Source organism: Nipponia nippon, unplaced genomic scaffold (assembly GCF_047370975.1).
Source record: "Nipponia nippon isolate SJK-2023a ecotype South Korea unplaced genomic scaffold, ASM4737097v1 scaffold_8, whole genome shotgun sequence".
In the NCBI taxonomy this organism is placed as follows: Eukaryota; Metazoa; Chordata; class Aves; order Pelecaniformes; family Threskiornithidae; genus Nipponia; species Nipponia nippon.
Window position 1 is genome coordinate 26,248,668 of NW_028262402.1, and position 71,437 is coordinate 26,320,104.

The following is a 71,437-nucleotide window of genomic DNA, read 5'->3' on the forward strand; positions in this document are numbered from 1 at the left end:
CCGGACAACGACAGCCTGCCCAATTCCCTGTTTCTGTCATATCTCTTCATGCATAGGGCTGGACTAAACCTTTGTCCCTGGGGACAAGTTTTGGAGGAAAAGGCCAAGTCCTTTGTATTAAAGATCTATGGCTTTCACATTGTAAAAGAAAAGTAAATAAATCTATCTTTGGCATTTTGCTAAGTTGGATGGAAGATGTGTTCTGTCACTTCATTCTCTTTTGTGATCTTTATTGTGTAGATGTTTTTCTGATTCCTTACCGGTCATTATTTGTATCCACGCTATTTAGATCCTTTGCAACAGAATGAAGACCTGATGGCGCCTCAATTTTCCACTATTGTTTTTCTCTCTGCAACACTAGCTGTTACCAGAGTTAGAAATTTATCATGTACGGTATTTGTACCATCCCCCTAAAACAATCTGACAAGAGTTTTTAAGGGAGTTCTGTTTAGAGATTGCAATGTCAGCATTTTCTTGGAAAATGCTTTCTAGTAAACGGTTTAGATGGAAGCATGTTTTTGGGAAACACTGTTCTTAGAGCTGATGTTTTAACTGAAAACGGTATCTCAAAGTGCAGGATCCAAAGGCACAGTATCAGGTGTTAAAAATAACTTTCTTTCTTTTTTTTTTTAAGGAAACCCTGCTCTTTTGTGATATCCTAAGATACAAAATATTCTTTGAAAACAGCATTTAATTACCTTCTCTCCAGGAGACCACAATGAGAACATTGCACTTGCACTCCTCTGAGATCAATGAAATGCCAGAAACCCTGTCTTTCATAAAGCATCAGAAAAGCTCCATTTACTATTCCTGAAAGATCCCATTACTTGGGAATTTCAACCAGGACTAAGAGTACAAGCAAAGGGTATCAGCTTTAAAGGAAACATGTTTGTGCAGAACAATATAGGTGTGTCAGCCGGAGACGTCTTTAAAAAAAAAGAAGCCTCACCCTGCTGCAGTAAGAAGACAGTATTGAAACAATCAACTGAGGTCACTCTATTTAAGGCAAAAGCTATCTTCGAAATGACTCACAATTTTGACATCGTAGGTCAAATGGAACTCAATTTATACATGCTGAGAAAATTCCTGATCTTCCTTTGACAGAGGCATATTTTTTAAACTAAGTGCAGTAAAAGGCTCACGGTAACTGAATCTGGAAATACTACTTTTTTGTTTTCCGTTTTGTTGCAGTCAGTGTTACTAGGACACTTTACTAGCTACCATAAATCTTTCAAAACAGTAACTGTGGTCACAACATTTTACAAAGCCCGTGTTTTACACCTGCGGACTTTTGACAAGGGATGAGAGAAGACATTACCTGAAGAATCAGAGAGCATAAGACAAGGGATAATACAAGGATTCAGGTGCTTAGTGTCTGGTATCTGGGATGGTATATCTTCAATAAAGACTTAGAAAAAAGACAACTACCAGCGGGAACTGCAATTAATATTCACTATAGGATAGTATTACTAAAGCAACAGCTTTCAAATAGTAGAATAGCAGATTTTGGGTCTGCAAATTATTTTCAAGTTCTACATGTTCTTTAAGGATAAATTTACTTGGAGCTTTACAACTTACGGTGATATGGCAGCATACCAACATTTTAGATTTTCTTAAAAGCCATGTCATAGGCACTAGAAATGCAGACAATGCAATAGGCTGAACGGAGAAGAAGAACATGCTGCGTTCCCTTCCTGATTCTCTCACTTGCTAATTCATTGATGTTGTGCGGGTCATTCAGCCTGCCACTATTTCCAGCTGTAGCAATTACGCTCGTTCCTATGCCTTTTGAAAACCATTTTGAGGTGATACTGCTGCAAGAACAGCACTATGCATCCCTAAACACTTCCAGGGCATCAGCAAGCTCTCAAGCACCCTCCTAGAACCTTCCCATCAATCTAAACCTACAGCTTTGATGCAACTAGTGAGCGGCATGGAAGCTACGAACCAAATTTTACAGCTAGTGAAGTAAACAATCGCAATCTCCACTAAACCCAACTGCATGTTTGTGCTAAGATTTGCTCAGTCCTTTTGCTGGCAAAAGGAAAGACTGGAAGCGGAGGCAGAGGGATGCTAAACCAAGGCACAAGGCAGTGAGCAGCCTCCAAGCAGGGCAGGCCCACAAAGGACACGGCCTCCCTTAGAAACAGTCATGCCCTCAGTTCCTGCAGATGAATGGGGCTCCACCTGGATGCCAACACAAGACAAGCATCATTTTACAATCTGCCTGTGCCTGTAACGTTTCACACCAAGAACTTCCTATTATAGTGCTTCCACAGAAGACATTAGCTAGAAGCAAACAACAAATGGAATCCAAAAGAAGTATGTCTCAGAGATTTAAAAGCTTAATTGCTGCAGTAAAAAGGTAGACAAAGGAAGGGAAATCCATGTGTGCATACGCTTGCTCCAAGAAATAGTCCTTCTGTGTTTATTTGTTAGCCGAATCCTTGAAGGGAGTGAGAAAATACCTGTTGGTTTCCATCTGCTGCTACTAAGGTTTGGGCAATAATCCACTAACAAGTTGCCCTATGAATCATTGCTCCTTTCAGGTACTTAAATATGACAATACCACAAGATGCATGCACAAGAACAATACAGCAGGTACCAGACCCCAGTTTACATTTCATCTTAATTCTTTTAGTACAGACTTAATTTTCTGGAAATTGACAATGGAATCATTTCTTAGACTTTTCGGAAATTTGTTGAGACATCTACACTCACAATTTCACCTGTCTACAGCACGAGAAAAAGAACAACACTCCACCACAAATTTAAAAGACAGGTCCCTCTGACTAAGCTAACAAAACCTGTTTGGAGGACAGAAATGCCATGATCCCGAAAAACAGTTATCTTCTGGGGGAAATGAATCTTGGACAATTACCGGTCTAAACCAATTTTTTCATTAGCTAAAGTAAATTTAATTTGTATATAAGCATCTTCATATTCTTCCACCCCCAAACAAGCTCTCTGTTTTAATCCAAGTGTGTATCGTACAGTAAAGCAAGGTCTGAAACCTCTCTTTAAGCTACAGAAGACCTGCAAGAATCAGTGGCACAGCAACAGGATCTCACTTCTGCGCAGGAATAGGAGACAGGGGGCATGCACGTGAGCAGAACAGCAGGGGAAAAAAATAGAAATAAAAGAGTGCTGCAACCAACCAACCAACCAACCAGAGGAAGCTCAAGAACACGTGGGTCTGGTCCATTTTGAGCCTAAAACAATTGCCTGGTGGCTCTCCACCCAGAAGGAATTTGACAGGGGCTGTGGCAATTGACAATGCTGACATCAGAACGCCTTAGCTGAAGTCAGTTGACCTGGGCTGACTGACACCACATGAGAGTCTAGCTTATTGTTTTACAGAAACATGAGGTTAGTCAAGAAAGGCATTCCTTAGAGTTACTCTGGATCTACATTGTGAAGTAAGAAACTATCCCCACAACTCCCCTGGCTACAGCAGAGCGTTCCAAACACTTCTAGCCATAGCATAATACTTAAGATAACCCTGAAAAGCATAACATAAAGACATTCTACTTTCTAAACTTCCACACAGTTTGGGAAATTGCATAAAATTCCAGAACTAAGTCTTCTATTTCTGCTTACTTTTCAAAACTATCAGATATGAAGTGTTAACACATTTTGTGTTTCATCACCAAGATAGCCAGAATTTTTTCCTGATTAAGAATGTTAAAATCTGACAAACATTCCACAACGTGTTTTCTATCATGATGGAAAAAAATTCTTGAATTTGTCCACCTTAAATGCTTTTCTGCAGGAATATTTGAAAGATTGGCACCGTGTATTTTGTTTCAAAATCAAGAATGAAATGATAGATTTCTAGGGAGTTTTGACACGTTTTTGATTTTGAGTAAACATTTTTTTCTGGTTAACAGAGTTCTTGGTTAACGTTCCCTTTAAACCATTAAATCTTCATATAAATCACTGTTATTTTAAGAGACAATGGAAAAATACTAATTGAAGAGTGTGTAACCTCTGTACTTTGACTAGAACAAGACCGGAAGCACAGAGAAATGTATTATTTGCCGCCTAAATACATGAAAACTTTGTCTAATACTGGCACTCACTGCATCTGGCTTAAGTGGGTACTCACATCCAGCCTGAAAACTGTGAGTCTTGGCATCCAATGAAGAAACAAAAAATCCAGTATTTGTGTCTGTTTAGTATCCATCACTGGGAAGAACTGTGACCCAACATGACAATCCTTTCCAATAAGGACGTCTGTCCTGGAAATATTCCTTTCTCATGACTTTCATTTCCGGATTGTGTAATGTGCTACAAAGATCACCTTGACTGCCTCATGCACATGTACGGTTATGTTAACATTTCACAGAGAATTGCCTTACTCCACTCTTTAAGGTAGACAAAAGTCTGTATTGTGGTGTATTCTTTTGGCGGCTTTTAAGCCAGGGGCAAGCTCTGGACAGCTGGGAATTGTACAGTTGATACTACATTAGCTTTTCTCATCTACTTTCTTTGGCTAATTCTATAGCAGGTTAAACATCCCTGGAATGTGCTGTCTCCTTTTGCCTACAAACATGTTGCATGAAGATGTACAGTAAGATCAAACTGCTCTTGCTTACCTTTCAGCGAACCTTTACTCATGATCCTATCTAAGACTACAAATCACCATTTGGGTTTTCCTAGTGAAGGCAAAGGCAAAAGAGAAGATGCCAAAATGAAACCACCATCTACCTACATGTACTTTCAACAATTTGGCATATACACCTGCAATCCTAAAAATATGGACGTAATACATCCATGCCAGTAAGACAATTTAAAAATTCTCTTCAAGAGAAACGCACCGAGTCCTCCCTAGCTTTCCGAACACTCTTCCTTAGACCAGCTCACGGATGATGGTGGACAAGAGCTTCAGAAAGACATTGTCTTCTTAAGAGTGAGCACGGACTTACAGTACTGTAAATGTGCATGGAAGAAACGATACACTGACTTTATGGAAAGGCACTACATTCATCTGGAAAACAAATGATTAAATTCATATAATAACTGATGGAACAACAAGAAATTAATAACCTTAGCTTTTGCTGCACAATTGTAGCTATATGGAAAGAACTGCACATATTTCCGTTCCTGAAGAAAACTGTAAACAAAATACACAGTGGGAAAGTCCACAACAGCCATTCCACAAAATGCCAAATTAGACGGCCAAGATCTCTACTTCATTTTGCTTATCACTATATTAAGACTGCAAACTCTTTACTTCCTGTGCACTTAGGATTAATGCACTGCCTCATGTTCAAGATTCTTCGTCACAGAAATGGGAATGACTGATACCTGAGTCAGTTCAATCTTAGCTCATTCACAATGCCATGGACAAATTCAGAGATAAATAGTCATTCTATTACCTCCAAGGTTCAACCAAAGAGGAAAGGTTTTTCAAGGAAAATCCTTGAATACATTCACTTCATCTGTGAAATCCAGACAGCACCCTATCCAGATTTAGATATGCTGGAAGTACTCCAGATTGGATCTTCAGCTGACATCAGCATAAGATGCGGAAGACCTCTTGTCACATCGCTTCCTCTTTCAGCTGGAAGGAAACATTTTTCCACTTACAAGACAAAAAGAAATGCCTCTGGGCACCAAATACTCATACAAAATTCACCTAAGACCAAGGTACCGACTAGTGGAAGAACACTCTGAATTCTTAACCAGTAACTGCTGTGAGAAACGTTCCATTCTTCATTTAGAAGGATTCTGTATTGATATCCATCCCATAGGCACGCTCACATAGACTTGGGATGATGCAGCAGGAAAAGAAAAGGGACTAGCAAGTAGTGAGGTAATGCAGTTTACATGAGAATTCTCCTCAAATCTTTGCCACAGCTATTAAACAGGAAAAAAATATTCTACTTCTCCGCTACCTAAGAGGGAGCACAAACACGACAATAGTTAATAGTTCATTACTATCACCCTAATCCTACTGAAACAACTTAGGTTCTGAATAGTTGTATTTACATAGAGAACTGTTAAAAGACTTCTATTTGCCAAAAGAAATTCTAGGGTAAAAACATGCCGTGACATCACTCATTGAGTGTTTTCACCCCGAATTACAGCTGAACAGAACAACTGCAACCTTTTGCTACCTTTTCCAGCAGACCTTTACACTGAAGAACTGTCTTCCCAAAAGGGTGTGAACTAAATTAACAACTCGTGATAGAAAAACTTGGTGCAGCCAGCACTCACTTTAATTGAAGACGTCAGAAGATGCCTTGCACATTAGTTCACTTCACAAGTTACATAGTTCATAAACACTGCATTACTCTATATGTTCCATTATATTCTTACGGAAACTTTTTTTAAACAAACAACAACCCCCCCCCGCCACGTATAGCATCTAAGCAAAATACAACCTAGTTACCTGGACTCCAATCCAACATGTACACAAATAAAGAAGTTTCTGTTCTTTAGCTGTACCACAGAGTAATGGTCTCTGTTTTTACAGAGGAACAGACAGAGGCCAGACAGATTTCATTTTTATGGTCTGTCTATGAAGCTACATAGATATACGCACAGATTGATATGGATGAAGATACACACATATAGAAACACTCGTTTTCCAGGAACAAAATGCAGGAATTGGTTGATGCTTGAGATGAGAGAGTAGACTAGTGATGCTTATCATTTTTACAAATGGAACTACTCCAAGAGCTCTTTGGTTGTTTGTTTCCCACAGACTATTCCCACAGAGTGATTTAGACCTAAAAACAATCTCAAGAGGCTGGCAAACTTCGGACACTTGTCAAAGGCCACACAGCCAGAGACATGGGGTTACATAGCTTTTGATTCTCCAGGCACCATTGCCAGATAATTACCGAGTAGACAAGCAAAACAACAGTGCTAGAAACAAATCTTGCAAATAAACGGCTACAGAAACTCCGGGAATCCACTTAGAAGGGCCCTGGAAATTGAACCAAAGGTGGTGAACGAGAAACTATAATCAGATACAGAAGGGAGTTTTTTTCCTTTTTCAAACCTGCAACAAATTGCATTAATGCACTGGGTTGTAACACAATTCTTTGTTTTGTGCTATGTGACACAAGGGACTTATTGTCTTGTTAAGCAACACGACTTGTGGTGAAGCAAGAGAACATGTGTAAAGGCAATCTAAGGACATAGATTGTCTTCCGCGCACACTCATACAACTACCATAAATATCAACTGATGTAAAAACAAGTAAAAAAAAAAAAAAAGAGAGCATGCCTTCAAATGTACAAGAATACCACCTGACATTTTAAAACTGCTCATATCCAAGAGGTTGCTGCTTCTGTAATAGCGTTCTCATACACTTACTGAGCTGTTTTCATTTTGGTTTTCCTTCTTGGCTGACTCTGACTATGGTTACGCTATGCATCCAGAGTTTCATTATGGGACTTGGGGAAAACGGTACTGCTATGATTTGGCAAAAGGGAAGTACAATAAACCATTCTTCGTTCCTGATGTACATTGAAAGAATGTAATAGCTCCTTTAATTTCCAAGAATATGAATGCATTACATACATTTGAGACTAGGCTCATTAGTAAAGATTTACAGCTCTAGCTAGACCTACCAAGGACTCTCACAGAAATTGTTCTCTAATTCCCACACAGTAACTTGAATACTCCATCGTATTATAACTACGTTCCTCTGTGTGTATACAACATACACACATATATACACACACACACACACCCCTCTACACTTTATATATATCTATATGGAATTGGCATACTGAAAGTACACAAAACAAAAGAGAGGATACGGACTCTTCCAAATAAGAGGAGGTATAAAGTAGAGCAATAGAGCACACTACAAAGCCCTCAGGAAAGCCACTGAGATTATTTGCCTTTCTTCTTTTCCTCCCTTCTCTTAGGACAATAGGGCAAAGGTATTAGCATCACCATTAATGCATATAGAAGCTTTTGTAGTGCAAGTTAGCAGCTGAGTCTAACACTGAAAGCAAGAAACTGGTTAAAGCAGACTAAAGTCCCCTTCTAACCAGTATCCAGCACACAATTTCCATGACTCTAAATGGTTACTTTGCATGCACGTGGAAGGACAAACAAGCCCTTATTCAAGTGAGAGAAGAGGAGCTTTCATGAGATTTAGGACTGATTGCCGAGCTTGAATGAGTTGGCTAACCCCAGAAAGGAATTCTAAGCAGGAATGGGTAACCGCTAATCCACTGTTTCAGAAAATTATATTTACTTAGTGCGTTTTTAAGTGACCACATATAGCACTATGGAGGGCCTTCACAGCAAACAAAGACTAACTATCCGATTTCTAAATATAAAGTATCTCATTACATTCTCTTTGTTAAAATAAATCCTGATGTGGAGATGGGACGTACAACAGAAGACATCAAGAACAGCAGAGGAAGACTGAAGAAGAATCCAGACTTAGGTTTCATGAATAGCTTCCACCTATTTGTCCTTTTAGATAAATTTAACACTTCTTTTAGGCATCCTAGTCCAAAGACCTATTTCTTGTGAAGCCAGTTTATCATTTCCTTCCATACGCTACATTGGAGAAAAGAAGAAACAGAAGAGGACAACTAATGGATTTTACCAGTCTACCAAATCTTCATTCTGGCTTTCACCCTATTTTCAATTTCTTAACTTCTCTCATGTCCATAGTTTTGAAAAAAGTACCGTAGGCTTGAAACTGCAGTCTAACTCCTGCTGTTGTCATTGATTCTAGGACTTACAACTTTCCAAGATGTATTTGAAGCGTATTGCCCAAGCAACAAGTTTTCTCAAATCATAAGGCTTTCATAAAGAATAGTTGCAATTAATGGCCTCCATGGCAAATAACGTTCTCATCACATTGCAAATGCCTACGCTTGCATTGTGCTAAGTGAATAATGACAACAGTGCAGATGTTCTTGTCTCTTCATGTAACAGGACATCCTGAAACGGTTAAACCCACATATAAACCAGGCACATACATACTAACTAAAAAAAATGAAATGAAAATCAGTTTGGGGGTTAATGAACCACAACATAAATTACACATTTACTGTTCAGTTGGGAATTTCAACAAATAGACAATGTTACTATCGTAGATGCTACTTCAGCAACTGTTTATGGTATTTTAAGGGTAAACCTCAAATGCACCAGTAAGCACTGGACAGTGTATTTTAGTAAATCAGGAAACGCTATATTTACATACTTTAAATAGTTAAGAAATCACGTAGGCTCCGTAAAGTTGAACTGAGATGAAAAAGGATAATATAAATAGGCCTTCTTCTAAAGCTCATGTTTCAGACAAACTAAAAAATAACAGCTCAGAAGTGTGATAAGTGAACCAATAACCGAATCGAATGTGTAGCTAAGATCTCAAAACAGACAGAAATGTTAGGAAGCCAAGGAAGGTGTTTTCCAGTGGAGTCCAACAGAAGCTAGACTCAGCATTAGCATTAAACAACAATCTGGAAGAAAATAAGAGAGCACTACTGGTGAAGTTTGAAAATTAAATGAGATCTGGCAGAATACAAATAGGAATGAAGACAAATCCATTTTTAAAGATGACTCATCTGAGTAACTTCTATTTTAAGGTAGCCAAAACTGGACCCCCAAACTTGATCACATACGGCAACAGCATGACAACAACAACAAAAAGAGGCGAGCACTTGAAAACACCAGGAGTGAATAGCATCCTTGGGTAAAGACGCAGGAAAATAGCAGACGTGGCACCACTACAACCGTTCACACACTACTGTGCCTAATTTTGGCACTTATGCTTCAAAAAACAATCTGAAAAATAGGAAAAGGTCTGGAAAGAGCTAAGAGAATGATTACATGTCTGGGAAGCAGGCTTAAAAACCTCTCTAAATTAATCTAAGAGAAAGATGAGTTGTGACGTGATCACAAGCCTGCAAGTATTTACATAGGGAGGAGCTTTCTAACAGCTCTTTAGCAGCAAAGGGTATAAAGAGATCCATGGTTGAAAGCTGAAGTAGCAAAAATTAGAAATAAGACACAACTGTCCATTCTGAAAGTAAGTAACTGTGGCAATGGTCTACTTCAGAACACAGTGAATCTTCCTTTCTTTTAAAGCTTTGTCTCAAGACTGTCTAGCTTTCTCATTCACCAGAAAAATAAAATGTCAAAATAACTGACCAAAGTTAGTGTCAGGGATGTGCACTAGATAATCAGAGAATTAAAATTCAGTTTTGGTCTGTGTAATCCTACGTAACAGACCTGTACGAGTGAACGGAACATATGTGGCCTGACCACTGAAGCTCGAAAGAACAAGCTGACAGGAACAGGTAAATTCATGCAGATTATTCTCACATGTATTATTACAAGCAGTACCTCTTCGCAGAGTCAAACACCTTGAACTTAGAGAAGAAAAATCAAAACCAAAACAAACAGCATGCGATGACTTAAAAAAAAAGCGGGATTTTTAAAACACACAAGATAAAAATACATGTCTTAGAGTCAATGTGATAAATACAGGAGATTATGGGTTTCTTTAAAAAGACACCTTTGAGTCTAAAGTATGCTCTTTTCACGTTCCCGTGCTTCCTTCTGCATCTACAATCCTACTAGGAAGTAATTAGTAGTAAGGACATGTGAGATTCTCATGAACTCCCTTGATGTCTGCTGTTGATGTCAAAAGAAAAACAGTAAACACCGTAAAACTTTGCAAGAAATATCAGGAGCGTTGGCAGTATTGAAATTACAGTGATGAAAAAAACACCACCGTGAAGAGAAAACTAAGAAGAATTTCCTCTCTCACCGTGCACTTGCAAGAAGTCATTTTTCCAGAGCTGAATTTCACTACAAGTTTAAGGACAGCAGTAGCAGCTTAATGACCCAACCTCTGTCCCTTTACATTTCAACAGTTTTGGACTGCCAAACACTGCACCCTTTTTGGGTGACCCGGTAATGGTAGTTGCTGTGCAGGGGTCATTTGCAGTCTTCTACCTCTGACTTTCTTGAGGACGCATTTTTGCTTCAAATCATCATCATCGTCAGAAAAGAAGTAAAAAGCAAAGTCAGGAAAGGAACTGTACTTGTTGTGTGCGTTGGGAGGTAATAGCAACGCTTAAGAAACTCTTGTCCGAGCTTTGGGGAGCGTTCCAGAGGGTTGCAATGACTGGAAATGAAGCAATATTTAGCAAATCAAAGTGCTGTTTACGCTACTGCCTACTTTTATAGAATGAGGCACTTTCTTACACTGAAAATGCCTCGCAGTGTTGTTTCAATTATAGATCACCCAGAGCAAAGAGATTTCAGACACTGCAGATCAACACAAACAAACAGCTGATGTACACTATGAACATGGAGCATCATTGCCTATCTGCTGAACAGCAGGAGAATCCGAGATCTACTTTCTGTCACACGCACATGTGAAAATGGCAATTCTGAGAAGAAGAATACAGAACTTTTTTTTTTTTTTAATATTTACATGTTTTTCTAAAAAACCGCTGTGACGCAGATTGACCTATGCACTGGAAAAGCAGCATGATGCGTAATTTTGAAGTCAAGGTATATTCTGCCTCAGTCTTGTATCCTTTTTAAAAAAAAAAAAAAATACACTTTGAAGCTTTCATTACCTTGTTTGCAATAGGGGCAATAAAAGAACTTAAGTATCGTCATAGAGCAACTGCGGACGCCATGGGCCTTTTCCTGCCCTACTTTCCGTTACCTCATTCAGGCCAGACAACCTATGCAGTTGGCAGCTGGTAATATCATCTCGGTAGCCACCAAAATCGGGGCTTATCTCTGTGCACTCGCACTCTGTAACTTAAAAGGCAAGGAGAATGTGGATGTGCCGTGGTATGTTTTTTCCTCAGAGAGAAGTACTTCCTGATATGTCTGTCTCTAAAGTCGTAGTGCTGATTTATAACTGTGAATCAGATCGTTTGATCAAGAGAGTCCTCAAAACAATGCCTGTCTTAATTCTCACATTCTCCTTATACATAACCTCCCTGGGGATCTCTTCTGAATACACTATGCAAACTTTTTCTTTCTGCCTTCCTTTTACTGTACGGCACCACATTTTAAACAGGACATTAATTCCTCAGAATAAGCCAATTTAAAGGGAAACTAAACAAAAACTCACAGGCTGAAATAAGACTGCAGTAAAGTGAAATGAACAAATTGGTAGCGTATTCATATCATAGAATCATGGAATTGTTTAGGTTGGAAAACACCTTCAAGATCATCGAGTCCAACCGTTAACCTAACACTGCCAAGTACACCACTAAACCATGTCCCTAAGCACCACATCTACGCGTCTTTTAAATACCAATGCGGGACGGGGACTTAACCACTTCCCTGGGCAGCCTGTTCCAATGCTTGACAACCCATTCAGTGTAGAAATTTTTCCTAATATCCAATGTACACCTGCCCTGGTGCAACCTGAGGCCATTTCCTCTTGTCCTGTTCCTTGGTACTTGGGAGAAGAGACAGCCTATTTGGGCAGCAGAGAAAGCTGGGGGGAGAAGCCGATTTTGCCTTCCACTTTATGTAAGAAATGCAAAAATAAGTCTGGAAAAGTACCTTTTTCATGAAAAGGCTAGGACGGCTCTTTGACTGTTGAATAACAGTCTCTGTTACATACATATCATGCTCTTTGTAGTTAGGCATTAAAAATTAGCTCTGCAGAATACTCAGTACTTCCTTGCTAACTCTTTCAGTTACTAGACACAACGGGCACGTGAAAGCACAGGAAAGCCTTTTCAAAGCACCCTTGCTCTTCTATTATCATGCCAGACAAAAAAAGAGGTGTGGTAAGTTTTAGGAGGTCTGCAACAGAATGTGTTAGGTAACCAAAACTTTCCATTTTTATTTGAAAAATACCGAGCAGTTGGTGTTCATGTGTCTAAAGCAAATTATTTCTCTCAATAAAGCAGGTCTGCTGTTCAAAGCTCTTTGGAAGTTGTGACAAGGGAGCTTGTGCTGTGTTTGCAAAACAGAATGAGACTCTGAATTAACAAAACCCCGTGGAGCCACACATGGGGTTAGCTATACCATAAACCTGATGATGTGCAGAGGGAGCCTGGATTAGCAAAACATTCCCACAGTCAGCAAACCACACTGGTAGGATTTATTAGCAGCTAAAGCAGCTCTGAGACGGGAGGCAGTAGAGTCCAGAGAATAATACCACTGAAAAAATACAAATGTCAGAAGAACAGGTCTTTCATTTCTGGCTCCAGCACTGACTTACTATCTGACATCCAACCAATCCCTTCCCTGCTCTCTACTTCAATTTCCTCAATGCTGATCAGAGATTTCCTCCAAAAAAGATATTAAAACTGACAGGTGAAAACTGTAGGCAATGCAAATCAGAATATCATTCTTACTAAGCAAGTCTTACAATGTACTTTTAAAGGTCAGTTATAATTCTCGTCTCTCGTCTACCTAACGCTAGCTTCATCCTCAAAACGAGAAAAAAAGTACACAGAGCTTGCAGTTTCTCTTGTGACTTCTATTTCAAACTGTCCCAGCCGTGTGACTGTAACAGCAGAGAATTCTTCAAATAGTCCAACTCTTCTGTCATGCTTTCTCCAAACGAGAATTAGGATCTTGGGCTCATAAAAACTGTCATCAACGGACCATGCTTCATGTCCTTCAGTATCCTGTCTTTCAGTTAGATATGCTGGACATACCAGACAGTTCAGAAGAAGGTCCAGAAGCCCCAAAACATACCTGAAACACATGCAAACAAAGGAAGGATCTTCATTGCCTCAGGCAATCAAAGCCAATTTACGCTATAAATGATAAGACTTTAGAGTAACGCTTTTTTAAATAATCCTTCATGTAACTGTAGATGCTATTCATCCATAAAACTTATCTTTTTCTCCTAAGTGCTTGACTGTGGTCTCTCACAGGCTTGTGTTTCCGAGCTTACACACACACTGCACTGAGAAGTCCTCTTACTGCTTTTAAATTCGATACTTCTCAATTTCACTGCTGGCCTCTACCTGAAAACATGCAAGAGGTTAAAATAAAAATTGACATTCCGTTCATGCTTTATCATTTTATCTATATACTTCTCTCCACATTGACTAGTACTGACTGCTGAGTGGCCAGTGGCAATATTCTTTTTCCACTTCTTAGTAAGAAAAAAGTCTCAAGAAGAATTTTTTACTATGTCTACTTTTTCTAAGTCTGGCTTGACTTCTGGCTACCGTTTCTTTTGCAAATTATAGCCAACAGGCACCTTCACCGAGCCTGTCAAGGGGTGCAGGCACCTACTGAGAGACAATGCTCTGGTTTTGGATTTTCCATCCCATTTCTTAGCAACAGTCATGTTTTCTCCTATTGTAGTCCTAAAGCTGGTGCTGCCTATTCACAACAATAAGGCGGGTGAGAAGCTTCCCAGCCTTGGCCCACCCAGTGGCTGCAGCACATTTAAAACACAAAAATGTAACTTGTGCATGCCAGTAAGAATTACCATAACATTTGGCACGAGAGCTGTGCCTGCCAAATGACTTTGGGCTCAATGGAAGCTCTGGGTTGGTTTACAAATGACTAATCAAGGACAGTACGTTTCAGACTGAATGATATACCTTGTTTGGGTGAAAGTTTTATTTTGGCACGCTAGGTATTTTTACAGAGAGCTGAAATTAGTGTCCAAATACAAAGTCATTTGGGAACTCAAGAAACAAAATCGTCACAACTTTCTGATTTTGGAGCAGACGAAGGTGTTTCTCCCACTAGCTCAATTAACTTGGGGAAACTGATGGGAAATCACCTACAAGAGAAAACCACACACCTTTTGATGCTCCAGAGGCTGTATGCTTGTGGCTAAGCTACTTGACTAGAAAAAAGCAAACCAAACAAAACACAGAGTTGGCAAATACATCAGAACAAGCAGGCATCTTCTGTAGAAGGAACATGAGCCATCCAAAACACAGCGGCTTCTAGCAGACGCTTCCCCACGTTGCAAGGAATCGGACGAGCTTTAGGCTGCAGTCCAACTGGGGCTTCCAGCCAATTCAAACGCAAGCTGCTGCCAAGAAGGGCAGTTTGACACTCTCCTGCCCCTTCATTCCTGGCTGAACCTGACCTTCTGATGCTCCTGCTCAGCAAAGCTTTGCCCTGGGGACCCACTCAGCTGAAGAAAACAACTTGGGGTCAGGTTCAGGTTGCAAGGGGATCCCGCCCCTGCTCCACCTCACCCCAGGGCTGCACAGGTCCTGCACAACAGGACAGCAAGCAAAAGGAGCAACCACCCTTCACTGAAAGCCCCTATTTATGTCCGCTTAGAGCAACTGCCAAATTGCAGCCTGAGGGCAGGGGTTTGTCTCCTCCATTCCGCCCACCTGCCCTAAAAACCCTGCTATTACATTCACTCTCTCAGCAATCCCATGACTAATTCTTTATTTAAAGTGGAGGAGCTCCATCAGCAGAGACAGGGGGAGACTCATCCCCTCAGCCGTAAGTCATTTGGTACCCGGGAGACCCAGCCTCTAGCCCTGGCTCCACATCTGGCACAACGAGAAGTAAACTCTAGAAAGCCCCAAGAATCAGAGTGGCTCATTACAGGCTTCTACACCTCTTCTTTTCTTAGTCATCCTGACAAAAAAAGAATTGCCAAAAAAAAAAAAAAGAATCCACATTGTAACCCTCTCCTTGCAAGCAAGCATATCACGCATATAAGCTAGCCCAGCTTACTAGCTAACTCTGAACGGCAGCAGAATAAGCCCTGACAGGCAGCCAGCCTTACCCACGCCACCTGAGCCACCCAGCAAAGATCAAGCCTTTCAGGTCTTCTCTTGAACACTTGGATTGCTTTCATCCTCACCAAAAAGAGACTTTCCGTTCCAGCTCTTAGAAAAGAAAACTCATGAAAAAAAAAGATGCAACAGTGATTCAACTCTTCTAGAGCTTTGCTGCTTCTATGAATGGTAATGGAACTGTTTCCAGCTTCTCTCAGTCTTCAGCAACACATCCTAAACACAAATCACGCATCTTCCCAAAAGCCGCCAAGTCCATAAAAATCTTGCAGCTCAACAGGACTCGGCTTAATACGTACATACGACAAGAGGACTTCAGGACACAAGTGCAGCTGGCTGCGCAGAAAGCACTGGCCCCAGTCTCCGTTTGGCGCATGTCTGTCTGATTCCCCTTCTAGCACACAAACAGCGGTGCTCACCTAAGGCAGGAATGAAAAAGCACACAGCAAGAGTTTCAGCGCCCGAGGAAAAAAGTCACCCTTCTCAACGACTCCTTTACCAACCCGCAACACGCCACTCTCTTCAGGTGCAGTACCAGTCTGTTTGAAACAACCAGCTACACAACACAACCCGCGCCAAAGCACGAAGGCAACTTCTCTCTCTCCGGACGCCCCATTTCGCTCCTTCCCTTCCACACGGATTTAACGCTGCCATGGAATCCTAGGCAGCTCTGTCTCAATCAGCTGCCTCTTCCGAAGCATCACCTGTACCAGCAACAGAGTCAAAGATTCTTCTAACAGACAGAAATACTGCTCAGAAATGAGCAGCTGCTATTGCAATCCTAACACCGTTTCTTCTTTTCCCATTCTTTATCATATAGACCGAGGGCCTTCAAGAGCACCTGGCAGGCAAGACTGCTCTCACTCTATTCCAGATCCCATCAAAACACACCTGTTCTCCAAAAAGTTGCCGTTTCCCGGCCCCAATCCTACCATGCAAAGCTGACCTTCGGGGCAGTCATAGAACTCAGTCTCCAAAACGGAAGAAAGTAAACCTAGGCGTCTGCTCGAGCCCACTTGCGCTCAGTGCCTGGAGCCCAAATTCCCTGACGTTCAACAGCCAAATGAATTAGAACCACAGTGATAATGTCATCTATTGGCAGTTTTCTTCCCAAGAAGACAAACCACAAACACAGAACCAAAACCCCTTCCAAGGCACAACTGGCAAGGCAGAACCGCAATTCTGCTGTCTGATCCAGATCAGCAGCCATCACATGCCCCTACGGATTGGAAAACGACCTGGTACACACACAGCCCAAACACCTCCGAGCAAAAGATTAAGCTGCCAACCTAGCGCGCTGCTTGCAAGTCTCATTAAGGACCGCTACTCCGACACTGATACCCAGCTGCGCAAGAAAGGCCTTCCCTGCTCTACCAGTGCAGCGGGTGGATTCTTTTCCATCGGCATTTACAACATTTACTGGAACAGTCTCCGAAAGCACCTCTCCATTCGGAAGGAAAGGATAAGATTGCCACCTCGAAGATTTCCACCTCGTTACTATCAACTATTCAACATTTACTTTCGTTCACCTGTTCACAGGCACTGTAGCCTACCAAACCCATTCTTAAAATGGCCACCTTGCCCCACGGCCATTCAGAGAAAGACTTACCCACCAAATTAATTCCCTTCCCTGTCTTTTTGTCATTAATAGTGCATACCCTCTTTCAGTGGCCCATTTACATGATTTTTTTCCTGCTTAACGAGGGACTGCCACAAGGGCAAGCACGTATCAATAGTAAAGAACCGGTCAACTGAACTAAAATCACATTCCTCGTATTAGCCATCGCCCTTTGCCCTTTCGGGCAGGCGCACGCTTAGTCTGTTTTGATCTACAAAGACAGTCTTGCCACTAACCACGCTATTTCCAGGGAAATAGGCCTGAACTTCAGTTACGGCACTGCAAACAAACTTTCTGGCTACTGCAACGCAGCTTTATTACTCCAGAAAATGCTACTATGGAATGAAGTCATTTGCTCCTACGACGACTTCAGCGTAGGGAGATGGGTCACGCTGTGTGCGTCCTTCATGCATTTTAACACTCTCTTACACGTCGAGAAACACTGCTAAAAGGGTATCGTAGGCAGAGGCGGGGTAACAAATCGCATTGCTGTACAAGAAATAAAAAAAAACAGCCGCTGTTTCCCTGGTTTTGCTTTTGCCAGGAATGAACTCCATTCAAACACAGCCGAGTCAATAAGAAAATACAGGCGATTCTTCTTCCAACACCACAACATATTTTAAGAACCTGCAACGCAGAACAAACAGATATGCCGCATGCTTACCCCAAAACAAGCTCTTAAAAAGACCCAACCTGAACAGCATACCTCAAATACAGCAGCACCCTCTCAAGGACTGGATGTAGAAACCCTCACGGCAACGCTTTAGCAACTTAGAGCACAGCAATACTGACAACACGGCTGCAGGAATTGGCACCACTCCAAACGGAAAGACGCGAGCAGAAATAAAGACGCTTGCAGCAACCTGCCGTGGATGCTTCCCTCTCTTTTTTCCTTACACTCTGCGGTTTACGTTCGGATGCACGCATTAAAACACAATCGTGGCGGAGAGAGATTGCGGATACAGCCACTTAGGTTGCAAGATGTAAAACTCTGTAAACAAACAGCACAAACAGCAATTTACACCCTCACTTACCTCATACCACCAAACACACTCAGTTCCTCCAAACCTTCGGACACGCCTGCCCACCCCCACGTCCTCATCAGTGGCGTACATTTCTCCAAGGCATTCACCTATATGTGGCACCATCCTCCGCAGAACCTCCCGGCTGGAGATCATTCCCGGCCCTCCCAGGCAGAAATTCTCTCCAGGCTCCAGCCCCAGTTTTCCAAGTTCTTCAACAGTACCCAGACCCGTCTCTCCCAAATACAGGGCTTTACTGCTCTTCAGTGAGCGAAGAAACTCCTCCCGTTTTTCACCTGAAAAAGAGAAAAGATTACTGTCATTTCTCTGCCAGCCATCTCTCTGCCCGTACCGCAAGCGTGCTTAAAAACCTCACGGGCACCTGAGACTCTCACGGGAAATCACTGCCAATGCAGTCCCCTATACCGAACTGAAAATACCCTTGCACGAGTCGACCTTGCACAGACTCCTCTGCGTTTCATTATTCATCAACATTACAATGACCTTTGCATTCAGCCAAAAGCCACAATACGACCAGAACTTAATTCTACCAGTGAACCTTCTTCTGCTCAACCAATACTGAGGGAAAGCCCTCCTTTGCCCGTTTAAAACTCTCTCGGAAGCAGGACGCTTTGCCAACCTAGTTCCAGGCTGGGGAGGGGAGGGGAGGGGAGGGGAGGGGAGGGGAGGGAAGGGGAGGGGAGGGGAGGGGAGGAAAAACGCCCCGTACTCTTTCAAGAGGATGAAGTTTGGAAGAGACCAGAGCAAACTGAAACTAACCCAGATCAAGAGCTTTGATTACAGAGGAATTGTGGCAACAAGGGAAAACTCCGGCCCCTTCCAGAGCATTTCCAGGGCCGCAATGCCTACCCCCTTTTCCTTCAACCCCCCGCCCCGCTTCTTTGAAGAAACTGCCATGTCATATCCACTTGAAATTAAAGGCTTCTGGGCAGGTCTAACTCGCAACCTTGGAACCCCTTAAAGACAGCTTCATTGCAACTCCAAAATGAGCCCAGAGAAACCACCGACAACTCCGACGTCTGCCACCCAACGTCTAGACGTACGCACGCACCCGCACGCGTGCCAGCATGTCGCAGACGAACGACAGCTGACGAGCAGCAGCCCGGGAGGCGACTCCAACAAAACCCAGTGACAGCCAGGGAAGCACACCGTCCCCTCCAGTGAACTTCCAGCAGCGCTCGCCACAGCGCCAGCAACCACGCTCCCCGCCCGGGCCTGCGCTTCCAACTCCAGCTGCTCGCTCTTCCCCAGGAGCACGACGCCGCGCGAGGAACGGCAGCAACGCGCGCAGCGCAACAGCACGCGGGCTGCAGAACATCCTTGCCTCGCGGGGCTCCAGAGCTCGCAGGGAAACGGGGCCAGCGCTTTCCAGAGACGCTGCAGAGGAGAACGGCAGCTTTACAAGCAGCCTTCGGCGGCTGCGTTTGCTCCGCCGAAGCGTCAGCGAGCCAGCGGAGAGCTTCTGCCAGCGCCCAAAACGCCGCTGCCCACGAGCGCCGAGCCCAAGCCCTCGGGCTGAGCCGCAGCCGCGGCGGGGGCCGCCCGGCCGGAGCAGGACGCAGCCGGCAGCGCTCCCCGCCGCTGCCGCTGCCGCCCGCCGCCTGCGCGGGGGCGGCGGGACGAGGCGGCACGGCCGCCCCTCGGCTGCGCGGCCGGCCGCGGGGCCGCCGCCACCCCGCCGCTCCCCTGCCCACGCCCAGCCCCGCCGCCCGCCGGGCCGCGCCGGGCCGGGCCCTCTCCGCCGGCCCGGGGCAGAGCCTCGCCCGGACGGCCGCGCCGCCGCCAAGCGCGGGGGCCGCAGCCCCGGCACCCCACGCCCACGCAGGGCCCGCTCACCGCGCCCGCCGCCCTCCAAGCCGCCGCCTCAGCCCCCCGACGCGGCCCGGCCTCCCCAGGGGCGGCCCGGCCCCGCGGGGGCACCTCGGGGCTGCCACCGCCACCTCAGCGCCGCCACGGCGCCCCGCGCCCGGGGGCTCGAAGCGGCAACCGCCTCTCCCGCCCCCCGCGGGACCCCGGGCCGCCGCTCCCCGCCCGCCCGCCCGCCCTCCCTCCCTCCCTCCCTCCCTCCCGCCGGCGGAGGGGCGCGCCCCGCTCCCCTTGAATGGAGACGTCGTCGTCCGCCCGCATGAACCACTCGTACTTGTCCAGGTAGCGGGCGTGCATGTACTTGATCATCAGGAAGGACTTCTTCTGCGGCGGGGAGGAGGCGTCCACGCCGGGCAGGGCGACGCCGGGCAGCGGGGGCAGCCCGGGGGCGCGGCGGAGCCCTGGCTGGAGAAGAGCTCCACGCGGCCCGGCCCCGAGGGCGCCCACGGCCGCTGCGCCGCCACCGCCCGGCTGCCCAGGGACTTCTGCGCCGTCCTCACCCCCACGGAGAGGAAGTTGCGGGGCTTGGCGCAGCCCGGCGCGCCCCCCACTCCCCGCTCCCGTTGCGGCTGCCGCCGGGCCGGCCGCTCCGCTTCTCGCCGCCTTCCTCCTCCTCCTCCGGCTCCCCTTCCCCGCCGCCGGCGGGGCCGGAGACCGTGCCCTCCTCCGCCGCCGCCGGAGGCAGCTCCCAGCGGCTGCTCCTCAAACTCGGGCCGCCCAGCACCGCCGCTGCCGCTGCCTCCGCCGGCGCCTGCTGCCCGCCCGGCGCCGCCGCGCCCCCGGCCGCCCCCGGCCCCGCCGAGCGCCCCTAGGAGGAGCAGAGCCTGGCGCCGCGCCGCTTCTTCTCGCTCAGCTCGGCCGCTTTGGGGGCGAGGAGCCAGGGGGCGGCGGGGAAGCCCAGCCCCAGCCCCAGCGCCACGCTCAGCCAGGCTCTCCGCGACCGCGCTGCCGCTGGAGGCGACCCCCGGCCCGCGGCGGCCCCGCCCGCGGCGACTCCCGGCGCGGCGACTCCCGGCGCGGCTCCCTGCCCCGCCGCGGCGGCCCGGCCGCCCGCGCTGCTCCCGACTCCAACTTCTGCGGGCGGGAGGGCGGCGGCGAGGACGGCGGAGCGCTACCGGCGGCCCCTTCGCTCCGCTCCGCTGGCACCTTGTCGCCGCGGCGGCGGCTCCCTCCCCGCCCCTCCCACCGCTCAGCCTCCTCCACACGGCGGCGGCGACGGTGGCGGCGGCGGCCCCCGCTCGGCGCTCGCCGCTCAGCCGGCTTCCTCCGCGGCTTCCGAGCGCCTCACCCCGGAGGGCGCCGCCGCCCGTGCCCGAGCCCGAGCCGCGCCGGGGAAGTGGCGGCCGCCGCCGCCGCTCCGGAAGGACACGGTGGTTTTGGGGGCCGCCCGCGGCTCCCCCGCGCCGCGGCCCCGCCGCCCTCCGGCGCCCCCTCCGCCCGCCGGGGCCGGGGCCGGGCGCCCGCGGGGCGGTGGGGCGAGGGTGCCCCCGGCCGCGGCGCTTGGCGCCGGTGCGCCCCGCTCCCGCCGCCGCGTCGGGAGAGGCCGGGGGCTCCTCCGCGGCCGCGGCTTCACATCGCCCGAGGGCGGCCACGGGACGCCGGCTAGCCCCGTCCTGCCCTCGTCTCTCGTCCCAAGGCTGGCCACGGCGAGGCAGGTCAGGGGTGCAGTGCCAGGAGGAGGGAACCCATTGCGGATTTCCTTTGCTGAACACACCAGTGACCTAGAAATCGTTCCTCAAGTAAGCTATTCCGTCACTTCCATTATGTAGAGCTCCTTCCAGATGTCGGGGAGCAGGGCTGATACAGGAGTGATACAGAGGGGTACCATCTGGCCACCCAAAGGAAACAGCCACGCAGAGTCCTGCGGGAGGGAATGCACCCCTTGTCTTGACCGGGCTGGTAAGACTGACTGCAATGGCTGCCAAAGCTTACCCTCTGTCATTTTCCTCAATCAAATCTTTTAAAAAGCAAGAGGGGAAAAAAAAATAAAAAGCCAACAACCAACCAAAGCAAACTTTGCAAGGCTGGAGGTACACCTGCAGGCATAGCTGTGCAGTACAATGGGCAACTATTCAAGGGGGCCACAACCCTTTCCTCCCTGTTCCTGGGACATGGACAGTAAACAGCACTTGATATTGTCCCCTAAAGATATTTTTGTAGGAAAGTTAGTGGTTCAAGTCTATTATTAGCTATATCTGTCTTTATTTCACCAGTAATAGTAAATAAGCAAGCAAGGAATCAGGATTGCTTTGCTCTCGCTGTGTCTCTATCGCTAATCCTTATTTCTGGCTTCTCTCATTCAAGTCATCGCTACTATGAATTTCAAGGCTAGGGCTTATATGTGTCAGCTAACAACTTTTTTCTCTTAACAATACTTTAAACAGATTTCAGGGCTTCAGCAGCTAAGGCAATCTAAGACCGCATCCAATAAGCCATGCCCTGTCATTTGCAGCCTTTAGCTGCTGCCACGGTAGGAAAGGTGATTACTCTGCTAAAACAACTGATACTTAAATCAGTAAGTATAGCTCGTAAGTATTTTTCCTTAGACTAATTGAGCACCCATCAAAAGCCCTGCTACTACCTTGGGGGTAGCGTTCCCCAAACACCATAAGACTGCACAGTTGATTTGCTGGAGAAGAGCATTTGCTAGAGGTTGACCCTCCTACTCTGATGTAAAGGTACGGGCCTCAACTCTCCTCGTACTCTCCCAAAGTGTGATTTCCTGAGCAGAGGGGAGGCAGAGGATTCCTTCTCTGTCTCTTGCAGTGTCAGACAGGAAATTATAGATTCTACTGAATATGGAAGATTTGCCATTCTCTCTTACTTAGTTAGCTTCACTCTTCACCTTCAATACACTCCGTGATTCATCTCTCATGTTTTCAGCGTTACATTTGAAAGCCTCTTCACACTGAAGAGCGCTCAGCGTGCTGCTTTATGCCTAAACACTAGCTGACAGATCCAACGGGAGGAAAAGAGCTTCCTTTCCAGTGAAGCTGACATTAGCACTGGGGGGAGTTGTTCTTTTTTGCATTAGACGGCAGCCCACCACTGACACCTGCTTTCAGCAGAGTGATACGTTACAGAATTGCCAGGCTTGAATAAGCTCAGAGCACTGGCAGGCAAAAATCCCCTGGGAGGGAAAGGAAGCGAAGCAGCGGTTCCTCGAAGAAACAGTGCCAGGGCTGAGAAAGAAATTTCCCGTTACGTGCATTTCCAGTGCACCCACTGTTACGTGCGATAACAGGCAAACCCGACTTAATTGTACAGTCTGTAATGCCTGAAAGAAAAGAAGGTGCCTTAAATGCAGAAAGTGAAAAATAAGCCAAACTACGGAAGACAAAGGTGAAAATGTCGTCAAGCATCCAGAGACCAAAAAGGTGCAAGAGAACAACAGGTATCAGAGGTAACAAGAACTTATCCTGTAGGCACACGGAAAGCGTGTGTCAGGAAAGCGATGATGCTGAGCAGGCCAGAGGGCGCGCAAGTGAGCCCTCGTTATATCTTTCTTTCTTCCTTTGAAATGCCACCGTATTTACCTTTTTCATTAATTCTCACTGAAGAGGCTATTTGTGAACCAGTTGATAACACAGTACGTGTCAGCACCAGAGACATAGGAATTCCGTTTAGACTAGAGAAGGAAGAGAGCCGAGAGCGCCCTTACGGAAGTTAGATGTTGCGAAGGTCGGCTGAAACCGCAAAGCTTCATCTTAGGATGCTTGGAGGACTGGGAAGCGGCTCTAAAGCCAGAAGTTACCTCAGAAGAGCGAGTTTGGTGAGATGCTAAGAGGACGCAACAGGACCACCATAACTTTGGTGTTTAAAGACTGATCAGTTTGCCTAACCATGGCTTCTAGAGAGAATAACCTGAAGCAAAACCACCACTTTGTTATTATGTAAAAACACAGCAAGAGCTGAGAGTGGAAAGCTCTCCTGAGCAGGGCCTCACACAGGAGGCTGTGCTTGGCCCATCTCTGTTTGCTCTTGACAACAACAAAACATGCCCTGAAACATTACGGTGCTTCATATAATCAAATTGGCATTTCTCAAAGACGACTCAGGTTCAGTCACTCAAAAACCCCATTAGAGCAGGGGGAATTCAAGATATTCCTCTTAGTCCTAATTCTTTGACTGCCTTCAGGTTTTTCAGGTCCTCTACGGAGACTGACATTGAAAACTAAGAGTCTGCACTGATGCTTTTATTTTAAAAGCCCTCCACCTTCGTTCTGCTGAGGAGTTCCCTTCTGCTCTCTGTCTAAGCTCAAGGAACCTCAGTTTCTCTTTCTAGTTCCACTGGGCACCTCTGTAGCAGGCAGAGATGGCCAACGCTGCCTGCCTGGTTTCCCGCAGGTGCCGGTACAGCCTGCCAAGCTGCTGCAGTGTCCAGCTGCCCAGCTCCTTGTCTGAGCTGCCTGTCTGACAGGCAGGGTGCCTGCACCCCTCTGTGCCCCGGGCAGCCCCGACTCGCAGCTGCGTGGAAAATGCAGCTTCACAGGCCTCTGTGTAATTCACGGATTCGTTTCCAGCTGCCAATGAGTTACACAGAATCACAGAATCAGTGAGGTTGGAAAAGGCCCTTAAGATCATCGTGTCCAACCGTTAACCTAGCACTGCCAAGTCCACCACTAAACCATGTCCTCAAGCACCACGTCCACCCGTCTTTTAAATACCTCCAGGGATGGAGGCTCAACCACCTCCCTGGGCAGCCTGTTCCAATGCCTGACTACCCTTTCGGTGAAGAAGTTTTTCCTAATATACAACTTAAACCTCCCCTGGCGCAGCTTGAGGCTGTTTCCTCTCATCCTATCCCTTGTTACTTGGGAGAAGAGACCGAACCCCACCTCGCTACAGCCTCCTTTCAGGTAGTTGTAGAGAGCACTCAGGTCTCCCCTCAGCCTCCTCTTCTCCAGACTAAACAACCCCAGCTCCCTCAGCCACTCCTCATAGGACTTGTTCTCTACACCCTTCACCAGCCTCCTTGCCCTTCTTTGGGCACGCTCCAGCACCTCGCTGTCCTTCTTGGAGTGAGGGGCCCAAAACTGAACACGGTATTTGAGGTGCGGCCTCACCAGTGCTGAGTACAGGGGCACTATCACCTCCCTGGTCCTGCTGGCCCCCCTATTGCTGATATAAGCCAAGATGCCATTGGCCCTCTTGGCCACCTGAGGACACTGTTGCCTCATGTTCAGGCAGCTGTCAACCAACACCCCCAGGTCCTTTTCCACCAGGCAGCTCTCCAGGCACTTCTCCCCAGGCCTGTAGCGTTGCATGGGGTTGTTGTGACCCAAGTGCAGGACCTGGCGCTTAGCCTTGTTGAATCTCATACAGTTGGCCCCAGCCCAACAATCCAGCCTCTTCAGGTCCCTCTGTAGGGCCTTCCTACCCTCCAGCAGATCGACGCTTCCACCCAACTTGGTGTCGTCTGCAAACTTACTGAGGGAGCACTCAATCCCCTCATCCAGATCATCAATGAAGATATTGAACAGGACCGGCCCCAACACTGAGCCCTGGGGAACACCACTCGTGACTGGCCACCAATTGGATTTGACTCCATTCACCGCCACTCTCTGGGCTCGGCCGTCCAGCCAGTTTTTAACCCAGCGCAGAGTGCACTGTGCCCTGTGCTTATTTTACCCTAACAGCTACTCTTATAAGGCACACGATCTTTCCCTTAGCAATTTACCACTAATGGTGCTAGCCACACACAGATCATTATTTGCTTACAGCTCCTACATCTCTAACTCCAGATTGTCTTATATCCCAAGCACTTTCCAAAGGTTACCGTGCTTGCAGTTCAGAAAACAAAAAAGCAGGGGAGGGGGTGAAAAAGAGAAATCGGACTTGGAGCAAAAGCAAGCATCTTCCACAACAAAACCATCCTTTGTCATCTTCACTATGGATCATCTTCATCACTTCCCTTTCTGAGGAAGCACCAAGTTATTTAGAAGAGAGAGACCCAAACAGCTGAACACAAAACACTGCTTCAGCGTGCACATTTATACGTGCGTTTTCAGTATTCAGGTGTGCCTAGAGAGAAGCAGCTTTAAAGGCTGAGCACTTGCTTCATACACCACACACCCACAGGTATTAAAGAAGAGAAGTCCACCAAATCTGAAGGAAATAAGCCTGCTACCCAGTAGGTTTGTGCTGCGTGCTCTCATAAAACCCCCTGCCTTCTTCCTTACCTCTGCAGCCCTTCCTCCAGCAAGACTAAGCTTGCCACACGCAACGAGAATCCCCACAGGTGCACCCACTTGCAGCTACAAGAGTTTCAGTTTACTGCAGCAGCTGCAGCAAATTGATTTCTGAGCTGGAAGTGGCCTTTTGGAGAATTTCCAAGAAGAGCACAATTGGCAGAGAGGAAAACCCAGAGGGAAACAAACCCTTTTGGGGAAGTCTGGTTCATATGCTGGGTTGTCTGTGAAGCTAAATATGTGGGTGGAAAAACTAATGCACACCAAGTCAGGATTTGCACGTCCTCCTGAAAATCCAGCGTGTCGTACTGCTAGGAATTAACTATTCCCCTCTCTCAACGGAACACCAAAACTGTCTGCCAGCCTGTTTCAGTAATGCATTGAGAATACATCTGTGTAAAGGAATTTTGTTGCTGGGTTGCCTTAAAAGGACGTAATATATCAAAGGAGAGAGTGTCCAGCATTTATTTTCCACAACCAGATGGCTTATCTTAGGTCTGGGGACGAAAAAAACCCTTAACAACGTGTCATTCATAACTAAATGTTCTGACTCTTGGGTTCAGTGTGTCGTGGTCAGCATTAGAGCAGTATCACGATCATTGCCAAGGGTGTCCAGCTGCAGAGATTCACAAAGTCAGCCTCCATGCCTAGAAAATCCTGACAAGACCCTCTGTCAGGAAGAGGGCTGCCTGTCAGGATGCACCACCACCACTGACCAGCAGACTGGCTGCTCCCAGGCAGAAGCCCACTGAAAAGCAGCTGCAAAAGGGAGAAGTCAGTGTCACACCATCCGGGGGATCTGGTGAAAAGCTCTTTATCCTAAACCCCATGTGCCCTCAGCCTCCACCTCAGTTCAAACTTGAACTACATCTGTACTCCAGCAGAAATCTGCCTGGATTGTGTTTGGGGTTGGGAAGTACCCATCTAGGGGCTGTCCTGTGATGAGTGTATGTGCACAGCTGCAACCGTCACCCCTTGCTGTTTTCAGCTGGACATGTCCAGAGACGCTGAGCACCTGCAAACCCAGGCAGCTGGCCATTTTCAGGATTTAGCTTAGTAAGCTTGAGCCTAGCTCAATGCCACAGGTCATGTACCTGTCAGAAACACAGGGGGAGGGGATGGGAGGGCATGGGAGGGGAGGGTAAATTCCAGCTGTGGCTTTTGTAAGTACAGGTGAGTGATCCAACTTCTTCACTGTTGGAAGTGTTTCAAAGTTACGAATGCTTTGAGTAACACGTTCTCTTTCGAAAATTCTCTAGGCTTTTAGAAACCTTCACCTCGTCCTCTGTTGTCCCTTGGCGTCCCGTTAGCTGTCTGGGACTTGTATGAACTAAGGTGCTGACCCGTGAGGCCACCGTGCGGTGAGCTGTTGGCCATGATCAGCTGGTGCCAAAGTCCTGAAGCTCCCTGGGATGGCCAGGTTCTGCGCAGCATGAGCACACCATCTTCGTCTCATGCCTCTGTAGAAATTTCGGTCTGGCAGAGGCAGAACAGAACTGAATGCCCTGAGAACGAAAAAGAGTGGCAATACTGGACCATATTTTAAAAATGCAGCAGGTGTAAATGTAGGCATATGTATTATCGATTCTAAATTACCGTCTGCACAAAACTCAGCATAAGTAATCTTGCCTAAGTGTAAACACGGGCAGAAGCAGAGATGCGATTCGTGTACGTAGTGCTGCCACATCTTTCAAACTTTGAAAAGTTTAAACAGTCCAACGTTTGACGAGCTCTCTACTGAAGCATCTTAACAAATCTACTGAAGCATCTTGCAAATCGGCAGTTATTTGGAAGTTATTGCAAGTAGTTCCTGCGGATTACTCCGGTTAATTCCATTTTTGTTAGATCTGCTATATGACGGGGATATGCGTAATCTCCTGAAATAAAGCAGACAAGACAATAGCTGTACAAACCCCAGCAGCTGTAGGAGTAACCTCTCTGCAGAGTGTGGTGAGACAGGAGGATGACATGGAGACCTTGCTGTGAAGCCGTCCACTTCTGAGGACAGTAAAAAAATGAAGGGCTCTCTCTCCCTTGTGACGGATTCTTTCTCCTTGTATAGAGATCCATTAAAATAATGCTTCAGCATACACTGCATTAAAAGAAAGACCATGGAATGAAATGTGGTCAAATAATGGGACTTAGAATAAAAGTTGTCTGAGCTGAAAGCATGAAAGGAATGTCCAAATGTTTCAGAACTCGATGTGGCTTCTTTTTGCATCTGTCTATCTCCAAGAGGCGTGAGGAGACTGCGTAGTGTATTATAACAGGAATTCAGAATTAAAGATGTGGTAAATCTTACCACCATGATCCTGCTCGGGGCTAGATAGTTCTGTCACCTGCTGATAAAAGTCCAGCCATGACTTCCACGATGGGGTTTTGCTCCCTGGTGGCAATGTTAGGTCTCCGCCAACTCCTGGGACAAATCTGTGTGACAAGGCTTGTGTCGTGTTGTATTGTGTGTTGTGGTGGGTTCTTTTAAGCTCTGCACTAGCTTCAGTCCTCATGGTAGGTTTTACAATTACTGTCAGTACAGTGAAAAGAAACATCCGAGTGTACTTAACGGGACATCCTTCTGAAATTGTGCAGTGAGACTTGATTCTGGAAGCTGCTGACTTGGTTGTTTTTCTAACATGATTTTCCGTTTGGCAGTGAATTAAAAGCATAGAAACAAAAGCAAAGCAAAGAAACTCCATCTATTTAAAAGCATTGGGGTTGCTTTGTCAAGCACTTAAACCTTGGAGCACCAGGATGCAATTCCAATGCGTCTTGCGTGTGTTAGAATAGAATTTCTACTTACAGACTTGCATGTAGGTGTTCTTTCAGTGGATGAAGGTAAACTTTTGCTTCCAAGGATTTTCCCCAAATCACAAACAGGTGGAGCATTCGTTGCTGCCCAATAGCATGTAGTGGCCTTGATGAGGTGGCAGATCCTGGTTTCTCTTGTCTCTAATGCACATCTCCTCACAAATGAGGCCAAACCTAGAAATGGGGTAGTATGACGAATAATGGGTTCTTCTGTCTAATGCCTATTCCGCTCCCCTTGAATGGAGACGTCGTCGTCCACCCGCATGAACCACTCGTACTTGTCCAGGTAGCGGGCGTGCATGTACTTGATCATCAGGAAGGACTTCTTCTGCGGCGGGGAGGAGGCGTCCACGCCGGGCAGGGCGACGCCGGGCAGCGGGGGCAGCCCGGGGGGCGCGGCGGAGCCCTGGCTGGAGAAGAGCTCCACGCGGCCCGGCACCGAGGGCGCCCACGGCCGCTGCGCCGCCACCGCCCGGCTGCCCAGGGACTTCTGCGCCGTCCTCACCCCCACGGAGAGGAAGTTGCGGGGCTTGGCGCAGCCCGGCGCGCCCCCCCACTCCCCGCTCCCGTTGCGGCTGCCGCCGGGCCGGCCGCTCCGCTTCTCGCCGCCTTCCTCCTCCTCCTCCGGCTCCCCTTCCCCGCCGCCGGCGGGGCCGGAGACCGTGCCCTCCTCCGCCGCCGCCGCAGGCAGCTCCCAGCGGCTGCTCCTCAAACTCGGGCCGCCCAGCACCGCCGCTGCCGCTGCCTCCGCCGGCGCCTGCTGCCCGCCCGGCGCCGCCGCGCCCCCGGCCGCCCCCGGCCCCGCCGAGCGCCCCTAGGAGGAGCAGAGCCTGGCGCCGCGCCGCTTCTTCTCGCTCAGCTCGGCCGCTTTGGGGGCGAGGAGCCGGCGGGGAAGCCCAGCCCCAGCCCCAGCGCCACGCTCAGCCAGGCTCTCCGCGACCGCGCTGCCGCTGGAGGCGACCCCCGGCCCGCGGCGGCCCCGCCCGCGGCGACTCCCGGCGCGGCGACTCCCGGCGCGGCTCCCTGCCCCGCCGCGGCGGCCCGGCCGCCCGCGCTGCTCCCGACTCCAACTTCTGCGGGCGGGAGGGCGGCGGCGAGGACGGCGGAGCGCTACCGGCGGCCCCTTCGCTCCGCTCCGCTGGCACCTTGTCGCCGCGGCGGCTGCTCCCTCCCCGCCCCTCCCACCGCTCAGCCTCCTCCACACGGCGGCGGCGACGGTGGCGGCGGCGGCCCCCGCTCGGCGCTCGCCGCTCAGCCGGCTTCCTCCGCGGCTTCCGAGCGCCTCACCCCGGAGGGCGCCGCCGCCCGTGCCCGAGCCCGAGCCGCGCCGGGGAAGTGGCGGCCGCCGCCGCCGCTCCGGAAGGACACGGTGGTTTTGGGGGCCGCCCGCGGCTCCCCCGCGCCGCGGCCCCGCCGCCCTCCGGCGCCCCCTCCGCCCGCCGGGGCCGGGGCCGGGGCCGGGGCCGGGGCCGGGCGCCCGCGGGGCGGTGGGGCGAGGGTGCCCCCGGCCGCGGCGCTTGGCGCCGGTGCGCCCCGCTCCCGCCGCCGCGTCGGGAGAGGCCGGGGGCTCCTCCGCGGCCGCGGCTTCACATGGCCCGAGGGCGGCCACGGGACGCCGGCTAGCCCCGTCCTGCCCTCGTCTCTCGTCCCAAGGCTGGCCACGGCGAGGCAGGTCAGGGGTGCAGTGCCAGGAGGAGGGAAGCCGCCTCCTCCGCCCCTGCTCTGCCCTCCGCTCCCCGGCCCCGACCGGCCAACGCCTTTGCAGCCAAGAACTGCAGCCCCCCGGCCACCTCTTTTCCCGTGGCGTGGATTCCCACAGCCTGCGCGTGCTCTTGTTCTTACTGCCACGAGCTCCGAGATGCTGGGGCAGAGCCTCCTCATCCTCCCGGCCTCAGGGTGACTGCACTGGCCGCCGCAGCCCAGGACGACGGACAGCAGGAATGAAACGTCCAGGCCGCTCTGCCTGGAGAGGCAGCCTTAGTTCTGAAGTGTGAGGTCTCCCTCCTAGCCCCCGTGTCTAATGAGGCGCATCCCTGATCTCATTGTGCAAGATGCTCGTCTCCGGCAAAAGCCAGGAATTGTTCCTGGCGTGCATTTGTCGCTTCACTCAAATACATCCGCCTTACTGAAGACCCAGTAGCATACGTGCGTGTCATCGGCTGTCAGCAAAACCGCCCATTTTTGTAGCCAAGTCTATGGGGCTGTCTGTCACTTGACGGGACTTCATCGATTGTCAGGTGCGGGTGGCAAGGCGAGAGGAGGAGTGGGGAAGCTGGTCTTGGGTGATGCTAGCAAAAGTCACAGAATAGTGGCGAGAGAAAGGATTTTTCCCAAAAGAGAGCAGTTCCTTTGCCCACCTGGCAGAAGAGAAAAGCCTGCTCTGCATAGTCTTTACCTAGGCAGAGGTCGCTTACTGAAGTACTGCTGCGTTTTCCCTTCTGCCTCCACCGCATGCAGGGAGCAGGCTGCGTGCTCTTTGTGGGTTTGAGATGCGCGAGCGTCAGGCTCAGGAAGCATACCCTCTAGCTTGCCCAGGGCCGAGCGCCCTTTCCAAAGCAGCCCAGCATTGATTTCCTCTCTATGCGCACCCAGGCTGGAGCATGCATAATGCCAAGCAGCGAGGCACTAGGGACCAGGCCCACGTGCGTATTCACTCCGCTGCCCCCCCGAAAAACAGCCCGAGGAACGTGTCCAGGCACAGAACCACCACCCGAGATCTTCTGCCAGCAACAGGGTGGCACAGCCCGGGTCTCTCTTCACCGAGCTACTAACAGGCAACAAGCTAAGGCGGAAGGCTGTCCTTCGGAGCGCCTTCACCATGGCGTGAGGGATTTCCAGTCTTCGGAGCGCCTCAGCTTTCCAGAGGAGGCTTCCACTTTAAACTGCTCTCTCCCACTCCTTCCCTCCCCGCTCCCCGCCACCAGGTGGGGGCTGCTGGGTCCCAGCGAGTCCTGCGCAGTACGACCTCCGGTAGTAAGGGCTCCTTCACGCCTACGCAACCCCATCATCACGGTGGCCTAAGTTTCCAGAGCGCTCTGGGGTTGCGCAGACACAGTGTATGACCCGAAGCTACTTCCATTGCTTCGGCGTATGCTGCAATGGCGCCAGTCAGCATCAGCTGGGCTGACTCCTCAGCTCTGACGGCTGGGGAAACGGCGCTTCTTTTTGTCACAAAAAGAGCAGGCGGACCCGTGGGAGGGGACCCGAAAGCCTTTTACAGCCTTCCAAGATGAAAATGGACCTGAAGGTGTTGTGTGTTATCAAGAGAGTTTGTAAAGGAATTGAGTAGAAGGCTGTTTGGAGCACAAATATTACAAGCGTGTACCTGCATGTCTGGTTTGTAGTTCCAGGCTATACCAGGATTTGGATAGACCGTGGGGAAATGTGTTGAAGGTTTGTGGGCTTCCAAGGACAGAGCAGGGCACAGACTGGGCTGGCTTCTATAGGAGCAAGGGTGGCATCTAGTGGTTAGTAAGAGCAGTCCTGTGCCTGTGTTCAGCAAAGGAGCGGAACCCAGGACGCCTTTCCAATTGAAATAAGGGCTTGGTAGAGCAACTTGTTCAGCTGGGCGTCGCGAGTTCATGTCTCCGGGGCTTGTTACGTGTTGTAACGCATTGGATAAGAAGATGACACCACCGTCACACTGCGTGTGTTTGGAGGGAATGGGAGAGGGCAGGGCCAGGCGGTAGCTTCAAAAACTCAAAAGAGCATTTTGTAACAAAAATGGGATGGGAAATGAGAAAATCTGCCTTCCGTCCACTGTGCCATGTGCTTGCAGTTATAATGGCGGGGGAGTCTCTTAACATTCGGGGGTTTTGTCTTGTAAAAAGGGTAGAAAATGCAATCTCCCATTCCACCCCCCTAGTTTTACAGCCTCTGATCCACTTTTTGCACCCATGGCCTTTGATGAAGCAACTGCAGAAACGCAGGGGCATCCTTGGAGCTGAAGAGGGAAGAGAAAGCATGGGATTTAATTCCACCATCAGAAAGGAGCTCCCTGAGCTGGATTCTGTTCCCGCTTTATTTCGCTCAGCCCCAGAGAGCCGACGCCAACAAACAGGTCTGTTAGAAGAGCAGGATTTCTCTTCTGCATTAGGAGCCAGTTGCTAAAACATACAATAAGCTGGCCGTAAAAGAAAACTGAAGCGCGATGGTGAGGAGAAATCGATTGCTCCATTTGTATTAGAGCTGTTCCTTCGGATAGAGCTCCTGACCCTTAACAGTGCGAAGTTTTGCTCTAAAGAGAGCTTTATGGAAGAGTAAGATCAGATATGTACATAAATGCAGGCACACGTGCCAAAGACCAAGAGCTGTGAGGGTATTTGTTGATGAAGCAGCGTAGTGCCATTCCAGCTAAGAGGCCGTTTACTCGGGATGGTCGGTATGAGGAGCGTCTCAGCTTTGCATATGAGTTTGGTTTGTACGTGTGTCGCTAGGGAAGTCATAGGGTGTGTGGTTCCCCCAAGGCAGACCACAATCCACCCTTAAGCTCTCATTAGGTTTTTTGGTTAGATTCTGAGGTACTAAGGGCAGGTTTAGAGAATTTCAGAGACGGATAACAATTTCAGGGATCTATTTTGTGCTCTTTTTAAGAGGATCTTGGGAACCTACGGCGTGAATGCAAAACGCAGCCTCAGAGATGGCTTCAAGTTACGTTATGGCAGCCACTACCATCAGCTCGAGCTCTGTTAGGAAGTGAAGAAAGAGCGATGGCGATGACCGCCATTTTCAAAACGAAACAAAAAAGCCTAAGACAAATGGTGACAAGTGGATGTGCTCGATGCAAGAAAGGAGGAACTCAAGGCTGACGTATTCATTACTGAAAGGACTGGAGCTGTGAGTATCACTACTCAGACAGGTCTCAAAACGTTGCGGTAGGGTCTCAGTCTTTGAAGCCAAAGCAAAACTTTTTCCCCTGCTTTTTCACTGTCATTCTTTCAAATATCACCAGGAAGCAGTGAATAGCTTCCTTTTACGTGTGTGAGGTTACAGAAAATTGCCAGCATTTGGCCCTACGTGGTAGACTGTAATGGGCCCACCCCACACAAATGGCTCACCTCAGAGCTAGCACGGCCAGCTGCAAAAGACAAAGACATTGCACTTGTCGAGCAAACTTCTGAAGACATTCAGCTTGCAATTCCCCTTGGGCATTCAGTCTTATTGTGGAGGCATAGGCGCATCCCTTACGGAGCAGGAGTTGTAACTGCCAACTGTCCTTCGACATTTTTGCAAGCATATATTTATTCATCGATACATCTGGGTAATGATAGGCAATAATGGTGTATTAACCAAGAAACAGTTAAATTGTCTTTATTTTCATTCTTATGCTCTAAAACCCCAGGGTGTTTATGCTGAGCTTGGTCTTGTTATGTGGTGCCTGCACTATTGCAACAGCTGCCTCTATAGCCATTTGCGTTTCGACATACAGTTCGATTTTGGAAAGTGGTTATTGGTCCAATCTATTAACCCTCACAGCCGTCCGACTGCATTTGATGAACGCCTTTTCCGTTGATTTTCCTGGGCACTGGACCCAGCCAGATCTTGCATAAATATAGCCCTTACTTTCAAGAGATCAGCTCCTTGGGTATGCTCAGTCACATCCACACACCGCCCTGGTGGTCTTACCACACTTCCTTGCAGAGCAATGCCAGCTCCTGGGGCAGGAAGTCGACTGCAGTACCTTGCTCCTTCACTGCTGTCCACAGAGCCGTTTCGGAAGCTCCACGTGCTCAGTCCTGCTCCAGACTGAGATCAGCAAAGAGCAACAGCCATTACTGAAAGCAAAACCCTCGTATCTTCCAGAATTAGATGCAGTTCTGGAAATCCAGCGGTAACTTGAATTTTAGATTCAAGATGAGTTTGCAACATCAGCTGTTACCAAAGCCTTCTTTTACTTGCGAAACGAACGTACTTGACCTGCAATTTAATGAAAGGTCAACCTGGAACTCCGTCCTCCTGCAATTCATTTTTGGATTAAAGCCAAAATTGAAAGAGCAGGCATGATAGGCCAGGCTGTGAAATCCATACTTATGAAAATCCTTCCAGATTTAATGGTTGTGACATTTATGTATGAAGAACTACTATGACACAAGTTTATACTGGCAATTTCTGTGTACATTTTCCTTAACCTGTTTTATTTTGCTCCTCTTTCAAACCGTTTGTTTTTTTCTGTATTTTGTAGTAGTCTCAGAGCACGAATAAATGAGACTAACTCACTCTCTCTTACGAAGAGGAGACCTCCATACAGAGCTCCCACCTGGGAGCAACTCTTCTGCCAGCAGAGACGCTCTCACCTGGAAGCAGGGAAGCACTCTCTGCAGCCACAGTATGCATGCACTGGTAGAGGCTGCAGGCAAAAAGACTTTTCCAAAATCCTGCAAAAGCTGGAAGTTTCCAAATCTGGGGCATGTTCTGCAACTGTCGTCGCAAGAAGTGTGCTTTGGCCTTACCTGGGTGGCTTGGGATAATGTTCCTGAAGGAATCCCCAGAGGGGGAATCCGGAGGAGGTTTCAGGGGAATTGAGGACCTGTTCACCCCAGCGCAACTGTTGGCAGAAGGAGTCTCTTTCTCCTAGGTTCCTGCTCGTTTCTGATACTAGCGAATGCGGCGTTTCCTGTATTAACACTTTTGTCACACGTTATTGCCGACTGTGCTCGTGGCAGATATAAGGATGAAGCAGAGTAATTTCTGCCCTTTGAAAGGAAGTCAGCAATGTGCTGCATCTCCGTATGCGCTCAGCATAGACAGAAAGGCAGGTACATCAATCCTGGTAAAGAGGTAGCTGCCTAAAGTCGTAAGGAGCACCGCAGAAACTCTCTCTTGTAAAGACCTCAGCAGAAACATTTGGTTCTCCATCTACTCTGAGAACTGACTGTACGGAGAAAGATTGACAGGAAAAACCTTTCTTGCTTCACATAACTTCCCCACTATATCTACAGCAGGAAAAGAACCTGTGCAGCGCTTTCTTCCAAAATTTTAAAATAGGTTCACAGGGCAGAAAAAGTTCTTGTTGTAATAGCTTTTACTAATTGTCGTGATACCAGAGGTAACACCACCATTTGATCAACCTGGCTACAGGAAGTCTCTTTTTTTGTTGGAAACAGAAGACGGTAAAATACAAGCTTAATTTCTAAGAGCAATAGCCAAATAGCTTACTGGTTTGTCTGCAGGCTGAAGCAACGCGTGCGAGGAAGCTGTGTGGCAGATACTTTGTTGTGTTGTTCTGTGAAGGCGGAGGGCACTGCTTGAGAAGTGGATGCCAAAACCTCTGAAGGTTGTTCAGCCATTTGAAAAGAAAAATCTGGCAGAGGAAGTAAAAATATAAACTAAATCAAAGGAAAAAAAAACAAGCCAAACTCTTAGAGGCAAACTCTAGAAAGGAAACAGCGGGATGCCTCCAGAGGTGAGCGGCTATTGATCCCAGAGGAAGAACTGAATAGTTGTCTTCCACTCTAAATCAGCCAAACCAAAAGCTACAGTAAACACATACAGACACCCTCCTCCAACATTTAGCGTCACCGAACCATGTGACACCTGAAAAGTGAAAAGAGAAAAGGAGAGAACTGTGACCCCACATTTCTTTTAAACACACTTTCTTCTGATCCTAAGCCTGTTGGTTTGGTGAGTTTCCACAATGTTTTCTTGAACTGAATAAGATAAAAACCCAAGATGGCTAAATACCTGGTCATAAGAAGCAGGTATTCAGTTTATTTAATTTTCCTGCTAAAACCACTTCTTTTACAGTTATTTCCTCCTTCAGATTTCACAGTCTGTTTTCTTGCGGCCTTCATTTCAAAATGATGGGAAGAGTGCGCTGCCTAATCCCTAAATGGCTGCCTCAGCCTTTGGACATTCAGGTTCCCAAATGGAGCACCCCTGAAGTGCCACAAAAATGCTTGGATTGTTTTCTGAAGACTGCACAATCCTACTGTAATCATGCTTTTATCAGGAGATAACAGAAACTGAACGTTGCAAGTTCCCCATCATTTTTTTATTATTAAACACCCAGAAGAGACATCAGGCGAGAGAGAACACTCACCAGGTAGAGCAGAGCATAAGACATCATCAGTTACTGCAAACGTCAAAGAATCTAGGTTTCCGTTGCCTTCGTTAGTAACATTAAGTTAGCAGCACGTCAGCACATTACTACTAGCTCTTGATCTCATCAAAGCAGGCCCTGCTGCTGCTGCTCAGGACCCAGGCCATTGCACAGTGTAGCTGCGGCCCCTCAGCATCTGCCTCTTCCGCCTCCAATAAACACCTTGGTGCTTTCCAGGGTGCGTGCGTTTCATGAGCAAAGCGCAACTCACCGCGGGGAATTCATAAGGAGTCAGAATGACACAGCTGCCAAACTCCAAAGAGGCATCCGACGGTGGGCCAGCAGGAGTGATGCCTGCCCAGTCTGCAGCCTCGGTGGCTGGCGTTTGACACAGATGCTGACCACAAGAGAGGAGCTGGGGCGAGCAGTGATGCTGCAGGGGCAGACCCGTGTGCTGGGGCGGCAGCGCTGCCGGGGCGAGCGCCATGGGCGAGGATGGCCAGCTGCGCCGTCCCCAGGCGATGGGTTCTGATGTCACCAAGGCATGACCTGAGACGTCCCTGAGCGACGGACTGTGATGTCACCTAGCGATGGATTGTGACCACGCACCCCTCCCTCTATATATTTGGGCGCCGAGTCTCAGCCAGCTGGCTCGTGGCCACACTCCAGCTGAGCCAGTTGGCGAGGTGTGGAGTGTTGAGCGAGGCCTTTGGCACTGGTGTCGTGCTCGAGGAGTTGTTCGTTGCAGCTCTCAGTGCCCGACCCCAGAGCCGTTGGAGGATTTTCTCCAGCCCTGCCAGGTTCAGGCAACCGGGGCAGCCAGGAGGTGCGCTTGCAGCAGCAGAGGTGAGCTGGGTGGGGAAACGTCACCCTGGGGAGCTGGGAGGGCTTCCTTCCTGAGGGACCTGGGCATTTCTTCCACCCCTGCCCAGGCCAGCCAACGCCTGTGGCCTCTCTTCCTTGTCTGGCGTGACACCCGCTGCTGCAGCGCTGGTGAGAGGGAGCAGCTTGACATCCCCAGCTCCCCCAGCCCAGCGCAGCACGGGGACAGCATGGCCAGGGAGCTGGAAGAGCGCTGTTCCACCTGCCTGGGCAGCTGGGAGGAGGCCAGCTTTCTGATGCCACGTCTCCACCGGTTCTGCTACCATGCATCCTGGCGTGGGCTGAGAGCAAGGCCGAGTGCCGCCCCTCCCGCCAGACAAGCTCCAGCACTTTGCACGTCTCTCTTGGCAGGCTAGAGCGTCGTGCGCTGAGGAAGCCATGGGGGAGAGAAGCTCTGCTGCAAGGGACGGCGGCATGAGCCAACCACCCCGGGCAGGGCCGGCGGAGGCAGCAGCAGACTCCCAGTGCCCCATCTGCCTGGGAGACATCAAAAAGGCAGCCTATGTGGCCTACTGCATGCACTGCTTCTGCTTTGCCTGCATCCGACGGTGGGCCAGCACGAGAGATACCTGCCCGGTCTGCAGGCAGCCGCTGGAGCAGCTGCTGCACTCGGTGAGAGGGGACGACAACTACGAGGAGTATGTGGTTGGCTTGCCCGCCCGCCTGCGCCGGAGGATGGCCATGGAGAGGGCCCGCAGCCGGTCCCCGCAGCAGCGCTACAACCTGCGCAGGCGGCCCACCAACGACCAGCCCTCAGCTGGCAGAAGGGAGCCTGCAGGGACCCACCGCGCACAGAGGCGGGGTGCAGCTCCGGGGCCCTCCGACGCCACCTCCCAGCAGGCTCCCGCACGCAGCGCTTCTCGGCAGCCAACCCCGCCGAGGCCATCTCGCGCGCGAAGACTGCCAAGTGCAGGCGAGCGCCCAGCTGGCCCTCCTGCTCCTCCGGACCCACGCAATGGCACAGGGTAGCTGCGGCCCCTCAGCATCTGCCTCTTCCACCTCCAATAAACACCTTGATGCTTTCCAGGGTGCGTGCGTTTCATGAGCAAAGCGCAACTCACCGCGGGGAATGCTTTCCAACACTGGTTCATCAGTGAGGGAAAGGCAAAGGGGAGAATTTCTCGGAGGGCACCATGATTTCATTAAGCTGGCAAGTTCCTCCACCTTCCCTGACCACCTGCTGCAGGTAGCCTGTGCTAACTTGGTGTGTTAGAGCGTGGAGGCTCTTCCCCCAGGGCCCCCGACAGCTTGCCAGAGTGTGCCCCTCTCAGGCCCATCTCGCCCATCCCGCCTTGAGCCCTGGGCAGGCGTGGAAGAGATCGGGGCATCTCCTCCAGCTCTCCGTCCCTCCCTCCTTCCCTCCCTGCAGCCCACCTCCACGGGGACGCAGAGATAGGGGCACATCCCAGCCCGCTCCTGCATCTCTCTGCCCTGCCCCAGGGCTGCGGCTGCCGTTTTCCCACCTGCATCTACCTGGGAGACATCAAGAAGGCAACCTACATGGCCTACTGCGTGCACTGCTTCTGCTTTGCCTGGGAGATCTGCGGCGGTGGGCCAGCAGGAGAGACGCCTGCTCAGTCTCCAGGCAGCCTTTCGAGCAGCTGCTGCACTCTGGCTGAGGGGACGACGACTACAAAGAGTAGGTGGTTGGCTTGCCCGCCTGCCTACGCAGGATGGCCATGGAGAGGGCCCACAGCTGGTCCCCGCAGACCGCCAACAACTGCCCCTTGGCTAGCAGAACCGGGCCTGCGGGGACCGACAGCACACGGAGGCGCAGCTCCAGGGCTCTTCAATGCCACCTCCCAGCAGGCTCCTGCACCCAGCGATTCTCAGGAGCCAACATTGCCCAGCGCAGGAAAGAGCCCGGCTGCCCCTGCTGCTGCAATCGAAAGACAACCAAAGCAAGCAATTCGGCTCTTCTGGAGATGGCACCTTCTTAAACGAAACATCCATACTTAAACTACCATCTAGTAACACCGAAATTGTGAACTCCTCCAAAATACCTTGTGGCTGGCTCTCTCTTCCCACTTGTTTTAACACTGCAACGCACGTCACATCAGCCAGGTGGAAAAGTCATTGTACAGTCCTCCACAGAACAGTGGTAATGGCAACCATTTTCTCCTTCAGCACTGCCTCTTTTTAAGGTTGCTGAGAGTCTCTCTTCAAAGCAGCACAAAAGTAAAGCTCTGACCTTGCCAACTACCTTTAAATTTACCTCACGTGCAAGGAAACGGGAGAAGGTGTTTTCATTTGGTTGAACTCTTCTGAATAATGCTCCTCTTATAACCTCTCTCAGAAAGTTTATCATTTTAGAGTTCCAGGTTGGACACAGACAGAACTCTGGAAGGAAAGAAAATAAACGTGGACGTGTTGGAAGATCCTGGTTTTGGAAGGGGTGGTTCCAGCCATTGGAGAAGACTCTACTGTCATAACCAAGACTTATTTTCCCCTAACCCTTAAAGCATTATCTCAAGGGCAACTCACTAGGACTGAATGCAAAGAGAAACGACAAAGCAGACTGTAGTCAGATAGCTTTGAGATGTCGAGACCGGCAGCACTTTGGTTTTACACTGCCAGCAAGCTTTGCCTGTCGTACTTCCATACAAGTAATTTTACATTTATCAACCTGTCAAAGCTGTCACGTTTTGAACGTTCAAAGCCAAGCAATAGATCATGTGCAGAGTCATGGATCATCCCACGACAAGTGAAAGGAACAGGCAATTAACAGGACATACTCAGGTAACACTACCCGATTTTATTCAAAGATGCAGGTGACTACAAAATAACCGATGGTCCACAAAAGAGGGCCGATGGGTCTCAGTTTCTCCCATTTCAGACATCATGAAAGGCTAGGTAGAGTGAACGGAAGGCACGTAGCAACACTTTCCTACACTGACGGACTCTTCAGTTACTCCAACCTCTTCACAGGGCATCAAGCACAAAGCATCGTCAGCCACTACCTACTAGCACTCATCCAAAACTGGGGCTGTGTTACACTAGGTCAGAACAAGCGCTGCTCCTCACATGGCTTTGCTCTACCTGCCACGATGTTCTCCTCTGCACAGTCGAGTCAGAGGCATGCTGAGCTGCTCGAACGCACCTCAGGAAGCCACTCTAGATCCAATAGTGTGCTTTGTTAAGCTGGCTAGCTAATAGCAGTCAGAGCAAGGTCTGTTTTGGACAAGACCCTGCACGGCCACCTAACGTATCAGATCCCACGAAAAGCACGGGGCCCCATCCCGCTTGCCAACTGCACTAGCTACACAAGGAATGAGGTGATGCCAGCACAGACGCACCTCCGCCTGCTGCACTCAGAACCTTTTTTTTCCTAAAGGTTTCTTCTCCTGGGTTCTGTCTTCTACTCTGGAATTCACTATTCATTCGAATATCCTTCTGGCCGCTTAAGATGTATTACTGCTGCAAAAATTACACCTAGAGTATTTTGCTTTCTCATTATAAAGTCAGTGCCCTTTCCTAAAATAATGCGCCTTTAGGCCGCAGTAGTAGTCTATAGTACTGCAGCAACACCAAGTTTTCAAAGAGTGCCATGGCAGACTTCATTATGGCAAACAGTCTCACTACAATGCCCCATGCCACGTTTTGCCTCTCCTTCTATTCCCTTCTTCCTTGAATTTATTCAAGTGCCATTAAAAATAATTGAAGGACTTCCCAAAGAAACCTTATGAGCAAGTTTATGTCACAACATGGTGGGGGAGCGGGAAGAAGTGCACCCCATCGTTTCACAACAAAATTAGGGAACTGTCCAGGATGCTGTCAAATCAGGACGGACCCCTGACTCTGCACACATGCTCAAACAGAGTCCAGGGCTACCTTAGCCATTAGTTGCTCTCTGGCGTAGAAAAGGTCAACCAGAGTGCAGAGTTCTGTTCTTAAAGCCTGTTTTATAGGCTACAAGAGACATTCATAAGGAGTCAGAATGACACAGCTGCCAAACTCCAAAGAGGCATCCGACGGTGGGCCAGCAGGAGTGATGCCTGCCCAGTCTGCAGCCTCGGTGGCTGGCGTTTGACACAGATGCTGACCACCAGAGAGGAGCTGGGGCGAGCAGTGATGCTGCAGGGGCAGACCCGTGTGCTGGGGCGGCAGCGCTGCCGGGGCGAGCGCCATGGGCGAGGATGGCCAGCTGCGCCGTCCCCAGGCGATGGGTTCTGATGTCACCAAGGCATGACCTGAGACGTCCCTGAGCGACGGACTGTGATGTCACCTAGCGATGGATTGTGACCACGCACCCCTCCCTCTATATATTTGGGCGCCGAGTCTCAGCCAGCTGGCTCGTGGCCACACTCCAGCTGAGCCAGTTGGCGAGGTGTGGAGTGTTGAGCGAGGCCTTTGGCACTGGTGTCGTGCTCGAGGAGTTGTTCGTTGCAGCTCTCAGTGCCCGACCCCAGAGCCGTTGGAGGATTTTCTCCAGCCCTGCCAGGTTCAGGCAAGCGGGGCAGCCAGGAGGTGCGCTTGCAGCAGCAGAGGTGAGCTGGGTGGGGAAACGTCACCCTGGGGAGCTGGGAGGGCTTCCTTCCTGAGGGACCTGGGCATTTCTTCCACCCCTGCCCAGGCCAGCCAACGCCTGTGGCCTCTCTTCCTTGTCTGGCGTGACACCCGCTGCTGCAGCGCTGGTGAGAGGGAGCAGCTTGACATCCCCAGCTCCCCCCAGCCCAGCGCAGCACGGGGACAGCATGGCCAGGGAGCTGGAAGAGCGCTGTTCCACCTGCCTGGGCAGCTGGGAGGAGGCCAGCTTTCTGATGCCACGTCTCCACCGGTTCTGCTACCATGCATCCTGGCGTGGGCTGAGAGCAAGGCCGAGTGCCGCCCCTCCCGCCAGACAAGCTCCAGCACTTTGCACGTCTCTCTTGGCAGGCTAGAGCGTCGTGCGCTGAGGAAGCCATGGGGGAGAGAAGCTCTGCTGCAAGGGACGGCGGCATGAGCCAACCACCCCGGGCAGGGCCGGCGGAGGCAGCAGCAGACTCCCAGTGCCCCATCTGCCTGGGAGACATCAAAAAGGCAGCCTATGTGGCCTACTGCATGCACTGCTTCTGCTTTGCCTGCATCCGACGGTGGGCCAGCACGAGAGATACCTGCCCGGTCTGCAGGCAGCCGCTGGAGCAGCTGCTGCACTCGGTGAGAGGGGACGACAACTACGAGGAGTATGTGGTTGGCTTGCCCGCCCGCCTGCGCCGGAGGATGGCCATGGAGAGGGCCCGCAGCCGGTCCCCGCAGCAGCGCTACAACCTGCGCAGGCGGCCCACCAACGACCAGCCCTCAGCTGGCAGAAGGGAGCCTGCAGGGACCCACCGCGCACAGAGGCGGGGTGCAGCTCCGGGGCCCTCCGACGCCACCTCCCAGCAGGCTCCCGCACGCAGCGCTTCTCGGCAGCCAACCCCGCCGAGGCCATCTCGCGCGCGAAGACTGCCAAGTGCAGGCGAGCGCCCAGCTGGCCCTCCTGCTCCTCCGGACCCACGCAATGGCACAGGGTAGCTGCGGCCCCTCAGCATCTGCCTCTTCCACCTCCAATAAACACCTTGATGCTTTCCAGGGTGCGTGCGTTTCATGAGCAAAGCGCAACTCACCGCGGGGAATGCTTTCCAACACTGGTTCATCAGTGAGGGAAAGGCAAAGGGGAGAATTTCTCGGAGGGCACCATGATTTCATTAAGCTGGCAAGTTCCTCCACCTTCCCTGACCACCTGCTGCAGGTAGCCTGTGCTAACTTGGTGTGTTAGAGCGTGGAGGCTCTTCCCCCAGGGCCCCCGACAGCTTGCCAGAGTGTGCCCCTCTCAGGCCCATCTCGCCCATCCCGCCTTGAGCCCTGGGCAGGCGTGGAAGAGATCGGGGCATCTCCTCCAGCTCTCCGTCCCTCCCTCCTTCCCTCCCTGCAGCCCACCTCCACGGGGACGCAGAGATAGGGGCACATCCCAGCCCGCTCCTGCATCTCTCTGCCCTGCCCCAGGGCTGCGGCTGCCGTTTTCCCACCTGCATCTACCTGGGAGACATCAAGAAGGCAACCTACATGGCCTACTGCGTGCACTGCTTCTGCTTTGCCTGGGAGATCTGCGGCAGTGGGCCAGCAGGAGAGACGCCTGCTCAGTCTCCAGGCAGCCTTTCGAGCAGCTGCTGCACTCTGGCTGAGGGGACGACGACTACAAAGAGTAGGTGGTTGGCTTGCCCGCCTGCCTACGCAGGATGGCCATGGAGAGGGCCCACAGCTGGTCCCCGCAGACCGCCAACAACTGCCCCTTGGCTAGCAGAACCGGGCCTGCGGGGACCGACAGCACACGGAGGCGCAGCTCCAGGGCTCTTCAATGCCACCTCCCAGCAGGCTCCTGCACCCAGCGATTCTCAGGAGCCAACATTGCCCAGCGCAGGAAAGAGCCCGGCTGCCCCTGCTGCTGCAATCGAAAGACAACCAAAGCAAGCAATTCGGCTCTTCTGGAGATGGCACCTTCTTAAACGAAACATCCATACTTAAACTACCATCTAGTAACACCGAAATTGTGAACTCCTCCAAAATACCTTGTGGCTGGCTCTCTCTTCCCACTTGTTTTAACACTGCAACGCACGTCACATCAGCCAGCTGGAAAAGTCATTGTACAGTCCTCCACAGAACAGTGGTAATGGCAACCATTTTCTCCTTCAGCACTGCCTCTTTTTAAGGTTGCTGAGAGTCTCTCTTCAAAGCAGCACAAAAGTAAAGCTCTGACCTTGCCAACTACCTTTAAATTTACCTCACGTGCAAGGAAACGGGAGAAGGTCTTTTCATTTGGTTGAACTCTTCTGAATAATGCTCCTCTTATAACCTCTCTCAGAAAGTTTATCATTTTAGAGTTCCAGGTTGGACACAGACAGAACTCTGGAAGGAAAGAAAATAAACGTGGACGTGTTGGAAGATCCTGGTTTTGGAAGGGGTGGTTCCAGCCATTGGAGAAGACTCTACTGTCATAACCAAGACTTATTTTCCCCTAACCCTTAAAGCATTATCTCAAGGGCAACTCACTAGGACTGAATGCAAAGAGAAACGACAAAGCAGACTGTAGTCAGATAGCTTTGAGATGTCGAGACCGGCAGCACTTTGGTTTTACACTGCCAGCAAGCTTTGCCTGTCGTACTTCCATACAAGTAATTTTACATTTATCAACCTCTCAAAGCTGTCACGTTTTGAACGTTCAAAGCCAAGCAATAGATCATGTGCAGAGTCATGGATCATCCCACGACAAATGAAAGGAACAGGCAATTAACAGGACATACTCAGGTAACACTACCCGATTTTATTCAAAGATGCAGGTGACTACAAAATAACCGATGGTCCACAAAAGAGGGCCGATGGGTCTCAGTTTCTCCCCTTTCAGACATCATGAAAGGCTAGGTAGAGTGAACGGAAGGCAAGTAGCAACACTTTCCTACACTGACGGACTCTTCAGTTACTCCAACCTCTTCACAGGGCATCAAGCACAAAGCATCGTCAGCCACTACCTACTAGCCCTCATCCAAAACTGGGGCTGTGTTACACTAGGTCAGAACAAGCGCTGCTCCTCACATGGCTTTGCTCTACCTGCCACGATGTTCTCCTCTGCACAGTCGAGTCAGAGGCATGCTGAGCTGCTCGAACGCACCTCAGGAAGCCACTCTAGATCCAATAGTGTGCTTTGTTAAGCTGGCTAGCTAATAGCAGTCAGAGCAAGGTCTGTTTTGGACAAGACCCTGCACGGCCACCTAACGTATCAGATCCCACGAAAAGCACGGGGCCCCATCCCGCTTGCCAACTGCACTAGCTACACAAGGAATGAGGTGATGCCAGCACAGACGCAACTCCGCCTGCTGCACTCAGAACCTTTTTTTTCCTAAAGGTTTCTTCTCCTGGGTCCTGTCTTCTACTCTGGAATTCACTATTCATTCGAATATCCTTCTGTCCGCTTAAGATGTATTACTGCTGCAAAAATTACACCTAGAGTATTTTGCTTTCTCATTATAAAGTCAGTGCCCTTTCCTAAAATAATGCGCCTTTAGGCCGCAGTAGTAGTCTATAGTACTGCAGCAACACCAAGTTTTCAAAGAGTGCCATGGCAGACTTCATTATGGCAAACAGTCTCACTACAATGCCCCATGCCACGTTTTGCCTCTCCTTCTATTCCCTTCTTCCTTGAATTTATTCAAGTGCCATTAAAAATAATTGAAGGACTTCCCAAAGAAACCTTATGAGCAAGTTTATGTCACAACATGGTGGGGGAGCGGGAAGAAGTGCAGCCCATCGTTTCACGACAAAATTAGGGAACTGTCCAGGATGCTGTCAAATCAGGACGGACCCCTGACTCTGCACACATGCTCAAACAGAGTCCAGGGCTACCTTAGCCATTAGTTGCTCTCTGGCGTAGAAAAGGTCAACCAGAGTGCAGAGTTCTGTTCTTAAAGCCTGTTTTATAGGCTACAAGAGACATTCATAAGGAGTCAGAATGACACAGCTGCCAAACTCCAAAGAGGCATCCGACGGTGGGCCAGCAGGAGTGATGCCTGCCCAGTCTGCAGCCTCGGTGGCTGGCGTTTGACACAGATGCTGACCACAAGAGAGGAGCTGGGGCGAGCAGTGATGCTGCAGGGGCAGACCCGTGTGCTGGGGCGGCAGCGCTGCCGGGGCGAGCGCCATGGGCGAGGATGGCCAGCTGCGCCGTCCCCAGGCGATGGGTTCTGATGTCACCAAGGCATGACCTGAGACGTCCCTGAGCGACGGACTGTGATGTCACCTAGCGATGGATTGTGACCACGCACCCCTCCCTCTATATATTTGGGCGCCGAGTCTCAGCCAGCTGGCTCGTGGCCACACTCCAGCTGAGCCAGTTGGCGAGGTGTGGAGTGTTGAGCGAGGCCTTTGGCACTGGTGTCGTGCTCGAGGAGTTGTTCGTTGCAGCTCTCAGTGCCCGACCCCAGAGCCGTTGGAGGATTTTCTCCAGCCCTGCCAGGTTCAGGCAACCGGGGCAGCCAGGAGGTGCGCTTGCAGCAGCAGAGGTGAGCTGGGTGGGGAAACGTCACCCTGGGGAGCTGGGAGGGCTTCCTTCCTGAGGGACCTGGGCATTTCTTCCACCCCTGCCCAGGCCAGCCAACGCCTGTGGCCTCTCTTCCTTGTCTGGCGTGACACCCGCTGCTGCAGCGCTGGTGAGAGGGAGCAGCTTGACATCCCCAGCTCCCCCAGCCCAGCGCAGCACGGGGACAGCATGGCCAGGGAGCTGGAAGAGCGCTGTTCCACCTGCCTGGGCAGCTGGGAGGAGGCCAGCTTTCTGATGCCACGTCTCCACCGGTTCTGCTACCATGCATCCTGGCGTGGGCTGAGAGCAAGGCCGAGTGCCGCCCCTCCCGCCAGACAAGCTCCAGCACTTTGCACGTCTCTCTTGGCAGGCTAGAGCGTCGTGCGCTGAGGAAGCCATGGGGGAGAGAAGCTCTGCTGCAAGGGACGGCGGCATGAGCCAACCACCCCGGGCAGGGCCGGCGGAGGCAGCAGCAGACTCCCAGTGCCCCATCTGCCTGGGAGACATCAAAAAGGCAGCCTATGTGGCCTACTGCATGCACTGCTTCTGCTTTGCCTGCATCCGACGGTGGGCCAGCACGAGAGATACCTGCCCGGTCTGCAGGCAGCCGCTGGAGCAGCTGCTGCACTCGGTGAGAGGGGACGACAACTACGAGGAGTATGTGGTTGGCTTGCCCGCCCGCCTGCGCCGGAGGATGGCCATGGAGAGGGCCCGCAGCCGGTCCCCGCAGCAGCGCTACAACCTGCGCAGGCGGCCCACCAACGACCAGCCCTCAGCTGGCAGAAGGGAGCCTGCAGGGACCCACCGCGCACAGAGGCGGGGTGCAGCTCCGGGGCCCTCCGACGCCACCTCCCAGCAGGCTCCCGCACGCAGCGCTTCTCGGCAGCCAACCCCGCCGAGGCCATCTCGCGCGCGAAGACTGCCAAGTGCAGGCGAGCGCCCAGCTGGCCCTCCTGCTCCTCCGGACCCACGCAATGGCACGGGGTAGCTGCGGCCCCTCAGCATCTGCCTCTTCCCCCTCCAATAAACACCTTGGTGCTTTCCAGGGTGCGTGCGTTTCATGAGCAAAGCGCAACTCACCGCGGGGAATGCTTTCCAACACTGGTTCATCAGTGAGGGAAAGGCAAAGGGGAGAATTTCTCGGAGGGCACCATGATTTCATTAAGCTGGCAAGTTCCTCCACCTTCCCTGACCACCTGCTGCAGGTAGCCTGTGCTAACTTGGTGTGTTAGAGCGTGGAGGCTCTTCCCCCAGGGCCCCCGACAGCTTGCCAGAGTGTGCCCCTCTCAGGCCCATCTTGCCCATCCCGCCTTGAGCCCTGGGCAGGCGTGGAAGAGATCGGGGCATCTCCTCCAGCTCTCCGTCCCTCCCTCCTTCCCTCCCTGCAGCCCACCTCCACGGGGACGCAGAGATAGGGGCACATCCCAGCCCGCTCCTGCATCTCTCTGCCCTGCCCCAGGGCTGCGGCTGCCGTTTTCCCACCTGCATCTACCTGGGAGACATCAAGAAGGCAACCTACATGGCCTACTGCGTGCACTGCTTCTGCTTTGCCTGGGAGATCTGCGGCGGTGGGCCAGCAGGAGAGACGCCTGCTCAGTCTCCAGGCAGCCTTTCGAGCAGCTGCTGCACTCTGGCTGAGGGGACGACGACTACAAAGAGTAGGTGGTTGGCTTGCCCGCCTGCCTACGCAGGATGGCCATGGAGAGGGCCCACAGCTGGTCCCCGCAGACCGCCAACAACTGCCCCTTGGCTAGCAGAACCGGGCCTGCGGGGACCGACAGCACACGGAGGCGCAGCTCCAGGGCTCTTCAATGCCACCTCCCAGCAGGCTCCTGCACCCAGCGATTCTCAGGAGCCAACATTGCCCAGCGCAGGAAAGAGCCCGGCTGCCCCTGCTGCTGCAATCGAAAGACAACCAAAGCAAGCAGTTCGGCTCTTCTGGAGATGGCACCTTCTTAAACGAAACATCCATACTTAAACTACCATCTAGTAACACCGAAATTGTGAACTCCTCCAAAATACCTTGTGGCTGGCTCTCTCTTCCCACTTGTTTTAACACTGCAACGCACGTCACATCAGCCAGCTGGAAAAGTCATTGTACAGTCCTCCACAGAACAGTGGTAATGGCAACCATTTTCTCCTTCAGCACTGCCTCTTTTTAAGGTTGCTGAGAGTCTCTCTTCAAAGCAGCACAAAAGTAAAGCTCTGACCTTGCCAACTACCTTTAAATTTACCTCACGTGCAAGGAAACGGGAGAAGGTCTTTTCATTTGGTTGAACTCTTCTGAATAATGCTCCTCTTATAACCTCTCTCAGAAAGTTTATCATTTTAGAGTTCCAGGTTGGACACAGACAGAACTCTGGAAGGAAAGAAAATAAACGTGGACGTGTTGGAAGATCCTGGTTTTGGAAGGGGTGGTTCCAGCCATTGGAGAAGACTCTACTGTCATAACCAAGACTTATTTTCCCCTAACCCTTAAAGCATTATCTCAAGGGCAACTCACTAGGACTGAATGCAAAGAGAAACGACAAAGCAGACTGTAGTCAGATAGCTTTGAGATGTCGAGACCGGCAGCACTTTGGTTTTACACTGCCAGCAAGCTTTGCCTGTCGTACTTCCATACAAGTAATTTTACATTTATCAACCTGTCAAAGCTGTCACGTTTTGAACGTTCAAAGCCAAGCAATAGATCATGTGCAGATTCATGGATCATCCCACGACAAATGAAAGGAACAGGCAATTAACAGGACATACTCAGGTAACACTACCCGATTTTATTCAAAGATGCAGGTGACTACAAAATAACCGATGGTCCACAAAAGAGGGCCGATGGGTCTCAGTTTCTCCCCTTTCAGACATCATGAAAGGCTAGGTAGAGTGAACGGAAGGCAAGTAGCAACACTTTCCTACACTGACGGACTCTTCAGTTACTCCAACCTCTTCACAGGGCATCAAGCACAAAGCATCGTCAGCCACTACCTACTAGCCCTCATCCAAAACTGGGGCTGTGTTACACTAGGTCAGAACAAGCGCTGCTCCTCACATGGCTTTGCTCTACCTGCCACGATGTTCTCCTCTGCACAGTCGAGTCAGAGGCATGCTGAGCTGCTCGAACGCACCTCAGGAAGCCACTCTAGATCCAATAGTGTGCTTTGTTAAGCTGGCTAGCTAATAGCAGTCAGAGCAAGGTCTGTTTTGGACAAGACCCTGCACGGCCACCTAACGTATCAGATCCCACGAAAAGCACGGGGCCCCATCCCGCTTGCCAACTGCACTAGCTACACAAGGAATGAGGTGATGCCAGCACAGACGCAACTCCGCCTGCTGCACTCAGAACCTTTTTTTTCCTAAAGGTTTCTTCTCCTGGGTCCTGTCTTCTACTCTGGAATTCACTATTCATTCGAATATCCTTCTGTCCGCTTAAGATGTATTACTGCTGCAAAAATTACACCTAGAGTATTTTGCTTTCTCATTATAAAGTCAGTGCCCTTTCCTAAAATAATGCGCCTTTAGGCCGCAGTAGTAGTCTATAGTACTGCAGCAACACCAAGTTTTCAAAGAGTGCCATGGCAGACTTCATTATGGCAAACAGTCTCACTACAATGCCCCATGCCACGTTTTGCCTCTCCTTCTATTCCCTTCTTCCTTGAATTTATTCAAGTGCCATTAAAAATAATTGAAGGACTTCCCAAAGAAACCTTATGAGCAAGTTTATGTCACAACATGGTGGGGGAGCGGGAAGAAGTGCACCCCATCGTTTCACGACAAAATTAGGGAACTGTCCAGGATGCTGTCAAATCAGGACGGACCCCTGACTCTGCACACATGCTCAAACAGAGTCCAGGGCTACCTTAGCCATTAGTTGCTCTCTGGCGTAGAAAAGGTCAACCAGAGTGCATAGTTCCGTTCTTAAAGCCTGTTTTATAGGCTACAAGAGACATTCATAAGGAGTCAGAATGACACAGCTGCCAAACTCCAAAGAGGCATCCGACGGTGGGCCAGCAGGAGTGATGCCTGCCCAGTCTGCAGCCTCGGTGGCTGGCGTTTGACACAGATGCTGACCACAAGAGAGGAGCTGGGGCGAGCAGTGATGCTGCAGGGGCAGACCCGTGTGCTGGGGCGGCAGCGCTGCCGGGGCGAGCGCCATGGGCGAGGATGGCCAGCTGCGCCGTCCCCAGGCGATGGGTTCTGATGTCACCAAGGCATGACCTGAGACGTCCCTGAGCGACGGACTGTGATGTCACCTAGCGATGGATTGTGACCACGCACCCCTCCCTCTATATATTTGGGCGCCGAGTCTCAGCCAGCTGGCTCGTGGCCACACTCCAGCTGAGCCAGTTGGCGAGGTGTGGAGTGTTGAGCGAGGCCTTTGGCACTGGTGTCGTGCTCGAGGAGTTGTTCGTTGCAGCTCTCAGTGCCCGACCCCAGAGCCGTTGGAGGATTTTCTCCAGCCCTGCCAGGTTCAGGCAACCGGGGCAGCCAGGAGGTGCGCTTGCAGCAGCAGAGGTGAGCTGGGTGGGGAAACGTCACCCTGGGGAGCTGGGAGGGCTTCCTTCCTGAGGGACCTGGGCATTTCTTCCACCCCTGCCCAGGCCAGCCAACGCCTGTGGCCTCTCTTCCTTGTCTGGCGTGACACCCGCTGCTGCAGCGCTGGTGAGAGGGAGCAGCTTGACATCCCCAGCTCCCCCAGCCCAGCGCAGCACGGGGACAGCATGGCCAGGGAGCTGGAAGAGCGCTGTTCCACCTGCCTGGGCAGCTGGGAGGAGGCCAGCTTTCTGATGCCACGTCTCCACCGGTTCTGCTACCATGCATCCTGGCGTGGGCTGAGAGCAAGGCCGAGTGCCGCCCCTCCCGCCAGACAAGCTCCAGCACTTTGCACGTCTCTCTTGGCAGGCTAGAGCGTTGTGCGCTGAGGAAGCCATGGGGGAGAGAAGCTCTGCTGCAAGGGACGGCGGCATGAGCCAACCACCCCGGGCAGGGCCGGCGGAGGCAGCAGCAGACTCCCAGTGCCCCATCTGCCTGGGAGACATCAAAAAGGCAGCCTATGTGGCCTACTGCATGCACTGCTTCTGCTTTGCCTGCATCCGACGGTGGGCCAGCACGAGAGATACCTGCCCGGTCTGCAGGCAGCCGCTGGAGCAGCTGCTGCACTCGGTGAGAGGGGACGACAACTACGAGGAGTATGTGGTTGGCTTGCCCGCCCGCCTGCGCCGGAGGATGGCCATGGAGAGGGCCCGCAGCCGGTCCCCGCAGCAGCGCTACAACCTGCGCAGGCGGCCCACCAACGACCAGCCCTCAGCTGGCAGAAGGGAGCCTGCAGGGACCCACCGCGCACAGAGGCGGGGTGCAGCTCCGGGGCCCTCCGACGCCACCTCCCAGCAGGCTCCCGCACGCAGCGCTTCTCGGCAGCCAACCCCGCCGAGGCCATCTCGCGCGCGAAGACTGCCAAGTGCAGGCGAGCGCCCAGCTGGCCCTCCTGCTCCTCCGGACCCACGCAATGGCACGGGGTAGCTGCGGCCCCTCAGCATCTGCCTCTTCCACCTCCAATAAACACCTTGATGCTTTCCAGGGTGCGTGCGTTTCATGAGCAAAGCGCAACTCACCGCGGGGAATGCTTTCCAACACTGGTTCATCAGTGAGGGAAAGGCAAAGGGGAGAATTTCTCGGAGGGCACCATGATTTCATTAAGGTGGCAAGTTCCTCCACCTTCCCTGACCACCTGCTGCAGGTAGCCTGTGCTAACTTGGTGTGTTAGAGCGTGGAGGCTCTTCCCCCAGGGCCCCCGACAGCTTGCCAGAGTGTGCCCCTCTCAGGCCCATCTCGCCCATCCCGCCTTGAGCCCTGGGCAGGCGTGGAAGAGATCGGGGCATCTCCTCCAGCTCTCCGTCCCTCCCTCCTTCCCTCCCTGCAGCCCACCTCCACGGGGACGCAGAGATAAGGGCACATCCCAGCCCGCTCCTGCATCTCTCTGCCCTGCCCCAGGGCTGCGGCTGCCGTTTTCCCACCTGCATCTACCTGGGAGACATCAAGAAGGCAACCTACATGGCCTACTGCGTGCACTGCTTCTGCTTTGCCTGGGAGATCTGCGGCGGTGGGCCAGCAGGAGAGACGCCTGCTCAGTCTCCAGGCAGCCTTTCGAGCAGCTGCTGCACTCTGGCTGAGGGGACGACGACTACAAAGAGTAGGTGGTTGGCTTGCCCGCCTGCCTACGCAGGATGGCCATGGAGAGGGCCCACAGCTGGTCCCCGCAGACCGCCAACAACTGCCCCTTGGCTAGCAGAACCGGGCCTGCGGGGACCGACAGCACACGGAGGCGCAGCTCCAGGGCTCTTCAATGCCACCTCCCAGCAGGCTCCTGCACCCAGCGATTCTCAGGAGCCAACATTGCCCAGCGCAGGAAAGAGCCCGGCTGCCCCTGCTGCTGCAATCGAAAGACAACCAAAGCAAGCAATTCGGCTCTTCTGGAGATGGCACCTTCTTAAACGAAACATCCATACTTAAACTACCATCTAGTAACACCGAAATTGTGAACTCCTCCAAAATACCTTGTGGCTGGCTCTCTCTTCCCACTTGTTTTAACACTGCAACGCACGTCACATCAGCCAGCTGGAAAAGTCATTGTACAGTCCTCCACAGAACAGTGGTAATGGCAACCATTTTCTCCTTCAGCACTGCCTCTTTTTAAGGTTGCTGAGAGTCTCTCTTCAAAGCAGCACAAAAGTAAAGCTCTGACCTTGCCAACTACCTTTAAATTTACCTCACGTGCAAGGAAACGGGAGAAGGTCTTTTCATTTGGTTGAACTCTTCTGAATAATGCTCCTCTTATAACCTCTCTCAGAAAGTTTATCATTTTAGAGTTCCAGGTTGGACACAGACAGAACTCTGGAAGGAAAGAAAATAAACGTGGACGTGTTGGAAGATCCTGGTTTTGGAAGGGGTGGTTCCAGCCATTGGAGAAGACTCTACTGTCATAACCAAGACTTATTTTCCCCTAACCCTTAAAGCATTATCTCAAGGGCAACTCACTAGGACTGAATGCAAAGAGAAACGACAAAGCAGACTGTAGTCAGATAGCTTTGAGATGTCGAGACCGGCAGCACTTTGGTTTTACACTGCCAGCAAGCTTTGCCTGTCGTACTTCCATACAAGTAATTTTACATTTATCAACCTGTCAAAGCTGTCACGTTTTGAACATTCAAAGCCAAGCAATAGATCATGTGCAGATTCATGGATCATCCCACGACAAATGAAAGGAACAGGCAATTAACAGGACATACTCAGGTAACACTACCCGATTTTATTCAAAGATGCAGGTGACTACAAAATAACCGATGGTCCACAAAAGAGGGCCGATGGGTCTCAGTTTCTCCCCTTTCAGACATCATGAAAGGCTAGGTAGAGTGAACGGAAGGCAAGTAGCAACACTTTCCTACACTGACGGACTCTTCAGTTACTCCAACCTCTTCACAGGGCATCAAGCACAAAGCATCGTCAGCCACTACCTACTAGCCCTCATCCAAAACTGGGGCTGTGTTACACTAGGTCAGAACAAGCGCTGCTCCTCACATGGCTTTGCTCTACCTGCCACGATGTTCTCCTCTGCACAGTCGAGTCAGAGGCATGCTGAGCTGCTCGAACGCACCTCAGGAAGCCACTCTAGATCCAATAGTGTGCTTTGTTAAGCTGGCTAGCTAATAGCAGTCAGAGCAAGGTCTGTTTTGGACAAGACCCTGCACGGCCACCTAACGTATCAGATCCCACGAAAAGCACGGGGCCCCATCCCGCTTGCCAACTGCACTAGCTACACAAGGAATGAGGTGATGCCAGCACAGACGCAACTCCGCCTGCTGCACTCAGAACCTTTTTTTCCTAAAGGTTTCTTCTCCTGGGTCCTGTCTTCTACTCTGGAATTCACTATTCATTCGAATATCCTTCTGTCCGCTTAAGATGTATTACTGCTGCAAAAATTACACCTAGAGTATTTTGCTTTCTCATTATAAAGTCAGTGCCCTTTCCTAAAATAATGCGCCTTTAGGCCGCAGTAGTAGTCTATAGTACTGCAGCAACACCAAGTTTTCAAAGAGTGCCATGGCAGACTTCATTATGGCAAACAGTCTCACTACAATGCCCCATGCCACGTTTTGCCTCTCCTTCTATTCCCTTCTTCCTTGAATTTATTCAAGTGCCATTAAAAATAATTGAAGGACTTCCCAAAGAAACCTTATGAGCAAGTTTATGTCACAACATGGTGGGGGAGCGGGAAGAAGTGCACCCCATCGTTTCACGACAAAATTAGGGAACTGTCCAGGATGCTGTCAAATCAGGACGGACCCCTGACTCTGCACACATGCTCAAACAGAGTCCAGGGCTACCTTAGCCATTAGTTGCTCTCTGGCGTAGAAAATGTCAACCAGAGTGCATAGTTCCGTTCTTAAAGCCTGTTTTATAGGCTACAAGAGACATTCATAAGGAGTCAGAATGACACAGCTGCCAAACTCCAAAGAGGCATCCGACGGTGGGCCAGCAGGAGTGATGCCTGCCCAGTCTGCAGCCTCGGTGGCTGGCGTTTGACACAGATGCTGACCACAAGAGAGGAGCTGGGGCGAGCAGTGATGCTGCAGGGGCAGACCCGTGTGCTGGGGCGGCAGCGCTGCCGGGGCGAGCGCCATGGGCGAGGATGGCCAGCTGCGCCGTCCCCAGGCGATGGGTTCTGATGTCACCAAGGCATGACCTGAGACGTCCCTGAGCGACGGACTGTGATGTCACCTAGCGATGGATTGTGACCACGCACCCCTCCCTCTATATATTTGGGCGTCGAGTCTCAGCCAGCTGGCTCGTGGCCACACTCCAGCTGAGCCAGCTGGCGAGGTGTGGAGTGTTGAGCGAGGCCTTTGGCACTGGTGTCGTGCTCGAGGAGTTGTTCGTTGCAGCTCTCAGTGCCTGACCCCAGAGCCGTTGGAGGATTTTCTCCAGCCCTGCCAGGTTCAGGCAACCGGGGCAGCCAGGAGGTGCGCTTGCAGCAGCAGAGGTGAGCTGGGTGGGGAAACGTCACCCTGGGGAGCTGGGAGGGCTTCCTTCCTGAGGGACCTGGGCATTTCTTCCACCCCTGCCCAGGCCAGCCAACGCCTGTGGCCTCTCTTCCTTGTCTGGCGTGACACCCGCTGCTGCAGCGCTGGTGAGAGGGAGCAGCTTGACATCCCCAGCTCCCCCAGCCCAGCGCAGCACGGGGACAGCATGGCCAGGGAGCTGGAAGAGCGCTGTTCCACCTGCCTGGGCAGCTGGGAGGAGGCCAGCTTTCTGATGCCACGTCTCCACCGGTTCTGCTACCATGCATCCTGGCGTGGGCTGAGAGCAAGGCCGAGTGCCGCCCCTCCCGCCAGACAAGCTCCAGCACTTTGCACGTCTCTCTTGGCAGGCTAGAGCGTCGTGCGCTGAGGAAGCCATGGGGGAGAGAAGCTCTGCTGCAAGGGACGGCGGCATGAGCCAACCACCCCGGGCAGGGCCGGCGGAGGCAGCAGCAGACTCCCAGTGCCCCATCTGCCTGGGAGACATCAAAAAGGCAGCCTATGTGGCCTACTGCATGCACTGCTTCTGCTTTGCCTGCATCCGACGGTGGGCCAGCACGAGAGATACCTGCCCGGTCTGCAGGCAGCCACTGGAGCAGCTGCTGCACTCGGTGAGAGGGGACGACAACTACGAGGAGTATGTGGTTGGCTTGCCCGCCCGCCTGCGCCGGAGGATGGCCATGGAGAGGGCCCGCAGCCGGTCCCCGCAGCAGCGCTACAACCTGCGCAGGCGGCCCACCAACGACCAGCCCTCAGCTGGCAGAAGGGAGCCTGCAGGGACCCACCGCGCACAGAGGCGGGGTGCAGCTCCGGGGCCCTCCGACGCCACCTCCCAGCAGGCTCCCCCACGCAGCGCTTCTCGGCAGCCAACCCCGCCGAGGCCATCTCGCGCGCGAAGACTGCCAAGTGCAGGCGAGCGCCCAGCTGGCCCTCCTGCTCCTCCGGACCCACGCAATGGCACGGGGTAGCTGCGGCCCCTCAGCATCTGCCTCTTCCCCCTCCAATAAACACCTTGGTGCTTTCCAGGGTGCGTGCGTTTCATGAGCAAAGCGCAACTCACCGCGGGGAATGCTTTCCAACACTGGTTCATCAGTGAGGGAAAGGCAAAGGGGAGAATTTCTCGGAGGGCACCATGATTTCATTAAGCTGGCAAGTTCCTCCACCTTCCCTGACCACCTGCTGCAGGTAGCCTGTGCTAACTTGGTGTGTTAGAGCGTGGAGGCTCTTCCCCCAGGGCCCCCGACAGCTTGCCAGAGTGTGCCCCTCTCAGGCCCATCTTGCCCATCCCGCCTTGAGCCCTGGGCAGGCGTGGAAGAGATCGGGGCATCTCCTCCAGCTCTCCGTCCCTCCCTCCTTCCCTCCCTGCAGCCCACCTCCACGGGGACGCAGAGATAGGGGCACATCCCAGCCCGCTCCTGCATCTCTCTGCCCTGCCCCAGGGCTGCGGCTGCCGTTTTCCCACCTGCATCTACCTGGGAGACATCAAGAAGGCAACCTACATGGCCTACTGCGTGCACTGCTTCTGCTTTGCCTGGGAGATCTGCGGCGGTGGGCCAGCAGGAGAGACGCCTGCTCAGTCTCCAGGCAGCCTTTCGAGCAGCTGCTGCACTCTGGCTGAGGGGACGACGACTACAAAGAGTAGGTGGTTGGCTTGCCCGCCTGCCTACGCAGGATGGCCATGGAGAGGGCCCACAGCTGGTCCCCGCAGACCGCCAACAACTGCCCCTTGGCTAGCAGAACCGGGCCTGCGGGGACCGACAGCACACGGAGGCGCAGCTCCAGGGCTCTTCAATGCCACCTCCCAGCAGGCTCCTGCACCCAGCGATTCTCAGGAGCCAACATTGCCCAGCGCAGGAAAGAGCCCGGCTGCCCCTGCTGCTGCAATCGAAAGACAACCAAAGCAAGCAATTCGGCTCTTCTGGAGATGGCACCTTCTTAAACGAAACATCCATACTTAAACTACCATCTAGTAACACCGAAATTGTGAACTCCTCCAAAATACCTTGTGGCTGGCTCTCTCTTCCCACTTGTTTTAACACTGCAACGCACGTCACATCAGCCAGCTGGAAAAGTCATTGTACAGTCCTCCACAGAACAGTGGTAATGGCAACCATTTTCTCCTTCAGCACTGCCTCTTTTTAAGGTTGCTGAGAGTCTCTCTTCAAAGCAGCACAAAAGTAAAGCTCTGACCTTGCCAACTACCTTTAAATTTACCTCACGTGCAAGGAAACGGGAGAAGGTCTTTTCATTTGGTTGAACTCTTCTGAATAATGCTCCTCTTATAACCTCTCTCAGAAAGTTTATCCTTTTAGAGTTCCAGGTTGGACACAGACAGAACTCTGGAAGGAAAGAAAATAAACGTGGACGTGTTGGAAGATCCTGGTTTTGGAAGGGGTGGTTCCAGCCATTGGAGAAGACTCTACTGTCATAACCAAGACTTATTTTCCCCTAACCCTTAAAGCATTATCTCAAGGGCAACTCACTAGGACTGAATGCAAAGAGAAACGACAAAGCAGACTGTAGTCAGATAGCTTTGAGATGTCGAGACCGGCAGCACTTTGGTTTTACACTGCCAGCAAGCTTTGCCTGTCGTACTTCCATACAAGTAATTTTACATTTATCAACCTGTCAAAGCTGTCACGTTTTGAACGTTCAAAGCCAAGCAATAGATCATGTGCAGATTCATGGATCATCCCACGACAAATGAAAGGAACAGGCAATTAACAGGACATACTCAGGTAACACTACCCGATTTTATTCAAAGATGCAGGTGACTACAAAATAACCGATGGTCCACAAAAGAGGGCCGATGGGTCTCAGTTTCTCCCCTTTCAGACATCATGAAAGGCTAGGTAGAGTGAACGGAAGGCAAGTAGCAACACTTTCCTACACTGACGGACTCTTCAGTTACTCCAACCTCTTCACAGGGCATCAAGCACAAAGCATCGTCAGCCACTACCTACTAGCACTCATCCAAAACTGGGGCTGTGTTACACTAGGTCAGAACAAGCGCTGCTCCTCACATGGCTTTGCTCTACCTGCCACGATGTTCTCCTCTGCACAGTCGAGTCAGAGGCATGCTGAGCTGCTCGAACGCACCTCAGGAAGCCACTCTAGATCCAATAGTGTGCTTTGTTAAGCTGGCTAGCTAATAGCAGTCAGAGCAAGGTCTGTTTTGGACAAGACCCTGCACGGCCACCTAACGTATCAGATCCCACGAAAAGCACGGGGCCCCATCCCGCTTGCCAACTGCACTAGCTACACAAGGAATGAGGTGATGCCAGCACAGACGCAACTCCGCCTGCTGCACTCAGAACCTTTTTTTTCCTAAAGGTTTCTTCTCCTGGGTCCTGTCTTCTACTCTGGAATTCACTATTCATTCGAATATCCTTCTGTCCGCTTAAGATGTATTACTGCTGCAAAAATTACACCTAGAGTATTTTGCTTTCTCATTATAAAGTCAGTGCCCTTTCCTAAAATAATGCGCCTTTAGGCCGCAGTAGTAGTCTATAGTACTGCAGCAACACCAAGTTTTCAAAGAGTGCCATGGCAGACTTCATTATGGCAAACAGTCTCACTACAATGCCCCATGCCACGTTTTGCCTCTCCTTCTATTCCCTTCTTCCTTGAATTTATTCAAGTGCCATTAAAAATAATTGAAGGACTTCCCAAAGAAACCTTATGAGCAAGTTTATGTCACAACATGGTGGGGGAGCGGGAAGAAGTGCACCCCATCGTTTCACGACAAAATTAGGGAACTGTCCAGGATGCTGTCAAATCAGGACGGACCCCTGACTCTGCACACATGCTCAAACAGAGTCCAGGGCTACCTTAGCCATTAGTTGCTCTCTGGCGTAGAAAATGTCAACCAGAGTGCAGAGTTCTGTTCTTAAAGCCTGTTTTATAGGCTACAAGAGACATTCATAAGGAGTCAGAATGACACAGCTGCCAAACTCCAAAGAGGCATCCGACGGTGGGCCAGCAGGAGTGATGCCTGCCCAGTCTGCAGCCTCGGTGGCTGGCGTTTGACACAGATGCTGACCACAAGAGAGGAGCTGGGGCGAGCAGTGATGCTGCAGGGGCAGACCCGTGTGCTGGGGCGGCAGCGCTGCCGGGGCGAGCGCCATGGGCGAGGATGGCCAGCTGCGCCGTCCCCAGGCGATGGGTTCTGATGTCACCAAGGCATGACCTGAGACGTCCCTGAGCGACGGACTGTGATGTCACCTAGCGATGGATTGTGACCACGCACCCCTCCCTCTATATATTTGGGCGTCGAGTCTCAGCCAGCTGGCTCGTGGCCACACTCCAGCTGAGCCAGCTGGCGAGGTGTGGAGTGTTGAGCGAGGCCTTTGGCACTGGTGTCGTGCTCGAGGAGTTGTTCGTTGCAGCTCTCAGTGCCTGACCCCAGAGCCGTTGGAGGATTTTCTCCAGCCCTGCCAGGTTCAGGCAACCGGGGCAGCCAGGAGGTGCGCTTGCAGCAGCAGAGGTGAGCTGGGTGGGGAAATGTCACCCTGGGGAGCTGGGAGGGCTTCCTTCCTGAGGGACCTGGGCATTTCTTCCACCCCTGCCCAGGCCAGCCAACGCCTGTGGCCTCTCTTCCTTGTCTGGCGTGACACCCGCTGCTGCAGCGCTGGTGAGAGGGAGCAGCTTGACATCCCCAGCTCCCCCCAGCCCAGCGCAGCACGGGGACAGCATGGCCAGGGAGCTGGAAGAGCGCTGTTCCACCTGCCTGGGCAGCTGGGAGGAGGCCAGCTTTCTGATGCCACGTCTCCACCGGTTCTGCTACCATGCATCCTGGCGTGGGCTGAGAGCAAGGCCGAGTGCCGCCCCTCCCGCCAGACAAGCTCCAGCACTTTGCACGTCTCTCTTGGCAGGCTAGAGCGTCGTGCGCTGAGGAAGCCATGGGGGAGAGAAGCTCTGCTGCAAGGGACGGCGGCATGAGCCAACCACCCCGGGCAGGGCCGGCGGAGGCAGCAGCAGACTCCCAGTGCCCCATCTGCCTGGGAGACATCAAAAAGGCAGTCTATGTGGCCTACTGCATGCACTGCTTCTGCTTTGCCTGCATCCGACGGTGGGCCAGCACGAGAGATACCTGCCCGGTCTGCAGGCAGCCGCTGGAGCAGCTGCTGCACTCGGTGAGAGGGGACGACAACTACGAGGAGTATGTGGTTGGCTTGCCCGCCCGCCTGCGCCGGAGGATGGCCATGGAGAGGGCCCGCAGCCGGTCCCCGCAGCAGCGCTACAACCTGCGCAGGCGGCCCACCAACGACCAGCCCTCAGCTGGCAGAAGGGAGCCTGCAGGGACCCACCGCGCACAGAGGCGGGGTGCAGCTCCGGGGCCCTCCGACGCCACCTCCCAGCAGGCTCCCCCACGCAGCGCTTCTCGGCAGCCAACCCCGCCGAGGCCATCTCGCGCGCGAAGACTGCCAAGTGCAGGCGAGCGCCCAGCTGGCCCTCCTGCTCCTCCGGACCCACGCAATGGCACGGGGTAGCTGCGGCCCCTCAGCATCTGCCTCTTCCCCCTCCAATAAACACCTTGGTGCTTTCCAGGGTGCGTGCGTTTCATGAGCAAAGCGCAACTCACCGCGGGGAATGCTTTCCAACACTGGTTCATCAGTGAGGGAAAGGCAAAGGGGAGAATTTCTCGGAGGGCACCATGATTTCATTAAGCTGGCAAGTTCCTCCACCTTCCCTGACCACCTGCTGCAGGTAGCCTGTGCTAACTTGGTGTGTTAGAGCGTGGAGGCTCTTCCCCCAGGGCCCCCGACAGCTTGCCAGAGTGTGCCCCTCTCAGGCCCATCTTGCCCATCCCGCCTTGAGCCCTGGGCAGGCGTGGAAGAGATCGGGGCATCTCCTCCAGCTCTCCGTCCCTCCCTCCTTCCCTCCCTGCAGCCCACCTCCACGGGGACGCAGAGATAGGGGCACATCCCAGCCCGCTCCTGCATCTCTCTGCCCTGCCCCAGGGCTGCGGCTGCCGTTTTCCCACCTGCATCTACCTGGGAGACATCAAGAAGGCAACCTACATGGCCTACTGCGTGCACTGCTTCTGCTTTGCCTGGGAGATCTGCGGCGGTGGGCCAGCAGGAGAGACGCCTGCTCAGTCTCCAGGCAGCCTTTCGAGCAGCTGCTGCACTCTGGCTGAGGGGACGACGACTACAAAGAGTAGGTGGTTGGCTTGCCCGCCTGCCTACGCAGGATGGCCATGGAGAGGGCCCACAGCTGGTCCCCGCAGACCGCCAACAACTGCCCCTTGGCTAGCAGAACCGGGCCTGCGGGGACCGACAGCACACGGAGGCGCAGCTCCAGGGCTCTTCAATGCCACCTCCCAGCAGGCTCCTGCACCCAGCGATTCTCAGGAGCCAACATTGCCCAGCGCAGGAAAGAGCCCGGCTGCCCCTGCTGCTGCAATCGAAAGACAACCAAAGCAAGCAATTCGGCTCTTCTGGAGATGGCACCTTCTTAAACGAAACATCCATACTTAAACTACCATCTAGTAACACCGAAATTGTGAACTCCTCCAAAATACCTTGTGGCTGGCTCTCTCTTCCCACTTGTTTTAACACTGCAACGCACGTCACATCAGCCAGCTGGAAAAGTCATTGTACAGTCCTCCACAGAACAGTGGTAATGGCAACCATTTTCTCCTTCAGCACTGCCTCTTTTTAAGGTTGCTGAGAGTCTCTCTTCAAAGCAGCACAAAAGTAAAGCTCTGACCTTGCCAACTACCTTTAAATTTACCTCACGTGCAAGGAAACGGGAGAAGGTCTTTTCATTTGGTTGAACTCTTCTGAATAATGCTCCTCTTATAACCTCTCTCAGAAAGTTTATCCTTTTAGAGTTCCAGGTTGGACACAGACAGAACTCTGGAAGGAAAGAAAATAAACGTGGACGTGTTGGAAGATCCTGGTTTTGGAAGGGGTGGTTCCAGCCATTGGAGAAGACTCTACTGTCATAACCAAGACTTATTTTCCCCTAACCCTTAAAGCATTATCTCAAGGGCAACTCACTAGGACTGAATGCAAAGAGAAACGACAAAGCAGACTGTAGTCAGATAGCTTTGAGATGTCGAGACCGGCAGCACTTTGGTTTTACACTGCCAGCAAGCTTTGCCTGTCGTACTTCCATACAAGTAATTTTACATTTATCAACCTGTCAAAGCTGTCACGTTTTGAACGTTCAAAGCCAAGCAATAGATCATGTGCAGATTCATGGATCATCCCACGACAAATGAAAGGAACAGGCAATTAACAGGACATACTCAGGTAACACTACCCGATTTTATTCAAAGATGCAGGTGACTACAAAATAACCGATGGTCCACAAAAGAGGGCCGATGGGTCTCAGTTTCTCCCCTTTCAGACATCATGAAAGGCTAGGTAGAGTGAACGGAAGGCAAGTAGCAACACTTTCCTACACTGACGGACTCTTCAGTTACTCCAACCTCTTCACAGGGCATCAAGCACAAAGCATCGTCAGCCACTACCTACTAGCACTCATCCAAAACTGGGGCTGTGTTACACTAGGTCAGAACAAGCGCTGCTCCTCACATGGCTTTGCTCTACCTGCCACGATGTTCTCCTCTGCACAGTCGAGTCAGAGGCATGCTGAGCTGCTCGAACGCACCTCAGGAAGCCACTCTAGATCCAATAGTGTGCTTTGTTAAGCTGGCTAGCTAATAGCAGTCAGAGCAAGGTCTGTTTTGGACAAGACCCTGCACGGCCACCTAACGTATCAGATCCCACGAAAAGCACGGGGCCCCATCCCGCTTGCCAACTGCACTAGCTACACAAGGAATGAGGTGATGCCAGCACAGACGCAACTCCGCCTGCTGCACTCAGAACCTTTTTTTCCTAAAGGTTTCTTCTCCTGGGTCCTGTCTTCTACTCTGGAATTCACTATTCATTCGAATATCCTTCTGTCCGCTTAAGATGTATTACTGCTGCAAAAATTACACCTAGAGTATTTTGCTTTCTCATTATAAAGTCAGTGCCCTTTCCTAAAATAATGCGCCTTTAGGCCGCAGTAGTAGTCTATAGTACTGCAGCAACACCAAGTTTTCAAAGAGTGCCATGGCAGACTTCATTATGGCAAACAGTCTCACTACAATGCCCCATGCCACGTTTTGCCTCTCCTTCTATTCCCTTCTTCCTTGAATTTATTCAAGTGCCATTAAAAATAATTGAAGGACTTCCCAAAGAAACCTTATGAGCAAGTTTATGTCACAACATGGTGGGGGAGCGGGAAGAAGTGCACCCCATCGTTTCACGACAAAATTAGGGAACTGTCCAGGATGCTGTCAAATCAGGACGGACCCCTGACTCTGCACACATGCTCAAACAGAGTCCAGGGCTACCTTAGCCATTAGTTGCTCTCTGGCGTAGAAAATGTCAACCAGAGTGCAGAGTTCTGTTCTTAAAGCCTGTTTTATAGGCTACAAGAGACATTCATAAGGAGTCAGAATGACACAGCTGCCAAACTCCAAAGAGGCATCCGACGGTGGGCCAGCAGGAGTGATGCCTGCCCAGTCTGCAGCCTCGGTGGCTGGCGTTTGACACAGATGCTGACCACAAGAGAGGAGCTGGGGCGAGCAGTGATGCTGCAGGGGCAGACCCGTGTGCTGGGGCGGCAGCGCTGCCGGGGCGAGCGCCATGGGCGAGGATGGCCAGCTGCGCCGTCCCCAGGCGATGGGTTCTGATGTCACCAAGGCATGACCTGAGACGTCCCTGAGCGACGGACTGTGATGTCACCTAGCGATGGATTGTGACCACGCACCCCTCCCTCTATATATTTGGGCGCCGAGTCTCAGCCAGCTGGCTCGTGGCCACACTCCAGCTGAGCCAGCTGGCGAGGTGTGGAGTGTTGAGCGAGGCCTTTGGCACTGGTGTCGTGCTCGAGGAGTTGTTCGTTGCAGCTCTCAGTGCCTGACCCCAGAGCCGTTGGAGGATTTTCTCCAGCCCTGCCAGGTTCAGGCAACCGGGGCAGCCAGGAGGTGCGCTTGCAGCAGCAGAGGTGAGCTGGGTGGGGAAATGTCACCCTGGGGAGCTGGGAGGGCTTCCTTCCTGAGGGACCTGGGCATTTCTTCCACCCCTGCCCAGGCCAGCCAACGCCTGTGGCCTCTCTTCCTTGTCTGGCGTGACACCCGCTGCTGCAGCGCTGGTGAGAGGGAGCAGCTTGACATCCCCAGCTCCCCCCAGCCCAGCGCAGCACGGGGACAGCATGGCCAGGGAGCTGGAAGAGCGCTGTTCCACCTGCCTGGGCAGCTGGGAGGAGGCCAGCTTTCTGATGCCACGTCTCCACCGGTTCTGCTACCATGCATCCTGGCGTGGGCTGAGAGCAAGGCCGAGTGCCGCCCCTCCCGCCAGACAAGCTCCAGCACTTTGCACGTCTCTCTTGGCAGGCTAGAGCGTCGTGCGCTGAGGAAGCCATGGGGGAGAGAAGCTCTGCTGCAAGGGACGGCGGCATGAGCCAACCACCCCGGGCAGGGCCGGCGGAGGCAGCAGCAGACTCCCAGTGCCCCATCTGCCTGGGAGACATCAAAAAGGCAGTCTATGTGGCCTACTGCATGCACTGCTTCTGCTTTGCCTGCATCCGACGGTGGGCCAGCACGAGAGATACCTGCCCGGTCTGCAGGCAGCCGCTGGAGCAGCTGCTGCACTCGGTGAGAGGGGACGACAACTACGAGGAGTATGTGGTTGGCTTGCCCGCCCGCCTGCGCCGGAGGATGGCCATGGAGAGGGCCCGCAGCCGGTCCCCGCAGCAGCGCTACAACCTGCGCAGGCGGCCCACCAACGACCAGCCCTCAGCTGGCAGAAGGGAGCCTGCAGGGACCCACCGCGCACAGAGGCGGGGTGCAGCTCCGGGGCCCTCCGACGCCACCTCCCAGCAGGCTCCCCCACGCAGCGCTTCTCGGCAGCCAACCCCGCCGAGGCCATCTCGCGCGCGAAGACTGCCAAGTGCAGGCGAGCGCCCAGCTGGCCCTCCTGCTCCTCCGGACCCACGCAATGGCACGGGGTAGCTGCGGCCCCTCAGCATCTGCCTCTTCCACCTCCAATAAACACCTTGGTGCTTTCCAGGGTGCGTGCGTTTCATGAGCAAATTGCCACTCACCGCGGGGAATGCTTTCCAACACTGGTTCATCAGTGAGGGAAAGGCAAAGGGGAGAATTTCTCAGAGTGCGCCATGATTTCATTGTAGCTGGCAAGTTCCTCCACCTTCCCTGACCACCTGCTGCAGGTAGCCTGTGCTAACTTGGTGTGTTAGAGCATGGAGGCTCTTCCCCCAGGGCCCCCGACAGCTTGCCAGAGTGTGCCCCTCTCAGGCCCATCTCGCCCATCCCGCCTTGAGCCCTGGGCAGGTGTGGAAGAGATCGGGGCATCTCCTCCAGCTCTCCGTCCCTCCCTCCTTCCCTCCCTGCAGCCCACCTCCAAGGGGACGCAGAGATAGGGGCACATCCCAGCCCGCTCCTGCATCTCTCTGCCCTGCCCCAGGGCTGCGGCTGCCGTTTTCCCACCTGCATCTACCTGGGAGACATCAAGAAGGCAACCTACATGGCCTACTGCGTGCACTGCTTCTGCTTTGCCTGGGAGATCTGCGGCGGTGGGCCAGCAGGAGAGACGCCTGCTCAGTCTCCAGGCAGCCTTTCGAGCAGCTGCTGCACTCTGGCTGAGGGGACGACGACTACAAAGACTAGGCTGTTTTATAGGCTACAAGAGACATTCATAAGGATTAGGAATAGGCATTAGACAGAAGAACCCGTTATTCGTCACACTACCCCGTTTCTAGGATTGGACTCATTTGTGAGGAGATGTGCATTAGAGACAAGGGAAACCAGGATCTGCCACCTCATCAAGGCCACTACATGCTATTGGGCAGCAACGAATGCTCCACCTGTTTGTGATTTGGGGAAAATCCTTGGAAGCAAAAGTTTACCTTCATCCACTGAAAGAACACCTACATGCAAGTCTGTAAGTAGAAATTCTATTCTAACACACGCAAGACGCATTGGAATTGCATCCTGGTGCTCCAAGGTTTAAGTGCTTGACAAAGCAACCCCAATGCTTTTAAATAGATGGAGTTTCTTTGCTTTGCTTTTGTTTCTATGCTTTTAATTCACTGCCAAACGGAAAATCATGTTAGAAAAACAACCAAGTCAGCAGCTTCCAGAATCAAGTCTCACTGCACAATTTCAGAAGGATGTCCCGTTAAGTACACTCGGATGTTTCTTTTCACTGTACTGACAGTAATTGTAAAACCTACCATGAGGACTGAAGCTAGTGCAGAGCTTAAAAGAACCCACCACAACACACAATACAACACGACACAAGCCTTGTCACACAGATTTGTCCCAGGAGTTGGCGGAGACCTAACATTGCCACCAGGGAGCAAAACCCCATCGTGGAAGTCATGGCTGGACTTTTATCAGCAGGTGACAGAACTATCTAGCCCCGAGCAGGATCATGGTGGTAAGATTTACCACATCTTTAATTCTGAATTCCTGTTATAATACACTACGCAGTCTCCTCACGCCTCTTGGAGATAGACAAATGCAAAAAGAAGCCACATCGAGTTCTGAAACATTTGGACATTCCTTTCATGCTTTCAGCTCAGACAACTTTTATTCTAAGTCCCATTATTTGACCACATTTCATTCCATGGTCTTTCTTTTAATGCAGTGTGTGCTGAAGCATTATTTTACTGGATCTCTATACAAGGAGAAAGAATCCGTCACAAGGGAGAGAGAGCCCTTCATTTTTTTACTGTCCTCAGAAGTGGACGGCTTCACAGCAAGGTCTCCATGTCATCCTCCTGTCTCACCACACTCTGCAGAGAGGTTACTCCTACAGCTGCTGGGGTTTGTACAGCTATTGTCTTGTCTGCTTTATTTCAGGAGATTACGCATATCCCCGTCATATAGCAGATCTAACAAAAATGGAATTAACTGGAGTAATCCACAGGAACTACTTGCAATAACTTCCAAATAACTGCCGATTTGCAAGAAGCTTAAAAAAACTTGTTAAGATGCTTCAGTAGAGAGCTCGTCAAACGTTGGACTGTTTAAACTTTTCAAAGTTTGAAAGATGTGGCAGCACTAAGTACACGAATCGCATCTCTGCTTCTGCCCGTGTTTACACTTAGGCAAGATTACTTATGCTGAGTTTTGTGCAGACGGTAATTGAAAATCGATAATACATATGCCTACATTTACACCTGCTGCATTTTTAAAATATGGTCCAGTATTGCCACTCTTTTTCGTTCTCAGGGCATTCAGTTCTGTTCTGCCTCTGCCAGACCGAAATTTCTACAGAGGCATGAGACGAAGATGGTGTGCTCATGCTGCGCAGAACCTGGCCATCCCAGGGAGCTTCAGGACTTTGGCACCAGCTGATCATGGCCAACAGCTCACCGCACGGTGGCCTCACGGGTCAGCACCTTAGTTCATACAAGTCCCAGACAGCTAACGGGACGCCAAGGGACAACAGAGGACGAGGTGAAGGTTTCTAAAAGCCTAGAGAATTTTTGAAAGAGAACGTGTTACTCAAAGCATTCGTAACTTTGAAACACTTCCAACAGTGAAGAAGTTGGATCACTCACCTGTACTTACAAAAGCCACAGCTGGAATTTACCCTCCCCTCCCATGCCCTCCCATCCCCTCCCCCTGTGTTTCTGACAGGTACATGACCTGTGGCATTGAGCTAGGCTCAAGCCACAAGCTTACTAAGCTAAATCCTGAAAATGGCCAGCTGCCTGGGTTTGCAGGTGCTCAGCGTCTCTGGACATGTCCAGCTGAAAACAGCAAGGGGTGACGGTTGCAGCTGTGCACATACACTCATCACAGGACAGCCCCTAGATGGGTACTTCCCAACCCCAAACACAATCCAGGCAGATTTCTGCTGGAGTACAGATGTAGTTCAAGTTTGAACTGAGGTGGAGGCTGAGGGCACATGGGGTTTAGGATAAAGAGCTTTTCACCAGATCCCCCGGATGGTGTGACACTGACTTCTCCCTTTTGCAGCTGCTTTTCAGTGGGCTTCTGCCTGGGAGCAGCCAGTCTGCTGGTCAGTGGTGGTGGTGCATCCTGACAGGCAGCCCTCTTCCTGACAGAGGGTCTTGTCAGGATTTTCTAGGCATGGAGGCTGACTTTGTGAATCTCTGCAGCTGGACACCCTTGGCAATGATCGTGATACTGCTCTAATGCTGACCACGACACACTGAACCCAAGAGTCAGAACATTTAGTTATGAATGACACGTTGTTAAGGGTTTTTTTCGTCCCCAGACCTAAGATAAGCCATCTGGTTGTGGAAAATAAATGCTGGACACTCTCTCCTTTGATATATTACGTCCTTTTAAGGCAACCCAGCAACAAAATTCCTTTACACAGATGTATTCTCAATGCATTACTGAAACAGGCTGGCAGACAGTTTTGGTGTTCCGTTGAGAGAGGGGAATAGTTAATTCCTAGCAGTACGACACGCTGGATTTTCAGGAGGACGTGCAAATCCTGACTTGGTGTGCATTAGTTTTTCCACCCACATATTTAGCTTCACAGACAACCCAGCATATGAACCAGACTTCCCCAAAAGGGTTTGTTTCCCTCTGGGTTTTCCTCTCTGCCAATTGTGCTCTTCTTGGAAATTCTCCAAAAGGCCACTTCCAGCTCAGAAATCAATTTGCTGCAGCTGCTGCAGTAAACTGAAACTCTTGTAGCTGCAAGTGGGTGCACCTGTGGGGATTCTCGTTGCGTGTGGCAAGCTTAGTCTTGCTGGAGGAAGGGCTGCAGAGGTAAGGAGGAAGGCAGGGGGTTTTATGAGAGCACGCAGCACAAACCTACTGGGTAGCAGGCTTATTTCCTTCAGATTTGGTGGACTTCTCTTCTTTAATACCTGTGGGTGTGTAGTGTATGAAGCAAGTGCTCAGCCTTTAAAGCTGCTTCTCTCTAGGCACACCTGAATACTGAAAACGCACGTATAAATGTGCACGCTGAAGCAGTGTTTTGTGTTCAGCTGTTTGGGTCTCTCTCTTCTAAATAACTTGGTGCTTCCTCAGAAAGGGAAGTGATGAAGATGATCCATAGTGAAGATGACAAAGGATGGTTTTGTTGTGGAAGATGCTTGCTTTTGCTCCAAGTCCGATTTCTCTTTTTCACCCCCTCCCCTGCTTTTTTGTTTTCTGAACTGCAAGCACGGTAACCTTTGGAAAGTGCTTGGGATATAAGACAATCTGGAGTTAGAGATGTAGGAGCTGTAAGCAAATAATGATCTGTGTGTGGCTAGCACCATTAGTGGTAAATTGCTAAGGGAAAGATCGTGTGCCTTATAAGAGTAGCTGTTAGGGTAAAATAAGCACAGGGCACAGTGCACTCTGCGCTGGGTTAAAAACTGGCTGGACGGCCGAGCCCAGAGAGTGGCGGTGAATGGAGTCAAATCCAATTGGTGGCCGGTCACGAGTGGTGTTCCCCAGGGCTCAGTGTTGGGGCCGGTCCTGTTCGATATCTTCATTGATGATCTGGATGAGGGGATTGAGTGCACCCCAGTAAGTTTGCAGACGACACCAAGTTGGGTGGAAGCGTCGATCTGCTGGAGGGTAGGAAGGCCCTACAGAGGGACCTGAAGAGGCTGGATTGTTGGGCTGGGGCCAACTGTATGAGATTCAACAAGGCTAAGCGCCAGGTCCTGCACTTGGGTCACAACAACCCCATGCAACGCTACAGGCCTGGGGAGAAGTGCCTGGAGAGCTGCCTGGTGGAAAAGGACCTGGGGGTGTTGGTTGACAGCTGCCTGAACATGAGGCAACAGTGTCCTCAGGTGGCCAAGAGGGCCAATGGCATCTTGGCTTATATCAGCAATAGGGGGGCCAGCAGGACCAGGGAGGTGATAGTGCCCCTGTACTCAGCACTGGTGAGGCCGCACTTCAAATACCGTGTTCAGTTTTGGGCCCCTCACTCCAAGAAGGACAGCGAGGTGCTGGAGCGTGCCCAAAGAAGGGCAAGGAGGCTGGTGAAGGGTGTAGAGAACAAGTCCTATGAGGAGTGGCTGAGGGAGCTGGGGTTGTTTAGTCTGGAGAAGAGGAGGCTGAGGGGAGACCTGAGTGCTCTCTACAACTACCTGAAAGGAGGCTGTAGCGAGGTGGGGTTCGGTCTCTTCTCCCAAGTAACAAGGGATAGGATGAGAGGAAACGGCCTCAAGCTGCG

General features: G+C 51.6%; 2 pseudogenes across 1 annotated transcript; both read right to left on the reverse strand.

The window, feature by feature from the left end:
* Window positions 1-12,478: 12,478 nt before the first annotated feature.
* Window positions 12,479-22,179, reverse strand: LOC148050531 (chondroitin sulfate synthase 3 pseudogene; annotated as a pseudogene). Its single transcript, XR_015701057.1, has 4 exons — window positions 22,170-22,179; window positions 20,512-20,972; window positions 18,363-18,646; window positions 12,479-13,952 (listed from the first exon to the last, which is right to left on the reverse strand). The product of XR_015701057.1 is annotated as a chondroitin sulfate synthase 3 pseudogene (transcript).
* A 7,271-nt stretch (window positions 22,180-29,450) lies between these two features.
* On the reverse strand, window positions 29,451-32,056 carry LOC148050532 (chondroitin sulfate synthase 3 pseudogene; annotated as a pseudogene).
* Between the last annotated feature and the right edge of the window lie 39,381 nt (window positions 32,057-71,437).